The 62500-nt window shown below is 44.9% G+C and overlaps 2 protein-coding genes across 2 annotated transcripts; one reads left to right on the top strand and one right to left on the bottom strand.

Moving 5' to 3' along the window:
- Positions 1 to 9709: 9709 nt before the first annotated feature.
- LOC134457343 (YTH domain-containing family protein 1-like) lies at positions 9710 to 26771 on the bottom strand. The gene is made up of 8 exons (XM_063209315.1): positions 26392 to 26771; positions 25668 to 25692; positions 25093 to 25172; positions 18420 to 20075; positions 16967 to 17200; positions 16277 to 16402; positions 12418 to 12474; positions 9710 to 12301 (listed from the first exon to the last, which is right to left on the bottom strand). Exons 1-8 carry the CDS (start codon positions 26416 to 26418, stop codon positions 12275 to 12277), a joined length of 2232 nt encoding a protein of 743 aa, XP_063065385.1. The 5' UTR covers positions 26419 to 26771; the 3' UTR covers positions 9710 to 12274.
- A 10275-nt stretch (positions 26772 to 37046) lies between these two features.
- rnd1a (Rho family GTPase 1a) lies at positions 37047 to 55239 on the top strand. Its single transcript, XM_063207709.1, has 6 exons — positions 37047 to 37339; positions 37972 to 38059; positions 49375 to 49484; positions 49846 to 49980; positions 50574 to 50836; positions 54937 to 55239. The coding sequence occupies exons 1-5, from the start codon at positions 37220 to 37222 to the stop codon at positions 50817 to 50819; spliced, it is 699 nt and encodes a 232-aa protein (XP_063063779.1). The 5' UTR covers positions 37047 to 37219; the 3' UTR covers positions 50820 to 50836; positions 54937 to 55239.
- The last annotated feature ends 7261 nt before the right edge of the window (positions 55240 to 62500 follow it).

Here is a 62500-nt window from a genome sequence, read left to right as displayed (position 1 = left end):
GCTCCACCATATTCTTTCTTTTTTACCCACACAGGCATAATTCACACGTAAATGAGAAACACTGTGCAATAAAAAATGATGACACAGCAATATGGAAAAATCCCACATTCCAAATTTGCAGCACCTCACAAATAATCCTCATTGTAGATGCAACCACATTTTAAACTGTAGCCAGTAACACCTAGGCCTATATGTCTTATTTAGCTATAGCATATTTAACGCATCCACACAAGTCATTGTTTCAACATTATTTAAAAGTTAAACGATTCTGCAAAGAGCGTTGTGGGATTATGAATTAGTGCTTTGCAGAATATTTCAAAATTATGTGTTGGAATAGCCTAGTGATTTTTGCGCCCATCTAATGTGGCGTTTGGAACACTTCTCGATGTGATGGCGAAAGATGCGCCTTGTCAACGCAAACCTGGAAGGGTGGTTTTCGGACCAAATAACAGGCTGTACATTGCTTCTATTTTCTATAGACAGCCTATTGCTAGGGGGAAATATTTGGCTGCTAAAAAATGCATTTATCCCATTAGCGCAATGGCAAGTGCATGGAAGCACCAAGGGGTTTTTTTGGTTGATTTTTTATTTTATTTCCGTCGCCCAAATATGTATTATTATTGTTATTATTTTTAGGAAGTAACAGAGGACAATTATGATCCATGAAGTAAGCCTACAGATAAATAACAACACTTAAGCAGCAGCTCGCCCCTCTGCCATACGGGCATTTTCTCGCCTGGCCCCGGAGTTCAGTGGCCGCAGCAAGCACAACTGGGGCCCCTCTCCCTGCGCCCTTTGTTGTCCCTATTGTAGTAGCTGCGTGTTGGGACTGGGGGCGTAATGAGGGGGCCGCGACCCCCCGATGGGCTGGATTTGCTATCCAAAGACCGTTAGACAGCAAGTGAATGAATGGGGACTGAATGTCATTGTAATTCAACGGGACAACTCCCCCTTCTCGCACTTTGGTTTGAGGAGGCCGCTCGGCAAGGCAACGGAGAAAACGTCCTCGCCCTCGCTCTATCTCCCACCCCCTTCTCCCTTGCCCCCTTCTCTCTCTGCCTCTCCCTCTCTCTTCTTCTTCGTTCTCCTAGAAAAGTGACAGTCATTGCACAGGCTACTGAATCCACCTAGAGCTGTTTCCACGGCCCACGGTTAGCAGTTTCCTGTGAGAGTTGGCAGAGATTCCAGAATGCCTGGATGTACTATGTGGGAAGCTGAGCTCTTCACTTCACCGCTATGTGAGGATCAATGGCTTAACGCAGATGCATGTGAGCATTCAATGGCCTCGTGTCCGTCCTCCACGACAGAAGCATCCGATTGGAATAGGTTTGCGCACCGCTCCAATTAAGGGAAATACACGGTTTTCCCTTTTTATTCGTTGCACTGCAGAGTAATCATGCAGTTTATGTGCTGTGGGCTGAATCTGTTGTAGTTTGAGATTAAAAACAACAACCAAAAACTCAAAATGCAAAGACCAGCACAAGAGGGTTTAATTTCGATTTTCCATAGTGCACTTCACCTATTAATTTTGGTCATGTTTCCAAATTCGTCTTTCTCCTTTTGCATTTGCGCTTCATTGGCGTGTTAATGTGAAATGGTTTATTAGTTAAAACCTACATTTTCAGAAGTGTTTTGCGGAATAGTAATAGCATACATAACAGAAATAAAAAATAATGTCATTGTATGGGGTGGAACGAACAAAAAAAGGCATGCGTAAAATGTGGTTCGATTGGGAAACAGAAGCTACTTGCAATGTCTACTATTGAGAAAATATTTTCAACGGCCATCTGCCCTGAGATGGCATAGGCACTTTCTAACGAAGCCATAGCCTACTCTATTGGCCATTGTCATGATTGTTCATTTGGTCGAAAAACGCAAGAGCCTCTCACATTTTCTAACTTGGAAAAAACGAAATACGTATAAACGAGTTCTAACAATTCAAAACTGTTCTTGGAACATCTTGCTGCCAAATTAGGGCTTTGCGTAGACAGCAGGCCCTTTACTCGTCCACCTGCCAATGGCGCTATGCTTTGAGGATAACGTCCTGGGGTGCCTGTGTGTTGGCTATATGTTGTGTCCGTGTGAGCTCATATTTTGAATTCCATTTCGGCTCACTAATATTCCAGTTCGTGCCAATTGTTTGCTCATTTGGAGTAGATGGCTATTGAAAGTCATACAACATGATGATTTGCTTTCTGACAAATGTTTGCAGATTCTGTTGCTGGGTAGGCTATATGTTAATGCTGGCTGGGCCATCCCCAGTTTATCATTTAGTCAGTGTAACCAGTAGCCATTCCCACCACAAGTCCATTAGGCTACCATCATCAAATCTCAATACTATGGAAAAGACAACACACGAATATTGGCTACTATAGCCTACCATGTTATAGCTTCCCGGCACAACAATGCGTGTGGCCAACATTAATGCCGCCATTGCCTAGCTATTTGACATCATTCTTCACTATGTCAGTGAATACATTTTAGGTAGCCAATACAGTAGATCCTACCTCGGCTAAATTTGCGAACATGTGTTGCATTTCATGGCTTGCACGTCTGTAAAACTGCGCAGCCTGCACCCTGGATTTGAATAAGGCTTCTCCTCTGTCAGACCTACTGTAGAAAACATATTATGCCCGCATTTAGGCTTTAAAGTGTTGATGTCCAACCACATGGACTGAGGAACAGCTACAATCCCAGTTAGATGCACTCAAAACAAGATAATGTATAGCATGAACATGTAGCAGTAATTATGTCAATATCCCCTTCAAACATATTTGGTGACCGTAATGCATTTCATAGACTGGCCCAAAATAATAATAATAATAATAATAATAATTCCTGACATATTTTTTTGTCATTGTTGTCACTATAGGCCCGTAACCTATAGGTTATTTTAATCCGGACATCATCTGACTGCTGAAATGTTAACAGTGGATGTGAATTCTAGACTTGCAAGGCAGCACAAACGTGCGCATCAATGGCGTATGCGTCAGGCAGGCATCTTCTTCACGCGTGCATAACATGCATATAGCCTAGTAATATCTCTCATAATGCTTTGCGCTCGCTCTGCGGAATGTCAGCCGTGTGGTTTCAAGGACATCTCGCTGATGAGGATTTGGTTAATGGGGAAGAACTTGGGCCCGGGCCATGACGTCATCCTGCCCCGATGTAATCCTCTTGCGCTGAGCCCAATCAGCAGAAGGGTCGCGAGCGGCTGGGACGGGCAGAGGGGAGTTCTAATCCGCGAGACTGGGATCAGAGAGGCTGAAAGCACATCCAGGGCTGTACCCAAAAACACTGCCGAGGACGATCGACATACAAAAGGCGGAAGGATCGAGAAGGATGCGTCCTACTAGAGGTTATATTGGCTGGGCGAGATCAACGGGAGATTTTTTTCCGCTCCGTTTTACCCGGGACCACGGCGGTCTTTTTCTTTTGCCAGGAGAAGAAAGGGGGAAATCATCGCAGAGACAAGTGGCAAACGGCTGTAGCGTGTATTACGAGGACTACAAGACGCAAAGTAGGAATACAGAATTAGTCGAATGGTTATGTTGTAGTCTGCCTAAGGCTTGGTTGGCGTTTTTTTTACACGCCTTACTTAACAATGCAGGAGAAGAGAGCAAACGTAAGCTACATTCTGAGGAGCCGAGGGAGGGCGTTTCGCATGGAGAAGGAGGGAGACTGCAACTGAACTCTATGCTCCTGAACCCACTCGGAGTGGGATGGTTAGCCTACGCTTTGCTACTGAACACACAGCTCATCTCGTTTTATTTGGTGGACTTTTTGGGGTTTTTTTGTTTAAATGTGGACGCTATTTTAAAAGCCAAATTTAAAAGGGGGTTAGTAAATAGCTGTTTTGCTACCCTGGAGCACCTCACAGCATTGAGCGCTCGAGTAACTCGGCTGAATCAATGGTGTGTGTAGTGTTTCCATTGTGCAGGCGAGGAGAGGGGCATCGAAGGCTGCTGTCGGATGCACGCTACACTGAAGCTTGTCAAGGACTGTTTATCGACGCTGTTTGGAGACCGTAATTCAATCGGCGTAGTTTTGGCTGTAGTAGCCCACTACTGGCCTTTGCGTAAAGAACCTAGCTAATTGCCATCACTTGAATGGATGAAAATAAGCAGATTGTATAGATACAACATTGCTAATGGTTAAGGCTACAGCTATATTCTACTGATATTGTTATTAATGTCTGTCAAAACCGTGTGTCCGGTAACAAAATGAAAACTGAAGTGGGTTTCTGTGGAGGGTGGGGGTTGGTGCAGTGGCGTTAGCTACTACTATGCAGAGGGGCAGTCGGTATCTCGTGTATTCTCAGAGCCAGCTTTTTCATTCGTGAGAGTCCGGCCAGAGTGCTGTCTTGTTTAAATGTGGGCGCGAGATTTGAGTGTCAAATAGGGTTAAGACGAGGACACTGACTCTGGTACATTTTGCAAAAGCGCGCGCGTGCGTGTGTACGTGTGTCACACCGGGTTGCCACTCTGCGTGTTCACAGCGGACCTTGATTTAATGTCCATACAATTAAGGCACGCGGTGAATGCCAAGAGAGGTATCTTCTCAGCATCGGTTCTTTTCCTAATGTGCACCTGCTTTTCCCGCCCGACTAGCCTAACGACAGAAATGGACGTGAGCGTCATCCGCCTCTTTTAGACTGTTGGTCTTTATTTTAGGCTGTTAACGAGATAGTCCCAAGAGGGGCAAAGGTGTTGATACGACTAATCACATTAGTCGACAGAGTTGCATGTGTGAGGCACGCTGCTTTGCATTACATAGAACAATGTGTTTACTAATTCTTTGAAGTCTTCCAACCTTACTCTGATCAGTTGAGGTACATTGCCTTTATAGATTGCAAACGAGCACAGGTCACACAGTTGGGCGAGTGAAACAGGCGACGCATGTATTAGGATCTAACCATAGACGTGTAATATGTATAGGACTGTGTTTCTAACAGCTAGGTCAAAATACTGACAAAAGAGAACGTGCAACTGGCTCCTGTGCCTCACAATGTAACAGGCTCCCCACACAATAACCAAAACCTTTCAAAACCTTGTCTTTTGCATTCCATTGTTTTTGCTTCAAAATATTTGGGAGTGTATGTTGCTGGTTTATGTAATCCTAGGAATGCCATTGAGCGCATTGCGCGTAAGAGAACAGAAAACAGGTTATGCTGTAGGCCTTGGTTGCCTGTCATCCATGACTAAAGTTGCGCAGTGTAGGCTTTCCAAGTCCCCCCTCGTGTGTGGATGTGCGCCATCTTTGGGTACCTCGACGAGGAAGAAATGCGCGCCTGGCTGTGCCAGTTGCGTCCTTTCAGAGACACAAGCGGCAGTCAATTGAGGGCTCATTGGTGATCCTTTGTCATTAATGTTGCCATTGTGGCTGATGTAGAGGTGGCTACTGTTAGTTAGAACAGCTGAATAATCGGACGCATTACTGTAAGCCTACAGTCTGATGTAAATCGGTTTAGATAAAAGACAGCAGGGGCATAGGGCCTTTGACCAAAACGGACATTATAGGATGTTCCTGGCATTTCCCCACCATTACTTTGTTTTCATTAAAAATTACACAGTAGGCCATGCGTTAAGAATTTGGTAATATATGACCTATTACGACATTGTTCCCAAATCCACCGCCCAGCACTGATTTTACTTACTGCGCAGCCGCCATTCTGGCGACGCACAGAAATAATGTAGGCCTACATAAAGTAGATTAAAAAACAACAAGGTATAGTTCTAGATCAGTGAAATGGTTTACTATTTACTATATAGTTTGACATGGTTGCATGAACAGTATAGCCTTTTGCAGAATTACTAGATGGCACCAAAATAGGCCTTTATCCCGTGATTTGCCCATCACACCATGGCATAGGAAATAAAATTGGGCTATACTGTGGCAGATATGACATTGTTGTTAATGCAGCTTAACGTTAAAAGGAGACAGCTTAGTGAAGGGTACTTAATGTAAAGGCGAGTGTAGGCTATGCACATTCGAATAGGCAGTGAAGAAAGGTAAGTATCAAGGTGTTCTGATAAAGTTTTTTTTTTTTTAATATAATTGAATTGTAATATGCCATAGATGAATGATAAATAAATGTACATCTCTGGTCTCTCTGGTCGTCGTTGTCTGTCATTCCTTTTTTGTGTAGGCCTATATCACATGAACGTTTGGCCTATGTATGCAGGTCAAGACATCTCGCTAACCCACCATGGAAGGTTAGAGTAGAGTAACTTTATTGACCCCCAGGGGGGGATTAAGGTGTCCAGTGGCTTACATAAACACACACACACACACACACACACACACACACACACACACACACACACACACACACACATAAACACACACACACACACACACACACACACACACACACACACACACACACACACACACTGCCCACATGGACATTTCGAGACAACATAGGCTAATGGTTGGGGGAGGGAAATGAATAGGCCTACTAGGCCTACAGAAAATAAAATAAAAACGCAATTGCCAAAACAAGTTTAACGTAAGATGTTTCATTTGTCCATTTAGAATTCTTCGATATAGAGGCAAGCCTGACTCACTCGCAATGTGTCATAGCCATAAACAGGCCAGCCAAGTCGTCGGACCGTAGCCCACACAGCAGCAGGACAAACTCATGTGTTAAACAACTCACTTTGGAAAGAGATGATAGTGCAACTTGCCTGTATGTGAATTACTTACCAGATAATACTTTAAGTTTAGGCCTACAGCATCTTGAGTTCCCGGTTATAGTCACAGTTTACAGGGGTAGGCCTTGCATGAAGCGTCGAATTAGATTCAGTGTAGGCTATTCCAAGCATACAGAACTAGCATCAACAACATAGGCCTGCATCGCACAGAATACAAGAATGCAGGCGCACAAGTTAGCCGACTATAAAACTGCACCAATTAGCCCTAGCTAGGTCCCTTACCCTTTCTCTCCTGAAAGAACAATAGGCATTTAAAGGTAGACTAAATTAACAAAAATTGCAGGGTTACCAACCACAAAGTAGGCCTAGGATATAGGCCTACGTCTCTGGTAGGCACTCATCTTTTATTATGAGCCTAAATTATCTCATTGGTTTAGCCCATTTAAAAAAAAACTTAAAATATTCATCTTAATTTGACTCGCGGCGTCCGCATGGCGGGGTCAATTCGCAAAAAATACAGTGACCGTCGTGTTCGTAAAATAAACCTGAATAGCCTAATGCTTGTTTAAATGCTGTAAATTTGAGCTTTAACAGTAGGCATAGGCTAAAAATAATTAACTGAATAAATAAATTATATAGAATAACTCCAAACATGAAACAGCAGAAATCTTGTGTACATCGACACAGCAGAAATCTTGTACATTTCTTTTACTATACTTCTGCCACGAGGCTTGCGTTTTTTATATTTCATTGTTTTTTGTTTTTTTAGGCCTACCTTTTTTGACTACCCCCGGTCTGAAAAAAAGGCATGGCTACGTTCTAGAAAGATGTAGCCTATCAGCTGTTCAAATCGCAGCTGATATTGTTGTTCACAGTTGCCTACAACAATAGTGAATTGATTGGAGTATAAAGAAATAGGAAATCAAGAGAATAGGGGGCTACGTCGTTGATATGGCATTGGACGTTAATTGAGGTCAGCACCACGGACAGCTCCCGAGACACTGCTGTGAACGTTAGATGGCGGACATATTAACCCAGCTTCCGAAGTCATCAAACGAGGAAATATACATAACAAAAGAGCCATCAGAAGTCTTCCCTTAAATAAGCTAAATGTCTACACAATAAAAGCACAGTCACTGAATGTAAATGTAAGACCTATGTCACATGCGCAGAGGGATATGCTATGTAGGCAGCAGACAATGTATTGGACCCAATGAACCGGCGTCTAGTAAAGAAAATGGCCCTGCAGCACCCCCCAGTGTCGTTAGAGGTAGAACTACAACTCAACTGACAACATTCTGGTTAAGTGTGGTCTTTATTGGAACAGATGGACAGAGACAGAGAGATTAAAAGAAAGGGAGAGACAGACATTGCTTAACGCTTTCTAAATGGATATTATTTATTAAGGCTTCATTTCTTCCTAAAGCAAAAAAAAAAAAAAAGACAGCAAAAAGATTATGCCTTCCAGACTGGACCCATTAACACTACCCTGTTAGTGGTATCAAGTCCATAAGATAATAAATGATATCAATAATAACTTTATTTTTGTCAGTTCTTTATGTAAATATAATTATATATTTATATATTATTAGAATCGCATTAGTGGCTTTCTATTGCAACACCCTCTGACACAATTGTCTGACACGTGCATGTAAAAAGATCCTTTTAAACTTGAGCAACAGGCATCGCAGTCGTCTTCTTCATGCTATTTTTGTACTTAAATCAAAAAAGGTAAGAGAAGGGCGGGGGGTGCAGAAATCTGTGACAGTACTGAAAAGCTGCAGAAAAATCTGACAGTACTGAAATCGGTGGACACACTGTTAAATAAATCGGTGACATCACTGAAGCATTGCAGAACGCTGAAACTGACAGTTTGTAAAATCTTGGAAACCGCACTGAAACTTGGCAAAAAATTGAACCTGTGACAGTGCAGAAATGACTGACGGCAGGGAACTGCTTCAAGTGAACTCCTAAGGGAAGGTGGCTGCTCAAGGAGGAATAAGAATAGAACATCCAAACAGGAAACAGAGTCGGGCACAAGACAGGCAGAAGGTCAATGCGCCTTTACTACAAAGCTGGGGCCTATACTACAAAGTTGGTTCAGGATAAGTTAAGGTTAAGTTAAGAGGTAAATCATCTAATAGAAGAGCCTGGAGTCCTCATTTTCTTAAGAAAAGCTCTTGTATTAGATGATTTAACTCTTAACTTAACCTTAACTTATTCTGAACCAGCTTTGTAGTATAGGCCCCAGCTTTGTAGTATAGGCCCCAGTAGTCACAAAGTAAGGTGATGTCAGAAACATCCTCTTGCAGCCAGCCAGGTAGACTAGAAAAAGGATGCAAATCAATTCCCAAAACACATGCCATTCCCTCTGTCCCCTGCTGGTCTCATTCAGAGTTGTGGACCTAAGTAAATCCAATCCAACTGGGGGGAAAACTGATTTAAATTTTGAACCCAAATTTAAACTGGAAATTTACCCATGCTTCAAAGTTGTTTTGACAACAAAGATTATCTTTCAGACACACAATATTTGTGCAATAGAACACAGACTTTACCCAAGCTAACAACAAGGCAAGATGACAGAGTATAGAGGAAACACCACAGGTTTGGGGAATTGATTTGTAAGAACTGGACTCTCTCCTTGTTCAAGGGGCTGGACCTTTACTGTAGGAGCATGCAAAATGCACCACCACACTAGGGAAGAGACGCCAACAGCAACAGATACATCAAGCATCCTTGTTTTTCATCTGTCATAATAGTAATCAATAGTCGTCACTTGTAAACACGGCTTTCAATAACAGGGGCCTATACTACAAAGCTGGTTCAGGATAAGTTAAGTTTAAGTTAAGAGATAAATCATCTAATAGAAGAGCCTGGAGTCCTCTTTTTTTAAAAAAAAAAAAAAGAAGAAAAAGCTGATGTATTAGATGATTTACCTCTTGACTTAACCTTAACTTATCCTGAACCAGCTTTGTAGTATAGGCCCCAGGTGTCTGGTGCATTAGTAGCTGTGTGTGGTGGTTTGATAGGCAAAGCACTTCATACAATACGGCCTCAATAGACTTCTTTTATTAACCTGATGGTGCCTATTTGTTTTACAACAGGTACCTTGCTTCTTTTCTCTTCTCAATGATCTGTCACAGCCAACTCACTTGTCATACCAGTCCAAAAAAAAAAAAAGTCTCCCTGCCACTGTTTTTAAGCAACACTGCACCATTCCCGGAAATGAGCCGATTTTACACCTCCCATTCAATAGAACAATTGAGTTTCATCTTTCTATCGTTCTTCCAGCCTTTGTTTTCATCTGGCTACACAAATCCTGGAAACTGAAACATGGCAGAGACAATAGATCGTGAATTCATATTAATAGGTCCCATTAGGTTCCATCTGCTGGCTAGAAACTCATGCAGTTTCTTTGTCTTGAATTTGAAATGTCTGTAGAAAAATGGATTAAGACATGCATGTAATACATTCGTGAAACATGTTGGTTAGATTTCACTTATCTGTCCAGTTTAACCAATTTGCTGGGTAATCAAACCTTTGTCTCACCTTTGGCTGTTCAGTACTTAGCTTCATACCATTTCAAGCTATCTAATAGATGTCTACAACTTGAATTGCAGTAACTGGGAAAAACAAGGGTGACCCCAAACTTTTGAACTGCAGTGTATATAATTGAATCGCATAAGATTAATGATGATTGCTTGATTGGAACTAGGGCTGTAACGATATTGGATCTAACCGAGAAATTGTGATAATCAGAGTCACGGTACTGTATCGTGATGAAAGGAGACAGTATCGCGATACACCCTTTCAAAGTTTTGTTATCCTTCAGTCCAGAAAAGAACCATATGAATAAATGTGATAATGCTTTCAAGCTTCAAATGAGATACATTTCAGCAATTGTGGGGTGTATCAAACCGTAGGTCAGGAATCGTGACACAAACCTAATTACAATTAAGACTGCAACGATACACTCGACTCACAATTCGAACACCTGGAAGAACAGGAGGAATACAAAACTCAATTATTTAACTCAAGGTGAGGTGTAGGCTAAGCCTATTTCCAGAAATGATGTAGTGTCGCTTTAACCTATTCGGAATCAACTCAAGCCCTAACCATCGCACATATGATCAACTCTGAACAGTACATGGGACTAGCAGCATTTTCCATCCAAAAGAAGGAAAACAAAAACAAAACAAACTCAAAGTGTCACCACCTACCACTTAGTCATCCTTGCCCAAGTTAGACGTCATTTACATTGTTTTCTTTTCTTTAAGGTTACAAGTAAGGCTTTCACCATTGCTAGAAGCAGCTACATTAGAGCAAAAGCGTTACAAAAGGACAAACTTGCAATTATATAGAGCACAAAAATGGTGCGAAGTGTGGAGAGGAAGGGGAGTTGGTTAACAATGCAGAAACAGAAAAACGCTGATTTATAATTAACAGTGAAGAAAGATATGAACACAGGCATTCAACATGGCAAAGAGTCATCACAATTTTTTCTAGCGATAAAATCTCATGTTTTTTTATGTTTTGTGTATGCTACATACTTTCCAACTAAAATAGAACATTGTTTTCTGATCACATACCATTGTTTCTCCTCAAAGACACACAATGTCTTCACAATGCGGAACACACACACACAAACATACAAACAAACGCACACGCACATACACAAGGGTGGGTCAACACAACTGTAAAACACCAGGATCTGAACATGAAATCCCACTATGAACACAACAGTCTTCTTTGCCTTGAATTGTCCAAAAGGTCGGTGAACTTTGAACGTTGCCCTCTCAGCGTCCCTGATTGCTCCTGACCGCTCAGATCATGTCAGTTTCTTTTGTTTTTTTTTCTCAATAATTATAAGAGTCATCGCAAAGTACAGGAAAAAATAAAACCTTAAGGCTCAGAGTAAATAAATACACTTGTATTGTTTTTCTTTTTCGAAGCACGATAAAACAAACAGAAAAGAAAAGAATAAAAGGGCTGGAATCAGAGACGTTGGATCTCTTCCCGTTCGTTTGTTTGATTGTTTGTTTGTTTGTTTGTTTGAGTCAATGATGAGGATGAGGAACCCTGAGTCCCCGTTGGCACGCACAGCTCAACCTCTGGAGAATGGCAACACTGCCACACGGTGGACGTAATGGGCAGTACAATCAGTTCCGTGATAGACATAGAGGAGGGAGGGGAGGAGAGAGAAGGAAGATTCAATGTCTGGTAGATAAGACTCGCTTCATTGGTGACGTTAACCCTGATTCTCTGATTTGGGGAACGGAAGGCAAGAGGAGGGGGGGGATTGAACTGAGCCAGGAAGAGGGAAAAAAACAAATGTTCTGAGCAAAATAAAAAAAAGAAAAGGGGTGTGTGATTCAGGCTTCACACAGACTCAGCTTGTTAGATCCCTGCAACAAGAAGAGGTACCTGGAGCGAAAAAGAGCGCGAGTCAAACCAAAAATCAGTCTGGCCAAAAATTCACCACGATTTTAAATAAGGGACAAAAACAGAAAATAAATGGTTTGATTTCCAATTGTTTTTCTTTCTTCTTGTGTTCCTCTTCAAAAGAAATGTCAGTCCTCAGTACAGTTGTCGAAGAAGCGTAAAGGAGAAACAGTCTTCTATTGTTTATTTCTATTTTGGCGCTCCTACAATGTACAGAAAAAAAGGTATCGTAAAGTATTAGGACAACATACAGTACAAGTGATGCTGTCAATCCACATGTATCATCCGTATTGAGTGAGGAAGGAAGGAGTGTGCTTACCTGGTCCAGTCTAGACCTATTTGGGATGGGTGCAGAGTCTGGATGCATGGGCATGGTCTGAGAGAGAGAAAGAGAGAGAGAGAGAGAGAGAGAGAGAGAGAGAGAGAGAGAGAGAGAGAGAGAGAGAGAGAGAGAGGATTGACTTTTGGGTTATACCGGGCCTATGATGGCCTACAGAGGACACTGACGTAAAACCAGGCTGGCTCCCCTTTATAATAATAATTTATATGTATAGCACAAATTCATAGACATGTTGCTCAAAGTCAATTGACAACAATAAAAACGATAAAATCGATTTAAAGATAAATTAACAGTAGATCATTTTCACTTGGCCTTTTCTCTCCAATTGTCTTCCAACTGTCTAGTTGTCATCAGATTGAGTCCCAATGTTTCAGACACCTTTCTCTTTTTTATTATCTGGTGAGGGCAATGTGTTTAAAAGCCAGCAGCAGGAAAGTTTGGCAGTAGGATACTAGCAAGGGGGGACGGCAGCTAGCAGTCGCAGCAGACAGGAACAACTTGGATTTTAAATGCTGTTGATCACGTTTGTGTTACGATTACACGATAGGCATACATAATGCACTTGTGCAAGTGCAAATAATGCATCTTCGCCAGCATTTTTCGCGTTACTCTTCATATTTGTGCTTTGTCCGCCTGTCGGACTTGTTAACAATCTAGTGACAGCGGATCTGAGGGCTCTGGCAGGGGTATAAAAGGAAAGCATGATGGAGCAAGACCATTTAAGGCTTTGAACACTGTCAGTAGTGTTTTAAAATCAGTTACGTAGGAGGACAGGCAGCCAGTGTAAGTCAACAAGAACAGGAATGATATGCCCTCTACTTCTGGTCTTTGTTACAATTATTCCAACAGAATTTTGAATTAGTTGTAATTAAAAGACCAGAGAAGAGAGAATTACACTAATCTAATCTTCTTTTCTAACAAAAGCATGTTTTTACCGTCTTGTGGGGAGACAAAGGCGCATACTTTAGCAAAGATTGGATTTTGCTTAGTGGAAGTTGGAAATTGGTCTGTAATTGTTTAAAGAGTTCAAAGTTATTTTTTTTCCGGAGCAGTTTGACGAGTATGGAGTATGGAAGTCCTTATGCGAGTATGGAAGTCCTTAATCGTTTTGTCCTGGGGCAACATACATTACTGTACAGCATGACATACAGTACACTGTGGCACCTCAGTGGCTGCAAAGGCCATGACAGTTCGCACATCAGTGTTTGCCCACAGCAAGTCAAGAAGTGCCAGTCTCACTACCACGCTAGACCCTTCTACAGCGGTACAGCTTTGCCATAGGGGTGCCAACCGATTCAAGACAATGGATGAAAGGATGATGCAGTCTCCACTAAGCACATAGCAGGCAAGTAAACATGTGTTGTGTAGGGCTGCAACAATTAGTCGACTAAAGGCTGATGCATAGTCACGCGGTGCCGATTGCGGGGTAAAGCATAGACGTACTGTCAGCGGGGGGTATTGCCTCATAGTCGACCTACATGCGAATGCGTGCGAAAGGGCGTGGTGTTTTTTTTCCCGCCGAAAATTCAAGAGTGGGGCAAGGGGGGAGGGAGGAGGAGATTTTAATGACGTCAATTCACCTCCGTGACAACAGGGGGCGAACTAACTCATTCAGTTGAGCCCAGTCCCTAGAATGAATCACAAAGCTAATCAGCTGGCTATGTAAAACGTAATATTCCACTAGTAGCCTACTTCTAAAAGTTGGGGCATAATTAGATGGTACAACATCAGTTTATTTTTGGTCAAGTACTACATGAGATTAAATGCAAGACAAACGCCATTTTAAAAGACAATAGACAGCATGAATGGCCATTCACACCTGGGGCCTAGTAGTAGCTAGCCAGCTAAATCAGTCATTACAAACTCAAAGCTAGTTGACTAGCCACCTGAAACGTAATTCTACCACTAACAAAGAGGCTTCTTGCTATTAATTTAAAAAGTTGTGGCGTAATTAGACATGAATGATAGCATACAAGATTCTCTCTTTATTCATGTTTTACAGTTCAGGTGGTTAAAATGCCAAACAAAAGCCGTTTTAAATACAATACATCTAATGGCCATATTAACAGCTAGCTTAGCAACTGTCAGCCAAACCCATTCAAACTCTACAGGACATTAGCGAACCCTGTTTTAGAAGCTAGCTAGCCACACTACTTGTACTATATACTGTATCAACAAAGAGGCTTCTTGCTATTAATTTAAAAAGTTGTGGCGTAATTAGACATGGATGATAGCATACAAGAGTCTCTCTTTATTCATGTTTTACAGTTGAGGTGGTTAAATGAAACAAAAGCCATTTTTAAATACAATAGATAGCCTATCTAATTAACAGCTAGCTTAGCAACTGTCAGCCAAACCCATTCAAACTCTACAGGACATTAGCGAACCCTTTTTTAATGAGCTAGCTGCCACACTACAAAAGAACAAATAGGCTTCTTTGCTACTACCACACTACAAACATATCATTTCCATGATGGCCTTTTATGGATATTTCTAATTGATTTTTTGGAAGTTGTACTACTGAAATAAAAAACAGTTTCTCTTGTCCCTGTCAAGTAAACTCCAGTGATTTCCTGCCAAGTCATCTGCATCGTGTTTTTCGTTTTCCTTCAAACCTCCGCGGTAGGGTAGAAGAATAGAACACAACTGACCTATCAGGGCTGAGTTCCCCCCGGACTGCCGTAAGCGCATTGACCAATCACCGTCTTCAAGCATAGCTCAGCTCACGGACATTTCAGCCTGGGAGAAACATGCGTGTACTGCAGCCAGGGGTCGTTTTGTCGCTGCACAGGGGGGTGCTGTGGCTCATTCTCTGTGCAGAACCCCCGCGAACGCGCGACTCTAAACCCCCCTTAATCGTGACTAATCGACTATAAAAAATTGTCGACAAAAAATGTCATTGTCGACTAATCGTTTCATTTAATGCAATGCTTTTTTACTTACTTTACTAATGCTTTATAACTTTTATTCAACCTAAAATTGTCCAGCACGTCTGAATTGGACATTGTGTCTTGGAGTAAATAAGCTACTATCATGATTTAAAGCTCATTGTGAACTGTAAGATTTTTTTGCGCTTGAGGCCGGGAAGGTTTGTCGGAGGTTGGAGCAAGTCTTTTTTTTTCCATGTCTAATCGTGATTTATCGTGACTAGATCTATCGATTAGTGGACTATTAAAATAATACTGTTGTGTTCTCCAAAACAATAAGAACAATATCAAAAAGAGAGAAGGGAATGCTTCACTGGGTCACTTATCCAAAAACTTGGGCATCCAAACATCCATGTAAAGATGAAAAACTTTAATGAAAAAGTTACTTAAGTTAAAAAGCGATTATTAAGGCCCAGACATGGATTTGTTGGCTGGGCACTGGACTGCTACGCGGGCGACCCGGGTTCGATTCCCGACCCAGGTCCTTTCCCAATCCTCCGCCATTTCTCCCTCTCTCACTCGTTTCCTGTCCCACTCTTCACTGTCCTGTCTAAATAAAGTTTACCCCCCCACCGCCACCCCCAATTAAAAAAATAATAAATAAAAACCTTCATTAAATTGTGGCTACATTGCCTGCGCGTTTTGACATAGTGGGCCCTGATGAAAACAATATGTTGAAAACGTAGGCATAAAGGCTTTTTAAACTTAAGTAAGGAGAGCTTCAATAGTTTTTTTTCCATCTTTACAATAATAACAGTAGTTTGAAAGGCCATCTTCTCCCAAAAGTACATTTCATATGCACAGAAGCATCTTGTGTTTCCACTAAAACAATCAGGGTATGAAAGAAAAAGAAGCATGAAACAAATGACAACCACCATAACAATAAAACTATCAGTAGGGATGGCCAGTACCTTGCGTACATCCTCCTCTTCCTCCTGGCGCTTCTCGTAGTGGGAGAAGTCGTCGAAGATGGAGGTGGTGTGCTTGTAGCCAGCGATGATCTTCAGCACCAGCTTCGCCTTCTCCAGTGGCACCTCCTGCGGGAGAAGAAGCACAATAAATATGACCACTAGATACAGCCTTGACCACTGCCTTGTATTGGCAATATTATATACAATCAGACAGAATAAGCGAGAGGGTGAAAGAAAGGCATAGAGAGAAAGGAGGAGGTGGAGATCCTGAGAGGCTAACATGAGAGGGGGAGAATGAGAGGCCCAGATGCTGTTCATTTCTGTTTCACTCTGTTCTGGCGGAACATGCAAGAGTGCTGCTTTGCACCAAAGAAGAGCACAACAAGAACACCAACACACTGAAATGATTCTCAGAAACTCCGTCATCTGTGACAGCCATTACTGGAGGTCACGAAGTGAAAATTTGACCTTGTGGCTATTATGACCAAAATTATCACAGGGATTTTCAGTATCATCACTGTCTTCTTGAGAAAAACTATTTAATAACACTATTTACACGTGGTCATCGGAGAAGTTTTCACTCCCTCTTGGGTGCCGTCCCAGACAATTGTATGGACGGCCCGCCCCTAGTACCGCCCCCTGCATGGAAGGGGAAAACACATTACCCACAATACAGTACTCCTACTGTACCTGCGTGTCCCGTGAGTTGGTGACGGGTTTGTTGTCGTTGTTCTCCAGCCGGATGTGGCGCAGCTGGCTGTTGGGCACGTCCTTGACGAACAGCCAGTCCACGTCAAACTTGCCCTTCCACTTGTCCTGCGCCCACACGCCCGCACTGGTGCTGTAGTCCACCGGGGAGCGCATCTGGGCCACGCCACAGAAGTGCCCGCTGCCGTTCACGCTGAAGAGCAGGTACAGTGGGCCCTGGGCACGGTGGAGGGGACCCCAGCACACACAGAGACACCCACAGAGACAGAGAGACAGAGAGACAGAGAGACAGAGAGACAGACAGACAGACAGACACACAGACACACACACACACACACACACACACACACACACAGGTTTATTTGCACATTAGCACATCAGAACCTGCCATTTCAATGGGCCTCACAACAATATAAATAAAAGCAATTCAAAAGGCAGCAAACAGAATAAGAATAGCCTGGTAAGAGCTATTTTTCAAGATCATTTGAAAGTGCTCTCTGCTTAGTCACATAGCAGCTGAGGGCAGCGTTAACAACCTTTCCTCCTTTTTTTTCAAAATACTTTGTGCACCGCTTAGGTCAGGTATTGGTACGTGCAAGACTAGCAATTCATTAAAAAACGACGACGATCTACCACACACTGCTTCACTTAATTTGATTTGTCTTAGAGGGAACAATGTGTCAATGTGCCTCCAGCGTCATCAGGCTCGCTCAGCGATTCGTTTCCAGACTGAACCCAATGGCAATGTAGGCAGAACGAGTCACGCTGTTCCCTCTGAATAAAATCTGTTCAGTAAAGCAGTGAGAGATAGACCTTCTTCTTTCGTGTTTAATTGTGTAGTTGGTCCGGAAGTTACTAGCCCCCTGATCAAAGCTGTGCTTGCAATTTTTAACTTTTGGATGAAATGATTTCAGCATTACCATGACCACTATCTTGCCAAAGCAAAGCGTCAGCAGCTGTAGGCTGGTTCCTATCATCACACTTTCTATTTTCAAAATATAATTAATCATACACTGTACTATAATAAGCCTTGGCATGATGTCTACCTTAGTCCTGAAGTCACAAACACCTGACCGAAGCGGTGCATGGCATTTTTTGCATTTTCCAATGACTTCCGGAGACGGCATGTTACTACCATGGCCTTTTGTAAGGATGAACCTTACAAACCGAGTTCCGTTTTAATACACTCTTATTTTCGTGACGTTTCGGGTCACCACGGCCCTTCCTCAGACTAAAAGTGCAATTGTGCAGCTGGACCTTAAATTACATCAATAGCATGTGAGCATGACATTATCTACATTCACCAGAATTCTCACTTTTCCCCAATAGTTACAAAGATAAAATAGTGCAATCAATCGGTGTTCCTCCTCTCTGCAAATGCAGTGTACAGTATATAAAAATATGCAATGCAATACTACTATTATGTATATACTACCTTGGCGTTGCCATTGGCGCCGGCGTTGGCGAGCGAGCGGAAGGCGGCGTCGAGCCTCTTGTTGCCGTGCTCGGTGCTGCACCAGATGGAGTACTTGATGGAGCGGTGCACGTCGTCCTCCGAGTAGCTCTTGATGATGAAGACACGGCCGCCGCCGCGCAGGTTCCAGTCAAACTCCTTGGGGTTATAGGCGTGCGTGGAGCGTAGCTTCTCCAGGACGGGGTGCGGGAGCAGGTCAGGTCCAGTGCCGGGTCCGCCCGACCCGGGTACACCACCGACACCAACACCGCCGCCAGAACCAAACACACCCACCCCACCTCCGCCACCCAGAACCCCCCCGCCCAGCTGCAGGGGACCGCCCTCCAGCCCCCCACTGCCGTAGGCCGGGTTGCGGTTCCGGGGGGCGATCCACCGGTTCTGGGGCAGCGGGGGCTGGGTGTGGTTCTGGTACGGTTGGGGAGGGGGTTGCATGGGGGGCTGGTGTGTGTGTGTGTGAGTGTGTTGGGGCGGTGGGGGCATGGTTAGAGGGGGCATCTGGGGCTGCACCATGGACTGGGGAGGGGGCGGCTGCAGCTGGGGCTGCTGGATCGGGGGCTGCATGGATAGGGAGTGGGAGTGGGAGTTGGGCATGGGCTGCGGAGCCTGGTGCTGATGCTGATGCTGCTGATGATGCTGCTGATGCTGTTGCTCCGGGTGATGGTGCTGGTGCTGATGCTGATGCTGATGGTGGTGGTGCGGGGGGAGGTGGGAGTGGGGGTGGTGATGGGGGTGGGACGGCAGGTGTTGGTGCTGGTGCTGGTGGTGGTTATATGGGGGCTGCTGCAGCTCCTGGTGGGGGGGCGACGCCACTTTAGCCACGGGCCCCTTGTTGTCCCAGGTGCCGATGTCCATATTGTGTTTGATGGGCGGGGGTGGCAGGGCGCCCCCTAGAGCTATGATGCCGGCCTTGCTCTTGGGCTTCAGCTGCTGCGGCTTGGCCGGCTTGCTGGCGATGGCCGCCCACGAGGTGGGCTTGGATGACAGCGGCGGCATACCGATGGGAGTTCCGTTGTTGCCGGCGGTAACAGAGGGACCACCGCCGATGCCGCCGCCGCCGATCACGGACCCCACCGCCTTCACACCCCCTCCCCCGCCCACCGAGGACCCCATCCCATCCCCCGCCCCGATCTTCAGTCCGATCATGCCCTGCTCCAGGCTGTTCATGCCCGGCGCTTTGCTCAGCGTCTCGCTGTGGAAACCGCTCTGCCCGTCGGCCACCAGCGTCCCGCCCAGAGAGCTCGGCGGGTAGCTGTAGCTCCCGCCGTACGCAGCCGCCGCCGAGCTCTGGGTCTGCCCCGTCTGGGACGCCCCTCCCGCGGGGCTGGTGCCCCAGGCCGAGAAGGCGGGGTTCTCCGGGAAGAAGTTGAAGCGGTGCGGCGGGTAGATGCTGCTGCCCAGGCCTGCCGCGGCGGCCGCGCCGGGCTGCCCAAACACCGTGTCGCCCCCGTGCAGGAAGTGGTGGTCGCCATTGCTGAGGGGGCCGTAGGGGGTCAGGTAGGGGATGGGGGGGTCGCCGCCGGTGGACCAGGGCGCCTCGCTCAGCGGGTACGGGAAGCCAATGGACGGGGCGTAGTAGCTGGAGAGGTAAGGGTCGGTCATGGACTGGTAACTGTTACTCTGTGGAGGAGGCGGAGAGGAGAGGAGGAGAGAGTTAACCTGATGAAGCAACAGCGAAACGCGCTGTTCACCAAATAAACAACCAGCAAAGAATACCAGTGTGCAGTGATTCATCCTTCCTTTCCTTGGATTGCTTTTACTGCACATCACCAGCACCTGGACAGTGGTTGTGCACAGGGACGCTACTTTGAGGAGGAGAGAGTTACCTATAATTGTCCATTCGAGGAAACGGTCATAGAGGTATAGAGGGAGGTCAATTACATTTTTTTGGGTTCAGACGTCAAGTGGTACAACCACAGCTAATGCCAATAAATTCATTAGTAATTTCATTAATGTACTGCAATGAATATGCTTCTTAGATAATGGGCAGTCATGAGTAAGCGGTTAGGGCGTCAGACTTGTAGCCCAAAGGTTGCCGGTTCGACTCCCGACCCACCAGGTTGGTAGGGGGGAGTAATTAAGCAGTGCTCTCCCTCACCCTTCTCCATGACTGAGGTACCGTGAGCATGGTACCGTCCCACCGCACTGCTCACTTGGGGAGCCATTGAGCGCTGCCCCCTTGTACGGGTGAGGCATAAATGCAATATTGTTGTGTGCAGTGTGCAGTGTTCACTTGTGTGCTGTAGAGTACTGTGTCACAATGACAATGGGAGTTGGAGTTTTCCAATGGAGCTTTCACTTATTTCCCTTTAGAGCATTAGCTGCGGTTGCACCACCCTGACGTGAGCTACTGAAACATCATTGACCCAGATATAGAAGTACGGGTTGGTCATGGACTGGCAACTGTTACTCTGGAGGAGCAGATGAGACGCGACAGCTATGGAACCGCACAAAAACGAAGCACGCGACAAGAGTGACAACGGAAGTAATTGACTTTTCATAGATGAAGCTGGCGACAAAAGAGGTTTGGGCGACGAGAGTGATAGCTTGTAGTTGAACTTCAGTGAATATTATGATCATGAGCTATGATGCGGTTTGGCGAGAGCTTGCACCAGCCATGCTAAAATGTTAGAATACTTGCATTCTGCTTTTAGCGGTCATAATCTGTCACCTTTGTCACTCGTATTGTGTCGTCCTTGCTATGAAAACAGTCCAGCTATGCTTTGTAGCTTCCTGTCTCTTTTGGTGCGTAGTAGCGAGAATTTGTCAAAGAGACAGAGAGTGATAACCAGAGAGGTATGGGTTGGTCATGGACTGGTAGCTGTTGCTTAGCCTCAGATATCCCACACTGTTTTGCACAATCGTTCCAATCTGAAAGACAGCATGGCTGCTGGTCCCAAAGTGGTAGCCTGAGGGCGGTAGCCTGAGGTGGGGAGCCAAAACGAGTGAGCAGATGTGGAAACTTTGAAAGATGATTAATTAGATTGAATAGAACTTATACGATTGGCTATGTATACATCAAACGATACATTCATAATTATGGCCAATATATGGCCGTTGGCAATCGTAAACCACACTTCCCCCGCCCTGAGAATAATTCAGTAGCCAGTCTCCAGACCACATCTCACTTGTGATATGGTCTGGTGTGAACCAAGCAAGCTGTTGCTCTGTGGAGAAGAGGAGAGGAGAATTGTTTTTTCCCCCGCACACCTAAAGTTATTTATTTTACTCCAGAAGTAGAGCGCGGCCTCTGATACACTTGGAGAGGAGAAGTGGCCACGTAGCACACAATAAAGTCATACCCAGACCGACAGATCTACTCACAGGCAGACACTGAGAGACAGTCGGAACACAAAGAAGCTGCCACTCAGAGGCACAGTCGTCCAGAGACAGAGACACCGGTAGAGCAGACAGATGCCCAGAGGCAGAGGCAGACAGACAGACGATGAAAACCACCACCTGTGGAGCCAGCAGGAGCAGCATTACGAGCCACAGCTCAGCACTCACAAGAGCTGCTAGAACTGCACTGGGTTTGTGCAACATCCTCTGTCTGACTGAGTGTCTGGCTCTCTGGCTCCAATGCTTCCTGGACTTGAAATGGTGACATATCCACCAGAATGGAGAATACGCCGACATTTCAACAAGATTGTCCACAAAAAAATGTCATCATTTGAATTGTAGAAAGCTTTGCTTTAAATCACGCCCAAGCCCAACCACATACGGTAGTCACATGATGTTGCCTTAGCGTTGGCCTGGCAACCAGGAGGCAATAGGAAGTAGAGACAAACGGTAGGCTCACAGCAAGCAGCCCACGAAACACACGCTGGGAACCACTCACACAACACACGATGTCTAAGAGTCGTCACGCTGCTCTCTAATGTCCTTCTGTTTCATAACCACTTCCTGTTTATCATTTAAAGTTGTTTTTACCTTTCCGCTCATCACTTTATATGTAAAAGCATGCTTTACCTAATTAAAATTTAACTGCAACTGTTCCTAGTCCCACCCCTGGCCATGTTCACCTTTTCATGTTAACTTCACTGAAAAAACTTTTTATTCAGTATTTAACAGAGTGTAACTTGTTACTGTTCTTAGTTTACCCCATTTCATGCCACTTACACCTTTTCAAATGCCAATTTCATTGAAAAAGCATACCTGCTCAGATTTGAAGTCTTACTATTCCTAGTTCCCCGTTTTTATGCATGCCATTTTCAGCCTTTCACGTGTCAGTTTCACTGTAAAAGCATCTTATACCTACTCAGATTTTAACTGCCTGTGTTCTACTACTGCTTACCTGCTTTATGACAACTTGTGCTTGTCAACTTATATCATGTGCTTTTTTGTTTTTATTGCAGATCCTGCGTAACATCTGATGCAAATACAATTTAATTTTTAGTAATTTAACTAATGATAGGTAGCAGCAAGATTGTACAGTAGCAGTGATGGTGTACAAGATGTCTCAAAGGAAGCTCCTCCATTTAAGGATTCGTGTGTGAGCATGACATGACAATGAGTCAAATATGTGAAATATTAGAATGATTTTGTTGTAGTGTCAATTATGATTTCTTACGATCTACAATTAAAACCTATGACTACAGTCTACGGTCTGCCTAACAGACTTCAGGGGGAATGCTGGCCTAGGAATAAGCATTTTCAATGATGTTCTCTCCCCTAAAAACGCCTCCTATACCGCAACCACAAGACAGTGATGTGATTACTTTTTATGTTCTAATGTAAAACTGATATGTCAAGAACTTTGAACAGCAGATCTTGTGTTAAAAGTAGTCATAAATAAAGTATTAACCATGTCTTGCCCTTTTTTCTTTCTCTTTTTTTTTAAACTTCAGACACAATCACAGCGAGGTATTGAGCAATCCTGCAGCCAAGGAGGTCGAGCTGTGCGGAGAGAAAGGTCTCGGTCCACAAAGCGAGGTCACTGAATGACTTTTTCCATTGATGCAAGATAGAGCATCCTCCATTTGGCACACAGACAAGACAGAGGCAGTAGTGGTAACTGGGCTATGGGACTGGGCTGTATGTTACATGCTAAAATCACCTCCAACATGCCTAACTCTGCATACATCTTATCATTCGCTAATATATTTTTTTGTGCATCTTTTAGATTGTCTGCCTACCTCTCAGTTTAATTTACAAAGCTACATTGCCATATAGACCGATTAGGTACTCATACATTTGAAACCACCATATAATTTTGTGTTGTGTGTACCATTGGCAAAGAACACCATCTTTGATGATACTGATCAAAACTTCATCAACTTAGTCATCAACACTGACTGTGACTACTGTCCATCTACTAAAACTAATATTGCATATGTGCTGTACATTCTGTACTTTTCCCTATGAAGTCTGAATTGTCCTGATGAAACATCTGAACAATGTCATCCAACCTACCCTTTATGAGGAGAGTTGAAGAAGCTGTCTTCAGTGCATTATCTACAGAGAGACCAGTATAATATTTACTGCCGATGCTACAGACTGCTTTACCAAGGGGTATTTTTTGACTAAATGCACATTCAGAGCAACTTTGTGCTTGTTTGTCCTTTCAGAGGCGGCGTTAAGCTGCTGCGCTCTGTTTTTTATGATGTTGGTCAGATTATTACGTTGTTGGGTGTTACAGTGCTCAGAGGAAAAATGAGCAAGCTAATAACAGGATCGCAAAATAAATGTCCAAACACCAACAACAGACACGTATCCAAGCTATTTAAAACTTTCAAAAATTCATGAAATGGTAGCAGTGAGTGTTGTGCCCTGAGTGCTCGTAGGAGCTGACGTGATAAATGTTGCCACTGTGCAATGTTCAGAATAGTTTGGGGGAGGGGGGTTGGGGGTATTGAAATTATTTAGGTGATCAGTATCTCCTCTATCTCCCGTAGATCATCCTGTGGTGCAGCACCTTAAACTGATCAACAGCCACATATATTATGTCAATGAGGGCATACACATGAGGGTCTGACTTTTTTTGCCTCTAGCACCACACAATGCTGCTACTTGTGGGAAACACTGGCTGATATGAACATTATTACAGGGTGATTGGGAAATTGAAATGACTTAGAGGGAGGCAGTGAAATAATGTAGTTATCAAGCTTAAAATGATTAGGGGGGTGGTACGGCAGAGTCTTAATATATCATTTGGAAGAGGCCTCTTTAAGGATATTAGAAATGGTATTAATATGATTTGTGAAATGCTATTAAAATGATTTGTGCAATGAGCCATGGGAGAGAATTACACAACATTGAGCAATATTAGCAAGGTCTAAGACCAAATGGCTCTTAAAAATAACTAAGCATTGCAAAGTATTGCTACAGTGTGAATACTAATACATTGACTAAGGTTTTTAGTGGCGTGGCAGATGGAAGAGACGAGAGGAGAGGAAATGCTCAACTTCTCAGCATCATGCTAACAATCCCACAGGCTTAGTAAGCTCTAGCTCAGACAGACAGACAGACAGACAAGTAGCTCTGCAGTGTAATTTTCAAAAACTCTCATGTCGACCAGATAGCTGGGAAAGATTCCCCCAAGATGCTTTGCAATGCAGAAACAAATGATTACCATCATCACCACTGTCATTTCCCAACTGTTATCTTAAGAGTTGCTCTCTTGCTGTCGGCCACTCACCTGATTAGATTGGCCAGGCAGGTACGGTTCAAAGTCACTGTCATGCACAGCATCCTTCTGATGGAGAGAGCCATTCTGTACTGTAAGGGAGGAATACCACAACAACTTTTGAACATGCCCATCAATTGCACTCAGATGTGAATAAACAATATCAAACATGGATGTTTTCCCTGAGAATGCATTGCCACTGACAATCAGCTTGCATGCTCAAATGTAATGCATTTCTACTGCTTTGGGAGACATTTCAAGTTAACTGGCCATGGAAAATGCCTGGGGAATGACCACTATTTGTACAAACAGTGCATGTGGTGTAATAGCATAGGACAATGTGTCAATCTGCTGCTGCCAACCCAGCTTCAGCAAGCGATGGGCACCAATCTGACTTTCTGACAGGTTACAGGCTACAGCTAAACGGGATAGCATCAGTGGTAAATTCCTACAGCAGAATTTCCAAAAACGACGAAACAAACGGGCACTAGGCTAGGACGTCAGTGTGGTGCGTTTTATTCACTAGATTTATGGGACTTTGATGAATTGAGGTATGTAATCATGCATCTGCTGATTCAAGTTCTTACCTTTAGATGCCTGTCCCTTTGGTCTCTACATTTTAGGTAAAACATGGAAACACAGAGGCGTTAGTAGACATCTGCACACGTTTAATACTACTGAATGGAAGCCACAATCACAGCTTCTAGCATATTGAAAATTGTACAGGTATACTTTCGTGTGTCGAGTCTTCATTTCCAACACACATAGCATGCAAGCTCGTTAGCAAAATATTGGCTAACTTGCCAGCTAGCGGTTAATGGCTGCCACTGGTGACAGCCATTAACGACATCTCAGTCATCACACAATCGCACGGTTAAACCGAACAAATAAGCATTGCAATCGCACATACTGTTTCAGGTGCAATCTACCACAGCAGTCAAAAAGTTCAGGCAAATCTGACCATCTGTCATTTGGTTGTTAACGTTGGCTGCTAGCTAGCTAACTTTCACCGGTAGTGGCAAACAGGCTAGTCGGCTAACAAACCAGGTGTCTTACTGTCATGAGACAAGACAATCTTCTCTCTTAATTCGTAAATGTTGTTGGCATTACTTGTAATTACTTTAAACCTATATCGGATGGCCTGCGCCTTGAATGACACCACCACACCTCCCACAAAACCGTGAGGTGCATCTCTCGCTAACATTAGCAAACGTCCAACTCATGAACACCCATGGCTTCATGTGAACCAAGTTAATATTCTATAGTTACAATGAAGAACACATTTAAGAGAAAGAGCAACTATCTGCCTACCTGAGAGTCAATGCTTGTGGCAGACATAACGTTAATTCATAAGCAAGCCCCTTGACAAGAACGGAGCCAGCAAAAGTCTTCCCAGCTCCGTGTGGCGTTCACTATCTAGCGGCAAGCAAAGTATTTTTTCACAGCTGCACGTAGCTTGTTGGTTGGAGCTAACAGTAAAGCACATCAACTTTCACAGTTCAAATAGCTGTCTTCTTTCGAAAGCCGCTGAGATCACAGAATTCCAATACCACCAACAGATTTTCAAATGTCTTCAGTCGATTGATCCAGAAATGTTCATAGATTTTGTTCAAATGTGCAAACGACTACTTTACTTCTTTTTTTCCTCTCTGCAACCCTCCTTGGTAATTGCACAGCCCAAACCACTTCTTCCCAATGGCTGTTCCATCCGGGATCTCGCTGTGCAGGGCGTCACACGGTTTCCCAAAGGCAAGAACATTGGGATGGAGACAACCTTACTAGCACTACTGGCTTTCGCCACCAGATGCCAGCAACCCATTAGGACATCAGTGCAGAAACCAGCAAGTAGCTTGAAACTCATCTAATCCACGTTTGATTTCCATCTCCCCACGGGCCTACTTTTGAAGAGAGCTCAACTGAATGAGCTGAGGGAAATTACCCCAATTCAAGCTTTTGCACAGAGGTGGTTGGTCTGTCTGTTCTGTCAATGAAAACATTATGTTTTGCTGCCTGAAGATGACAGCACAGTGTTCCACAACACCTGCCATCAACACTTTGATAGCCCATAAAAAGGGGGGGGGTATCGCCTTTATTTGAGAGGATAGTGAAGGTAGTGACAGGAAGTGAGTGGGCAGAGAGAGATGGAGAAGGGTCTGCAAAGGACCCGGGCCGGGAGTCGAATGCGGGTCGTCGGCCGCGTAGCAAACAAGTGCCCTACCATTTGCACCATAGTAGGGCCCAACACTTGACCTTTCATAGTGAATAGCCTACACAAACGTACAGACAGGCCTACAGAGAGTCTTTTGTGCTACACCTGGAGAAGAAAGATTGGATCTGGACTAATAAGTGCTCTCTGCTCTCCTCTCTCACAGGCAGGCCTTTGGCCACAGCAATCTCCAGCTTGTTTTGCCGCAGATGAAATGATGAAAATAGTACAGTGTTTCTTTTGTGTAACCTGTGGGCCTACTTTCCTAGACAGAATAACTGCAGTGACATACATAACATACCCCCCCCCCCCATTCCTTTTCTCCTTGCTCCAAACAAAGAATAAGGTCTGAAGGAAAGCTCGAAAGTCTTCTAAATACTGTAGCCTACGTATGTATCTACAGTAGGCTATCTATCTTGTGCCCTCTCCAAACCTTTGTCGTTTTCAAAGACATCTACAATTTTATTCAATGGTTATGTAGCCTACAATGCAATGATTATCCTGACATAGAATCGTTTATTCAGTCATTTTAACGTTGTATTTCCTGTGAGTTTTGCTGACTGAATAAGGAAGTGGCAGGAGGGTGTGCTGCGCTGCGGTCCCCTGCTTTGCTTGCTGTGCACCTCAGCTCCACTCGTGTCTGGCTTTGAGCACACATCCTGTTCATTGTGTCTGAAGCACAAAAATCACATCAGGATTTAAATAAAAAACGTGTCCACTCAGTGAGACCATACAAAGACACAGTCTACAAATAATAGCCTAACTTACTTGGGCCAGATGGGAGAGACATTTTTCAATGGACTTGCAGCACTGTAAGTGTAGCTGTAAAAAGGTCAGTCACTGAACGTCATTGTTAAGAACTATGTAACACTCACATACATACTCACACACTCAAGCATAATGACCATTAGTGAGAAAGTAAAGGCAAATATGGTTTGCCCACTGAAAAGTGCCAAGGCATATTGTTAATTTGCAAATTTACAGTGCACGCATGTTTCAGCCGTTTTGCAATGTTCTTTGTAGGCCTGAGCAATGCATTCTAATCCAGTAGAATTGTTTGTGTAATGTTGCAGTTTCGAAACACTCGTAACAGACTAAATAATGAGGACATCCGTTGTTTTAAGTGTGCCACTTCATTAACGCGGAAGGCATAACCGGGTTGATTAAAAGCCGAACGTACTGTATCTCCCTTTGATTGCATGCTTTCTCCCATTTAATCAGACTCAGATTTACATAATATAGGCTTCACGCATGCATGTTGTGCTTCAGCTCTTGTAATTGCAGTGAGGTATTAGTGTGTGTATGTTTATGTGTGTACGTTTGTGGGGGTGTGGGGGGAGGGTATTCTCTGTGTGTGAGTACTCTGTGTTCCTTTGCCAGTTTTGTTCAGTTATTGATGAACCTCCTTCTGTAAGTCGCTTTGGATAAAAGCGTCTCCTAAATATCATTCCATGTAAAGTAATATAGTGTTTGTGTGTGTGTGTGTGTGTGTGTGTGTGTGTGTGCGCGCGTGCGTGCGTGCATGCACGTGTGTCTTGTACATTTCCGTGTTATTCACTGATATGCAGAATCCTCGTCTGTTCTCTGTTCATCAGAAATATAAACCGTTACACTACTAATGGGAAGAATAGTCTGTATTTTACTATGATAGAACACAGAGGGATATTGCTGTGTCCACTATTAGTGATGAATGATCATTCTTCTCTTTAAAGGGTTCGGCTCTCATGTACTGGTGTTGTCTTATTTTTTTCAGACATCAGCACACACAGACATGCATGCAGATTATTTAGTGATCTGTATGCACATGCTGTATCCCTGTCCAGTGGGCTATAGAGATAGTGCTGGCACGCATGGGCATGCTGGCTGTATATACCACATGCAGGGAAGATAACAAGGAGGGACAAAGGGGTAAGCTGTCCCGGGCCCAGGGTGAGAAGGGCCCCAGAATTGGGTTTTCATTACATGGTCTATTAGATGGGGGGCCCATTTCAGATGACTTCGTCCTGGGCCCAGAAAAAGCTGTCAACGACCCTGACCACATGTAATGATTTACAGTATATGCACTGCACATATCCTGGTGTGCAGGGCAGCTGACAGCTTTGGCTGGGCCCAAGATAATGTCACCTGGAAGGGCCCCCTCACCCAATACATACAGTACAATGTTGCAAGGACCCAATTCTGGGCACCCCCTCTCCCTTTGCCCCTGACAACTGACCCCCACTTTGACCCCCACCCGTCGGCCTCCCTGCCTGTGTGTACACATCTCTGTGCACTGGGCAACAGAGATAACATTGCCACACTTGCTGGCCATATACATGTATATCCAGTATGTATGAAATGGAGATCGTGCTGGCACACACGCACAGTCATGCAAGCACGGATATACTGTCTTGATATATGCACATGTATAGGAGTGCAATAGGTGACAGAGACTGTGTTTTCATTCTGGCTGCAAATTTGGCATTCCGTATACGTAATCCAGACTGCCAACAGCCAGCATGTGGTTGAGAATGTGCCTACGTACATGGCATGATAACAAAGTAGCATTTTGGAGTGCGCACACAGTGCGTAAACAGGTGAGACTTAAACACGATGAAACAAAAACAGAAAGAAGGTCCACACACTGTTGCTGCTCCCAGTTTATTCAACACAACGTTTCGACCAGTCTGGTCTTCGTCTTTCTTCTCTTTTAATGATAACAAAGTGGCAAACTGTGGCACACTGACGGCATAAGACTGCCTCTACATTAGTGTGCTTGTGTATGAGTGCGTGGGTGGTTGAGGCAGGCAGGAGCCAGTATGTCAGTGAACCAGTGAAGTAGGCTAGAGAGGCAAAGAGCAGGCAAGGCACCACTGGCTTTGGGGATGCTGGCAGCCTAAAGAAGGGTGATGATGATGAGGATGAGAGAGTGTTGTGGTGTGGTGTGTTGGTCAATAAGCCAGACTGGCATGGCGGGGCAGAGAAAGGGCACCGTCGGTCCGCGACGCTGGCAATGACGCTGGCTGGTGCTATGGTGATGGTGATGGGAGTGACGTCGTCCCAGAAAACCTTTCCGCCCACTGGCGTTGCATAATCTATCACTGGGGTCAGATGGCAGCTGGTGGCCAGAGAGAGAGCGAGAACGAGAGAGAAAGAGAGAGAGAGAACGAGAGAGAGAAAGAGAGAGAGAGAGGAAAAGAGAGAGAGAGAGAGAGAGAGAGAGAGAGAGAGAGAGAGCAGGCAGACTGGACTGACCGACATAAGGGACCAGCGCACCTTAGGAGGTCTTCAGCCACTGACAGCTGTGCGGGTGTGTGTGTGTGTATGTGCGTGCGTGCGTGCGTGCGGGTGTGTGTTCAGCCAATGAGGGTGAGGGCAGCAGAAAGGAACAGGCAAGCAGCAGGTCTGCAGGAGCAGCAAGCTGACAACCTGTCAGAGCGACCACAGCGACCAGAACCCGCAGCTGCAGCCAAACCACACGTTCACCACGCCACGCCACATACACGCCACATACAATCCACATCAATAATGCAAAGGCAATTGGCCAATTTCCCACGGCCTGCCTGTGCGTACGGTATGTGGCTGGACTGGAACTGGTTGTTTACGTGATAGAGCAGGACTGTGCGCGTACCGTATGGCCAGCAGACTGGCTGACTGATGTCTCTGAGCAGTGCAAAGGTCTAGAGGCACAGTTATGTGTGTGTTAGAGAGAGAGAGAGAGAGAGAGAGAGAGAGAGAGAGAGAGAGAGAGAGAGAGAGTCTGTGTCTGTGTCTGTGTCTGTGTATTATAGCTATACCTGTGTGTGTGTCTGTGTGTCTGTGTATTATAGCTATACCTGTGTGTGTGTCTGTGTGTCTGTGTATTATAGCTATACCTGTGTGGCTGTGTGTGTACATACAGTGCAGCTGAATATCATCCTGGAGATTTGTGGGTAAGAACTGAAAGTGGGTGAGTTCGCGGCGTTGTGTACAATGCATATGAAATGCCTTCTCTGTCTGTGGCAATCAGATGCCTTGGTAAGCTGCTAAATCCTGTTTGCTAACGTGTGGATGCAGAATTAAAAAGGGGATGTCTCTCTCTCTCTCTCTCGTTATTGTGGAGAAATAATTAATATAGGGCTCCTGAGAGAGGGAGAGAGGAGGGCCGGGAGGGAGGGAGAGAGGAGGTAGAGAGGGAGTGAGGGAGGGAGGGATGGAGAGAGGGAGGTGCCTGCACGACTGAGAGGAGAAGTTATGCCGTTACGCAACACATTATTATGGAACAAACACATTGCAGTGGCCTAGCTACGTAGCAAAGAAAGGGATGTGCAGCAATTATTATGGAACAAACAGGCCTCCACCTTGTGTGGAGAGGGAAGGATTTACAGTATCCTACTAGAGAGGTGGTTAAGATGTAAAGACAAATCACAGACACAGGTGCTGGTTAAGTACAAACGCGAAATCTGGATCAAAATAAAAACTCCATTGTAACAGGTGCATTTTAGACCTCTAAATGGGATATTTTTTAAAACAGGTTTTCTAAATGAGCATTCCAAAACTCAGTTGACATGGAAACGAGAGGCCAAAACCAATGCGTTTTCAAAAATATCCATAACGTGTAAACTGCTTCACAGTTACTGACACGGAGGTGTTATTTCTTTCTTTCTCTCCTTTTCTTTTGCTCCTCCTGGTAATTACATGCGTGAATATTTTGCACTCACATACAGTATATTTTGGACACAGAGTTGTTATGAAAGCTGCTATGGCTGTCAACATGACAGAAAAGCAAGCAACAGTTGACAAAACAAGAAAGAGAAAGCTGTTTAACACTGTAACTCCATGCCGTGTCAATGACTGCGTTGGTTGGGCCTGGGAGCTGCTGATGCTGCTGATGCTGTTGCTCCGGGTGATGGTGCTGATGCTGATGGTGCCTGGAACAAAGTCATTTCAAAGAGCCACCCACCAGCCCTCTCCCTGGGCCCTGGTCAACTGATCCTGACTCATGCGTCAACACATTTCTCACTCAATAACTGTATAGCTATCCAATTAATACAGTCTATGTTCTATGCAGGGCTGGACTGGACTGGCCATCTGGCATTGCAGGCATTTTCCAGTGGGCACTGCACCCTTGTGGTGCCCTTTTTTCAGAAATGTAAAAAAAAGGGGGGGTTACATTTCTGAAAGTAGGGGCCCACATGGGTGCGGGGGCCCACCGGTGAGTCAGTTCTGCGCCGCTCATTATGAGGGGCCTCTTTATGCCAAAAGTGCCTGGTCCCTTTTTCTCCCTCAGTGTCAACACTTTCTCACTCAATAACAGTACAGACAAATTAATATGGTTGGTTTATGCTGTCAGGCATTGCAATAAGGGCACACCCCTTCCAATACGAGGGTGGAGCCAGGGACAGATCACTGCATGGGCCTTACTGGGCCCAGGGCCAGGGGCCCAAGAGTCAAAGGGGCCCTGAAGCTCTAGCCTCTGTATTTGCATTCTCATACTGCATTAGAATCACACTTTTAACAACTGTGTTTTACAGATTCTCTCGACCTACACCCAACCCCCCAACGATAACATAGACTCTCACACCTCACCTTAAAACCCTGAATCGTTTTATAAACCAGCAGCACCCATTGAGGAGGGGCCTTTCTTGTGGTCTGGTCCAGGGGCCCATGGAATCATAAGCCATCCCCGGGTTGGAGCACAGCAGAGCAGTGGTAGATAGTGGAATGGAGTGAAGTGCTTTTCCCAGAAGAATCTATATCCAGAGAGTAAAGTCTGCTCGGTGGAGTAGAGTGTTGACAGTAGACTATGAACAGTCTGCAGCACAGCACAGATCAACAGGGGGGCACTGGACTGGTGCTGAGGCTTTGGCTGGGGCTTTGGCTGGGCTGGACTGAGCTGAGGAATGGATCAGCTGGCATGCTACCCCTTTAACCTCAGGCACACCTCTGACCTGGAAGTGTGTGTGTGTGTGTGTGTGTGTGTGTGTGTGTGTGTGTGTGTGTGTGTGTGTGTGTGTGTGCGTGCGTGCGTGCGTGCGTGCGTGCGTGCGTGCGTGCGTGCGTGCGTGCGTGCGTGCGTGCGTGCGTGCGTGCGTGCGTGCGTGCGTGTGCCCTGTGTGTGCTTCTGAATGAGACCTGACTGCTGGAAGTTCCTGTGTTACTCCAGGAGGACTGGGTGCCATCTGCCTTCGGTTTGGAGCTGGCACCAAGACAACGATGCTTCCTCCCGTCAACAAACCCAAACACAGTAGCAGCCATGCGGACAAATAACACACAAACAAACAAACAAACCCCTTGTCAACAAACATACCCAACCCATACAGTACCTGGCGGGCAGGCAAATCTTACATAAACAAACATTACAGATTGGCAAACAAACAGATATTATTAGTACTATAGTACTCTACCAGGGGGTAGGCAGTCAGATAAATAAGCTGATATACAAAATCAAGAGGGCAGTTAAATACCACATAGACAGGGGGCGCTGTGGCGCAGCACACTAAGCCCCCCACATTTGAGCTTGCATGCCCAAGGGTTACACCCAGGGTTCGAATCCGGCCCGGTTCATTTGCCATCCCTACACTGACTCTCTCTCTTGTGTCGCTTCTTGCCACTCTTCATTGTCCTGTCTAAAATAAAGGCAAAAAAGCCCATAAAAAATACATTAAAAAAAGCACACACACACATAGACAAACTGAGTATCCGGCAGTTCACAAACTCATCATCGTCATCATCATCATCATCATCATCATCATCATCATCATCATCATCATCATCCTCATCATCATCATCATCATCATCATAACCACCACCATCATCCATGTTACACATCATCAGTCAGTGTCACATAGACAATTCTGAAGCGCAGCACCACAGAATAAAAACCGAGCACCACAATTTGATCAACAGCCGCACATACATGTCAATGGGGCACGGCACACACATCATATTTGCACTGGCCCAGTATTTTTTGCCCGTATTTCGCTGCACCACATGACGCTACTTAGTCTGTGGAAAACAATCCAACTGCATCTCACTGCCCTGAGCCCACATTCATTGCCAGTGTCTGTGCCCCATAGAAATATGGGGAGACAAAGAAAACACACACACATCCGTCTGCAGGACTAGCAAAGTCACGTGAGAACTGAAAATAAAGTCAGTGACACCAAGCTCCCGTTTCTCTTAATATTCCCAAGTTTCAGGCAGCGTGCCCTTCATCAGACATCTGATGCCCGAAACTTCACAATATTAAATTAGGAGAAACTGGAGCTTGGTGTTGTAGACTTCTCAGGCCAGTCTGACCAACCAATTCTCGAATTACGCAGTACGCACACTCCAAAAATCTGAAAAATAAATGTAATGCTTTCATCATGAGCACGGGTGAGAACATTCTGTTCAGGTTACCATCGCTCAACACATTTGCACAATCCTCTTCCTCCACCTCCTCCTCCTCCTTCTTCTTTTTCAGAATTGTTTCGAAAGGAAAAGGCTTACGCGGCCAACATCACCATCTCACTTTTTGCGCAAGTGTGTGTCCGTATATGATGTGACATGTGTTTGCTTCATAGATCCAGGTGTTTTGAAGACTTGGAAAAGTTCCGCTGATATGAAAAAAGCAATTCCTTATCAGGGTTGAGGTCGGCATGTCATTACTAACTCGATTAATCCGCCCAGGGAAGCTGACAGGGTGCAAGACAAACAGGTCAGTTTTCCTGGGCCCAGGGAGAGAGGTGGCCCAGAATTGGGCCTTCATGACATCCTATGTATTTGCATGGGGGGCGGGCCCTTGCGGAGGACTTTGTCTCGGGCCTGGCCAAAGCTGTCAGCGGCCATGAATAGGCCCCGTGCCTCACTGTTCATGGGTTTCTAAATCCCATTGACTTATGACTGCTGCCAGCCGTGGAATTTCCTCCTTGGCATCGTCTTTTAATAGAACTCGAACGAGAACAAGAACAGGAAACAAAAAAAAATCCTTACAAATTTCCCTTTGCGTATCAGCCAGACTGATACACTCACACTCACATGTCCAGTACCAAACTATAAATCAGGTCAGGAATGAGGGAAGGAAACCTGGGATCGTGGAAAGTGTGTGTGTGTGTGTGTGTGTGTGTGTGTGTGTGTGTGTGTGTGTGTGTGTGTGTGTGTGTGTGTGTGTGTGTGTGTGTGTGTGTGTGTGTGTGTGTGTGTGTGTGTGTGTGTGTGTGTGTGTGGAGGGAAGCCGACAAGGGGTGGGTGGGGGCCAAAGGGGTCAGTTGTCCCGGGCCGGGGGGGTCGAATTTCATTCTCATTACAATGCATGTATTGGACTGGGGGGCCTTTCGAATGACTTTGTCCTGGGCTCGCCCAAAGCTGTCAGCGGTTGTGAATGTGTTTGTGTGTGTGTTGTTGGCTTAGTCCTTCCACTCTCTAACCTCCATTGTGTCTCAGCTTATCTCAGGTGATAGCCCCTATCTCGAGCGCAGGAAGTTTGGGGAGGGTTTGACAGCGAATCTGACTCAGGAATTTCCCCTACTACAGCATGGAACCTCTTACAGACTTTTCCACTTTTCTTTTATCTTCACTTTCACAGTAAACCAGCACTTTACTGTAACAAAGAAGACAGTCATGTGTGAATCACTCGGAGTAAAGGGGATCAGGAGCCGATGAGAAAGGGTCGTAAAAAAACACCCAGGCATTTCTGTCTTAAACTGGTACTCACACATACAGTACAATGCAACCCGTTTTCATACTATAGTTTGACTCAGTCCACTATCTATATTGCAGATGGACCAATGGACCACCCCCTCTAAACTGTAGGCAACAAACCAAAACAATATAACCAGTCCTTTGGGACTGTCAGTCCACCAGGAAAATGCGCTGTATACCAGATTACTAGCCATGCCGCTGGCGTTGCAACTAGTCAGGTCAAGAGCAATGCAAGTATTTCTGAGTTCCCGAAAATACGGGCACTCCTTTCACTTTGTCGCGAAGCAAAAAAACATAAGCAAACCAAGGTGGGTCAACGACCATACCATTTGGGAAATGTTAATTGTTATGCTCTTATATTATAACTTCATAGTTGTGATACTGTGCTATATAGTAAGTAGGCCTACATGTTGTAGGCCTATTGTTTGTATTGTACTGCGTGGGGTATCCCTTCTAGTGATATCATCAAGTGAGCATCTGTATGTAAATAAGATGATCTGAATCTGTTAACATTCACAAACACATGGAGAAATGTGTAGTCTTAACACTTATTTGAGACTGAGGTGACGAGCTGTTTTACAAACAGTAGGCCTAACTTGTGTTTTTTAGGCTACAGGTCTAGTGCAGAATAATGAAAGGGGGAAGGCATTTCTTGGGAAGATTAGGCCCCTGGAATAAAAATTTGATTATGACTTGACAGAGCGATGCTTCTAGTAAAGTGGGAAGATGCTTAAGCACATCCAGAGACCAGGACATGTGGACATGATGCAGGGCAAGAGGACTGCAACAACAGGACTAGGCCTACAGCGCTGTCACCACCATAAACTTAATCTCAGTTCGAACTTCGTAGCCTACCAAAGAAAGGATGAAGTCTGACTAGTTCTTGTATGTCAACCAAACCACAATTTGTTCCTATTGCGCAATGTTATTTTTGCCCTACACGTTGATTTCCCTACCTGTGCGTTGACAGCTGCACTACGGTCTTGTGCCAGACGTTGGTTATTAGACCTGTTTGCGTTGACACTGGAATTTTCACAGGCGGCGCGCGCGTCCGCTGCCACTGCTCTCATTGGATAGCGGCGCTGTATAAATTGCCGCAGTGCTGTAACTCTCTCCAGACAAGACAACTGTCGGCTGGACCGGAGAGAACTCTACCGCTGCTCCGCTACACACTCCGATGCCCAAGAGCCTCTGTAGGATTGTATGATACTCTGTAGGATACTCTCAAGTTAATGTCCCCGTCGTTAGACTTGTTTTAATCGTGTCTCGGTTTGGAGAGCTTATTTCACAATGAAGGAGAGGAGAATTCCACAGCCTTTGGTGGTGAGATGTAAGCTCGTTTTGGTGGGAGACGTCCAATGCGGAAAAACAGCAATGCTCCAAGTCCTTGCAAAGGATTGCTATCCAGAGGTATGCATTAATCTTGATCCACTGTTATAATATACAAATGTGAAAGTCAACTCACAACTGCAGGGCATAGCAAAGCCTATTTTTCGACTGGCTGGCATGAGAAGGATGATGCGGTTTTATTGGCCACACCGACATGTCTTCGCGCAACAGAATGTTTCCATTAAGTTTTTTTTGAATGGGTACATGCTTCTGTCCTGTAAAAACGCCTTTGATGATCTTCCTATATTAATTTGCTTGTCTGTGCATAACAGACGAGTCAAAAAAGCAGACAGTCCAATGCACGTGTGTTCACTTTAGTGCATTAGCATTCCATGTTGCCATGGGAGTGTGTTGAATGTGCGCTGGTATGCGCCTCAGTGTGCCTCAAACCAAAGATCAGCCTGTTGTTGTAGAGCTCATCCCGCCTAACATTTAGCGCAGTGTTTTACCCTATTACCAACATAAAGCGCGCTTGAGTCAGAGCCATTTTGGACGATTTGAGGGATTGAAAATGAAGTGAATGTGTCCGAAAATATAAAAGTGATTCTATCCTTTTCAAAACAAACATCATTCTCATTCTAACCAATGTCCAACTTGTGCAATATCAATTGTGTTCTCGTTTTAACGCGTTTTCTCCTTCCTAACATCCACAGACGTACGTGCCTACAGTATTCGAGAACTACACAGCTGGCCTGGAGCTGGAGGACCAGCGCGTGGAGCTGAGTCTGTGGGACACGTCAGGTGAGACACCCTCTAGTCTACAACTCCGCTTCACTGCGCGAGAAAAGAGCCGTGACGCGCCGCTTGCACCCCATTACCAAATGCCATCCAATAAAATAGCTACAGGTTGGGGTGTGTGCTCTGACTGTAAAACGCATAGGCTACCTCGGACAGAAAAAAAGCTGTTTTCGCCCGCCTGTGGATATTAAGGACACAGTAATCATCAATTATTATAATGCGGTGGACACAAGTGATGGAGCATGTTAACAGTCTTATAAATTTGTTGTTACCAGAATGGCAATGACCAAGTCTTAGTGCATTACTAAAGGCCCTGTGTTATGTCATAGTACTGTAGTACTATGGTAGGCTTCACTTTTCAATGACTATTACAGCTTGCCACTGGAGGTACGGCCTGCATTAAGGGGTGAACTGCTCTGCCAGTTGTCAGTGATTTTTCCAGTTGTGGCAGGGCATGTGACCTGTCTGTAACCTAAGAGGCAAACCTGAGCCAGACCCTAGCTGTTGTGAATAACCTTACCAGACAGCAATCCACTGGCACAGGACACATGGCTGCCGTAAGGTGCTGACTAGGTGTAGTAGTGTGACTTGCCTCTACAGGGGGTAGTCAGGGGTAAGCCGGCGACTCTTGCTATTTAGAAGGAATTGGGGGATAAGCCAATTACTATTCTGACACGTGTAGCTGCCTGACTTCAGAAGGAGATGGTTAATTTGACCTCCATGTAATCTGCCTTAAGACCTATAAACAAAGTGATGGGGGTCCATTAGAGTATGTATTTTTTTTATCCTGAAGTAACCCTCTAGTAATACGATGTCAACATGAAACAAATGCAAAACTGCCCTTGTTGGCTCTCAAAGCTTTGCAACACTCACACAGGAGTGAGTCACTCCATAGTAAACACCTTCAGTTTGCCCTCGGCACCTGCAGTGTGTGTTATTGCCACATTGTGACATCACAGCGTTTTTTTATGATGACAGTAGGTTTCTGTATACACATATTTCTGGGTTGGAAAACTCAGGAATTAATTAGAAAAAAAGCCTCATGTAGGCTATGCCATTAAGTAACCTCAGCCAATGTACTGTATGTAGTTAAGGCAAACATCTTCTAGTAGAGTAGCCTAAAGATACATCAAGCCCATACTGTTCCTGGATCCATGTGACGTCAGGTGAATACTCCTTTAGGAGACTTTAGTTAGGAGACCATTGGAGACTTTAGGTTGAGAACAAATGGAGCTCCTTTAGTGCTGTAGATGGTGGTATCGCATATCTTGTGCAAGCCATCATCAAACGCCACAGACAGAGAAGGAGGAGGAGGGGACAACACCCCGTTAGGAGACCGAACTTGAGCGCACTCCTTTGCATTGGGTTGGCAGAGTTTGGGGTATCTTACTATCCAACACTATTGGCATTTTCTCTCCTCTTTCCTCTTTCCAAATCTCTCTCACCTCCTGTGTGACACATAAGTCATAAGAGGTGACATTTGAAAGGATGTGTGGCTCTACAAGTGTTTATTTGGTAGTGTCATAGAGAGAGACGACGAGACGGGGTGGAGGGGAGCTTCATGCATCTGATGGTCTGATGGTTTACTTTCAAATGTCTGCCCTCTGCACTCATAGAGGAAGAAGAGGCTACAAGGCTGTGCCCAGAGAGAACACTCTATCAGCTTAGGATCAACACAGATATCTCAGCTGTGTTGCTTTTGTTAGATGTGTTTCCTTCTTTTGCCTGTTCTTTCCTCTAGATATAAGATGATATTTGTTGCAACCGTGGGAACTAGGTTGTTTAGAGACATGCTGTTTTTTTATTTTGGGTTTGCAGTTAGTAGGATCTGATAAGTTGACATGATATGAAATCTTAAAGATGTCTAAGACACAATGTTTTTGATATACTGATTTATCTCTCTGTGTACTTATTTGTTAGTATGGTGCACTTGCACATGAGTGAATGCTGGAGAGATATGGGAAGGCAGGAACTTGTGAAGGGAGGGAGAGGTAGGGGTGACGTCTAGAGTATTAGGAAGGAATCTGTGTGTGTGCTTGTGTTTGTGTGTGTGCGCGCATGTGCGTGTCTGTCTGTATGTCTGTCTGTCTGTCTGTCTCTCTGTGTGTGTGTGTGTGTGTGTGTAGTGCGTGTGTGTGTGTGTGTGTGTGTGTGTGTGTGTGTGTGTGTGTGTGTGTGTGTGTGTGTGTGTGTGTGTGTGTGTGTGTGTACTGTAGGGAAAGAGCTGATAAGAAGGGATTGTGGGGGTATCAGTGCTAGCGGGCGGCAGCTCAGTAGACTTGGGGATAGTAGTCAGTCTTGGCCCTCTGCAATTTGAAAGAGATCCAAAAGGGCTTTTACTATCTTATGTAATTCCTGGCAGCCAAGGATCTAGTCTGAGTGCTTTTAATGGCGTGAATGTGTGTACGCGTGTGTCTATGTGTGTGTGTATGTGTGTGTGTGCATGTGCACACGTGTGTGTGTGTCTGTGTATGCACCTGTATGTGTGCATGTGCGTGTGTGTCTGTGTGTGTGGATGTGCGTGTGTACTGTACGTGTGTGTATCAGGGTTGACTCCCCTGAGACCTATCCATGTGCCAACATCTTCTACAGGACAGGCTATATTTCTTCTCCAGAGTATTTTGTCTTGCCCAAATGTGTCCCACTCCCTACTGAAGGGCATAATATGTTAAAGCGATACCGTACCATTTCTGGGAACAAGCTCATTTTACAGCTCCCCTTAAGTTAAATGATTGAGTTTTAGCTTCCTCCTGCCTCTGGTCCCATAAGATTCAATGATTGTTACTTACTTTGAACTAGAAGTAACATCGCCAGACAGCTGAAAGAACAGAAAAAAGGCAAAACTCGATTATTTAACTGAAGGATAGGTGTAAAATGGGCATATTTCCAGAAATGGTACAGTATCTCTTTAAAGGAATCAAATCAATAGTCAGGAGCTGTACCAGCGTTGTCAATAATGTCACTCAAAAGACCGTACTAAGGGGGAATGTATATTTATATCCTCTTGTCCTGCTTTCAGTATTAGTATGCTACGTAGATGTGATATCAGCCCTCGGTGAACAGAAAGGACTTTCTAGGGGTCAGGCAGCGGCGCTGCCAAAAGCACACTGTCAATTGTAGCAGTAGATATGCAAGTACACACATATGCATACACACATATGCATACACACACGCGCACACACACGCGCATACAAAAACACACACACCGACACACACACGCACACACACACACACACACACACACACACACACACACACACACACACACACACACACACACACACACACACACACACCGACACACACACCGACACACACACGCACACAGCTGCATATGTATGTGCTGGTGCACACATCCAATTGCGTAACACAGTAGGTGTGAGGGCTGAGTGTATATCGGTGCTAATTGGTCAACTGGGCTCTCGGTCCTCTCTCTCTGTCTCTATCACTCTATCTCTCTATCTCTATATCTCTCTATATCACTATCTCTCTCTCTCTCTCTCTTCCCCTCTCTCTCTCTATCTCTCAGCTCTCTCCCTCTCTGTGCTGATGGCTGGGTCTCTATCGGTGCTAATTGATCTGCAGAGCTCCCTGTCACATCATCTGCTGCTGCTGCAACGAGGGAGTGGGCGGTAGGGGAATTTTCCGGAATCGAGAAAGACCCCCCTGTCCGCCCACACACACACACACACACACACACACACACACACACACACACACACACACACACACACACACACACACACACACACACACACACACACACACACACACACACACACACAGGAAAACACACACACATAAGAGATATGCTTGATCATCAATCGATGCGTGAGGTCCAGTTTAGTCACTGAGGCCTGTCGAGGGAGCGGCGGAGTGAGAAACCCAAATCGATGCGGACCAGTAATTAAGATGCAAGCACATCACAGCAGCAGAGGGTGTGTGTGTGTGTGTGTGTGTGTGTGTGTGTGTGTGTGTGTGTGTGTGTGTGTGTGTGTGTGTGTGTGTGTGTGTGTGTGAGAGAGAGAGAGAGAGAGAGAGAGAGAGAGAGAGAGAGAGAGAGAGAGACGAGAGGAAGACGAGAGAGAATGTGTGTGTGTCAGAGAGTGTCTGTGTGCATTTGTGGGCAAGTATGTAGGTTCATGTGTGTGTGTGTGTGTGTGTGTCTGTGTCTGTGTCTGTGTCTCTGTGTTTCTGCATTGAGATGAAAATGTGGTGTCCTATTGCGTCACAGAGATGCTCCGTATGCAGGCTGATAATGGTGTTGGTACTGATTGAGTTATCGAAGGGGAAGAAAAGAACAAAACTGCAAGGCTGAAATAATAGACAGAGTTACTGTCTTTTTTCCTTCCACTATCCTCCCTTTTATAGAACAGTATTGCTTTTGTTTGTCTTTTGTTGTTTTTCAGCCAGTGAAAGCACAGTAGCAAAGCAGTGGTAGGAGAGACCGTAACAACAAGTATGAAGTGGATATTTCCTAATAATTATCACAGTTGCTGGATACATATAAAAGGCAAAAAGAATAAAACATCTGAACACTTTCATAGCTCCCTCACTGTGATTCATTTGGATTCATTTCATACAAGATTTCGACCAAATAAAGGTGTGAGTCAAGACAATTTTTTAAAATGTTATGTGAGATTCCTCAAATTGCCATGAGGGAGCTATAACTTGTGAGGCCGTAACAAATTTGCATTTTCGCAGCAGCTGAAGGATGTTATGTCCTATTGTGCCACTCTTGTCACCCCTGTTAAGGCGCCATTAAACATCTGAGCTTAATACGACACTCACATCTCCCTACCTCCCTTAAGTGTCTTTGCCACCTCCCTGGCAGACTGTAATGTCTATGCCAGTCTGGATTGGAGTATTTTATTAAGCTCTGTAAGATGTGCTCTTTACAGCGCGGCTTTGTTATGAAACTTTAATGAGGTGCCGTTTGGAACGGATTTTGATTTGTTTATTGGCTTTTTTAACCGCTAATGTTTTGAGGGCCATCGATTGGCTTAAGCGCACCACAAGGAGTAGTCATAGCTGTGCTAACAGCCAGATTCCTCTCTCTCTACAGTCCAGCATAGGCTGCAGTGCAAATCATTTTACTCCCTCACTCCCTCCCTCCCTCTCGTCCTTCACCGCAGCCTCTGACCTCGCGCCTCAGTGTCACCCCACCTCCGTGGAGAAATCCATTAGATTTCCCTGCGGTCACGCAGCACAGAACGGCATTTTGGAGGCTTTCTCCCCAATTCAATATCCTGATTGCAAATGAGAGAATATCCTCTAAATTATGCTTTTGCCAGATAGTAGCCTCTTACTGCACATGGACCCGTCGACAGACCAATTCAGTTTTTGCTGTAAACACTCAGCCACATCATAACAACATTGCTATGACAATGCAGAGAGCCCTAAGTAACCAATTGAGCCTTGGTCATTACCATTTTGGTGACAATAAGGTTATAACAGATGCTCTGCGCAAAGGGGTTAAATAAAAACTTTGATGATCGACATTGAACCCCATGTCACAAGGCAGGCGAATGGAGGAAAGATAATGAGGATCTGTATTAACTGTGCTGCACAAATGCAGTTAGGTATTTGAGGTATTGCTTTCGTCATTGTTTGTTTGTTTACAGTCAATGTTAGTTGTGTGTTTTGTCTATTTAGGCATACATTTACACATGACCATAGCCATTAATGGCGACTGATGAACATATATAAATTTTGTTTAATCCTTGATTAAACCAGTTTAGGTAATCCAGGTTTAAATTAAAGGCGTGCAACATATCTCAGATTAATTTAAAGCATTATTAAACTTGGATTTACTAAATTCAGTTTAGGGCTAAAGTAGGTTTAGGCTATTTAAACTATTTTAGTGCAACCTAGCCTTATTGTTGTTACTCCAAACCTAATGTGTTACCATGGTTTAATTGAGGGATGTTTCACTGTGGCTATCCAGTGAAGTTTTAAAGGTGCACTGTGTAATATTTTTAGTAGTTCATTTCCAGAATTCATACTGCCCATTCACAAATGTTACCTCTTTCATGAATATTTACCACCACCATCAAAGTCTAAGTATTCATTATGACTGGGAAAATTACACTTTTCATACATGGAAAGGAGGCTCCTCTCCATGTCCACCATTTTGAATGTCCAGAAATAGGCATTTTAGCTGTAAAACTTACTGTGCTTTGGTCATACTAGTAAATATATGTTCATTACTTAGTAAATATTCATGAAAAGATTGAATTTGTCAATAGGCAGCACAGTTCTAAGGAACAGCGTTGTTGTTCCTGCTCTCTGTCTCCTATAAAACGCATGAAAGAAGATCTAAAAGAAGATCAAAGAAAGAGAAAAAGTTTTTCCAGCACGTGTAGTTCTCGGAGTTGTCCTCGTGTGCTCTGGCAGCGTCCGTTCCCACCAGATGCTACTGCAGTCTCAGATGGAAACTAACTGGCTGGACTTAACACCATAGAAACCGCATCAGGAATAGAATCTGGTGGTGTGCGTTTGTGTGTGCCTGTCTGCGTGTGTGTGTGTGTGTGTGTGTGTGTGTGTGTGTGTGTGTGTGTGTGTGTGCGTGCCTGCGTGCGTGCGTGCATGTGCATGTGCGTGTGCGTGTGCGTGTGTGTGCCTGTCTGTATGTGTCTTTGTGTGTGTGCTTGTCTGTGTGAGTCTGAGTGTGTGTGTGTGAGTGTGTGTGCGCTTGTGTGTATGTTCACATTAGTGTGTGTGTGTGTCTGTGTGTGTGTTTCAAAGAAGGCAGATGGGGGTGGCATAACAAACAGATAGGAGAGGAGAGAGGCGGGAGGAGACACAAAAGAGGAGAGGGAAGGAGAGGAGAGGACAGAGGGGGAGGGGAGGAGAGGAGACAGGAGGAAAGGAGAGGGGAGGGTAGGAGAGGAGAAAGGAGGAAAAGAGAGGGGAGGGGAGGAGAGGAGAGAGGAGGAAAGGAGAGGGGAGGGGAGGAGAGGAGAGACAAAAGAGGAGAGGAGAGGAGAGAGGGGGAGAGGAGAGGATAGGAAGAAAGGAGAGGAGAGGGGAGGAGAGGGGAGAGGAGGAAAGGGGAGGAGAGGAGAGGAGAGGAGACAGGAGAGGAAAGGGGAGGGGAGGAGAGGGGAGAGGAGGAAAGGGGAGGAGAGGAGATGAATGGCCTCGCACCATCGTCTAGTTTCTCCTCTAACCCCTCATTAAGTCAATTAGGCCCACTTAATTATGGGCTGTCTTATTAAGACGAGAGCTGGCAGCAGCAGCAGCAGCAGCAGCAGGCAGGTTGGCAGTGCCCTCCACCACCCACACCAACACTCTGCCCACAAACTGCCCACACACATACACACACACTACCGCCATTCCTTACCCATACCCACACACACACTACCGCCATTCCTTACCCATACCCACACACACACCACCGCCTTTCTTTACCCATACCCATATACTCTACCTCCATTCCTTGCCCATACCCACAGGCTGTATCTCAAAGTCAAGGATTCTGGCCTTGCTAGGACGTGAAACGCCCAGTGATTGGATACTCTTTGATGAGCTCTGCAGAGAAGCCAATCACTGGGCGTTTTACATCCTAGCAAGGCCAGGATCCTTGACTTTGAGATACAGACAATCATTACCGCAGCCCTCAGAGCCCCTTCATACACCTCAACCACTCTCATCCCATGCCCACCTCCATCACCATCCTGCTTTGCCTGTACCCACCCTACTTTACATTACATTACACCAAGCTGACACTTTTATCCAAAACGACTTACAGTTATTTTCAGAGTATTAGTTACAGGCCCTGGAGCAATGGGGGTTAGGTACCTTGCTCAAACCTTTGAGTCATGGATATAGGTGTTGGGACAGGTAAGGGTGGGATTCGAACCTGCAACCCTCTGATCTTCAGACCACTGCCCTAACCATTAGGCCACAGCTGCCCCCATCCTCTACTTCTATCACCACCACTTGTGGACTCATACCCACCCAACCATCCTTCTCTTCATACCTCCACCAACCCCTTCCCTCTCTTCCCCTTTTACCATCACCATGTCCATCCTCTCCTCCTGTATCCACCCACCCTCCTCTACCACACTGTACATATCCACCATCTCCATCACCACCACTTTATTGCCTGTACCTATCCTATCTACCTATTCTACCTGCCCATATCCACCACCCTACCTCCCAACATACCATCCGTACCCAAAGTACGATAGTTATCATATTTTTACCTCATCATCATATCATTTTTGTCCACTGCACGATCGATTATGTAAAAAAAAATGATGTATGATAATCTTAGAGTTTTCATTCAATTGCCTCAAACTAACCATTTGGTTTGTTTACAGTAATTCCCCCTCCCAAAAAAAAAACAAAAACGATACTTAAACATTTTGTTTCTGGCAACACTGACCACCACCTCTCTGCCCATACCCACTGTACCTCCACCACCACTCTGCCCATACCCACTGTACCTCCACCACCTCTCTGCCCATACCCACTGTACCTCCACCACCTCTCTGCCCATACCCACTGTACCTCCACCACCACTCTGCCCATACCCACTGTACCTCCATTGCCTCTCTGCCCCCACCCCTACAGCCACTCTTTGCCTGCACCCACCTCATTACGACCACCTCCTCCCAGAGGCGCTGCCAGAATTGTTGGTCCCCATGAAAGATTCGAATTTTGGGCCCCCTTAAGGGCCCCTCTCAGTGCTTGGGCCCTTAGAATCTGTACCACTTTTCCCCCCCTAGCGGCCCCCCTGCCTCCTCCTTCTCCTTATTCTCCTCTTTCACCTCCTCCTCCTCCTTCACCTCCTCCTCCTCCACCACCACCTGGCATCTCCTAATCAGGGCTGATTGAATCCGATGTTAATTGAATTTGTGAATCAATCGGCTGCCAAGGTGCCATACATCCAGCACCTGTCAGCGCTGCAACCTTCAGGTTATCCTTCGCTTACATAAGTCTCCATAAGCCTTAACTAACTCATGGAGGTATGAAGGTAGATAATTATGCAGATATAAGTATTACACAACTATGCATTGTGTTCCCTTTTTTATTTTTTAAGCTCTATGTTTCTGTGTGCAATTGCAGGCTTCATGTTATCCTTGCTTCCATAAGCCTCATATTCACACAAACATCATGCATGTACCTTAATAATGAGCAGGTTGTGCTTCCCTTTTACTTCTTGTCTGTATACTGTACAACTACAAGCTACGGCTCCTTGCTCCTTGCTTGCATAAAGTCTCACATTCACATTCAACTTGTTCAGCCATCTATGAAGACAGAGAACTATGAACAGTAGCTGTGATGTTATCTTTTCACTTTTTGGGGTCTGCGTGCAACTGAAAGCCTCAGGTTATCCTGGCTTACATAAGCCTCCATAAGTCTTGGCTAAGTTATGCAGATAGATATCCATTTTTAAAGAGAGGACAATGCAGGTCTTTATACTCTTCACGTGAGTCTGTATCAGTGCCTGCCTGGGTTTTAAAGGGCTTTTATGCAACCCATGCAGATGTTAAGTAACAGTGTATTGAGTGTTGAGTAACAGTGCATGGCTCTCCCTCGCCACAGTACCATGTAGTATGTTGTTACATAGATGCTTATGCTGCTGGCAGTTTTGGACACGCTGTTCCCTCATGAAGACACCGTGTTTGGCTGGCGCGCGTGTCAGTGAGCTGTGCTGTGCTCTGCTGCGTGGTGTTGTGCTGTGCTGTGCTGTGCTGCGTTGTGATGTGATAATGTAGGTGGGAGGCTTAAGGAAAGCCTTGTCTTGCCTGCCTGCGCCACAGTGTATGTGTCTCCTAAGTCTGTGTGCGTATGTGTGTGCCTGTGTGTGTGTGTGTGTGAGAGAGAGTGTGTGTCTCCCTAAGTGTGTTGCTGCCTGCCGAGGCCGTTGTCATGGCTACGCCAGGAGATGAGGTGTGGCACCAGCGCAGTGTGTGTGTGTGTGTGTGTGTGTGTGTGTGTGTGTGTGTGTGTGTGTGTGTGTGTGTGTGTGTGTGTGTGTGTGTGTGTGTGTGTGTGTGTGTGTGTGTGTGTGTGTGTGTGTGTGTGTGTGTAAGAGTGGTGTAGCTTTTGTAGCCTTGGTGAGGAGGGATGCAGTGTGTGTGTGTGTGTGTGGAAGAGGGTATAGCAACCAGATCTTTTGAAGATGTAAACCTCTTCTATCTACCCTCATCATGTCTCTCTTCCCTGTACCACCCCCGTCTAAAAGACAGGGTAGAGGTAAGGGGTGGGGTATTACAGCTCTGGAGTTTATACTCCTCTGAGGACAGTATAACTGTAGTTTTGCTTTAATTGCAAAGGGACCACAATGGAAATAAGTTTTGGGACTTTTTTTTGTACATCCCTGTCTATTTATTCCTTTCAATGTATGGTTAGTGTTACTGTACAGTGTGTTTACATCTAATAGACTAAATAAATTCATTCAGTCATTCATTTATTAATTCATTCATTCATTCAGCAACAGTATTACCTAATTCGAATTGTGACAACACTTTACAAGAGCTTTGCATGCTACCTAAGCTATTGGGATCAAATGAACACATCTCAGTAGATCAGGGGTCCCCAACCTTTCTAGGTCTGAGGGCTACCAAGGGCTACCCGAGGGCTACTGAGGGCTACTCGAGGGCTACTTTTGTTCAAAATCCTCTACTGATCTCTTGGCATCATTCTCAAATAACACTATTATTAAATGATAATTTGCTTATAGGTTATAAATAATACATATTTATTATTAATATGTATTTAAATTAAGAAAAGCATTAACTGTGACTAAAATCTGGTCGTCACTGTTTAATAACATCCTTGGTGGGCACCTCAGAAGCTCCTGGAGGGCTACCTGGTGCTCGCGGGCACAACGTTGATGACACCTGCAGTAGATATTGTAGCACAGTAGGCCTCTACTTACTTATGTTTCAGCATGTCCTGCAGTATGATAATGTTACACACACAGTCTGACCATGTTTCTATGCCTCTGCGCCTTAAGGTTAATTCTTTCTTAACCCAGTAAGACACGGCCCCTGTTATAAATTAGCTGTTACCAGAATGGCAATGACCAAGTCGTAATGTATTACTAAAGGCCCTGTGCACTGTCATAGAGGTGCAGTACTATGGTAGTTACGTTTTTTCAGTGGCTATTACAGCGTTCCACTGGTGGAACAGCATGCGGTTCAGGGGCAGGGGTGTCTCTTCATGCCAAATATAAAAACGACGCTGATTACGTGTTGTAAAAGTCAGTAGTGTAAAATGTTTCTGACTGTTCCTCTTGTTGAGAACAGAAGATTAACTGTAGCACGTCATTAACACAAGACCGTCTATTTTGTTTCTTGTAGGCTCTCCGTATTATGACAATGTCAGGCCCCTCTGCTACAGTGACTCCGATGCCGTGCTCCTGTGTTTTGACATCAGCCGCCCAGACACAGTTGACAGCGCACTGAAAAAGGTACCTTCTTAAATTACTTTGTGCAGTTTTGGCCCTTTATTTTTTGTGTGGGAACTACAAATAAAGCCTTGAATATTTTCCCACAGTGGTGATTTTTCACAAAATGTCTTTTTTTTACATGGTTCCACCAGAAGGGTGGTTTATTTTTTTAACAGTCTTCTGTTGAACCTATGCTCTGAAAGAAGGACCTTGTCTGTCTCCGATAACCCACACGTCAAGTCTGCCTTGAAGACTGCTAATTTTGAGACTATCGCACCACAAAACTAATAGAACTCAACTCAGTTTTGAATAACATCTACTCTATGCCTCTCTGCTCTACTTGATGCACAACTTAGTTTTGTCTCTTTTGGCTCTTCCGTAGTGGAAGACTGAGATCATGGACTTCTGCCCAAACACGCGCATCCTTCTGATTGGTTGTAAGACTGACCTCCGCACAGACGTCTGCACACTCATGGAGCTCTCCAATCAGAAACAGACGCCTATCACACAAGAACAGGTAAGCATCTGGGCACATAGTGCATATTTTAAATGCTTAAATAATGCATCCTGAAGATGGTATAGGTGCCAAACATATTTCTTAAGTAAGGCATCAGACTCCATATTGCTTCCTGTAGGCCTATCTAAATAATGCAGGGGTGGGTAACCTATGTCTTGAGGGCCGTTTGCGGCCCTTGAGGCCGTTTAATCTGGCCCCCAATATCATTTTAATATTATTCAACATCACATGAAATACGACATTTTGAAAAGACATCTTGGAAATTACATTTGCAATACAATTAAGTTATATTTCAAGGGACATAGAGAAGGTGGAGTCTGTTTAAAAGGTGGCTGCATTCAATATAGGCCTAAAGTGCAAAGGGAAATCCCAGTTCGTGTTCATAATACGGCCCTTGGAGGACTTGTACGGCCCTTGGAGGAATTTGAAGAGGCCCCTCCGATGAAAAAGGTTCCCCACCCCTGAAATAACGTGATAAGCGCATTAGCTAAATGAAATGTAATCTCTCTCTTTCTTTTCTATTTCGTTTGTCTCAGAGTTATTGTTTCACCAACTTCTCTCTCTCTGTCTGTCCATTTCCTTCGTCCCAACAGGGCTCGGCCTTCGCCAAGCAGCTGGGCGCGGAGACCTACCTGGAGTGCTCCGCCTTCACGTCGGAGAAGAGCATCCACAGCGTGTTCCGCATGGCGGCGCTGGCCGCACTCAACAAGCTGCAGGCGCCTCCCAAGCCCAGCCCCGCCCGCCGCCTCTCCAAACGACTGCTGCACCTGCCCAGCAAGTCCGAGCTGCTCGCCTCCACCTTCGGCAAGGAGAAGGCCAAGAGCTGCTCCATCATGTGAACACTGCCTGTCTGCTGGTGTGTGCGTGTGTTTTTTTTTTTTTTTTTTTGGGGGGGGGGGGGGGGTTGTTTATGGTGTGTGATTGTGTTCAGTCTGAGTGCCCCCCTCATCGAGCCAAAGACAACAACAACAACAACAAACAACAACAACAAAGACAACACACAGCAACAGCGGAAGCTCCCATGCATTCATTACCGATGAATTCTGGGGGAAAAAAGGAGGGAGGTGGGGGTGGTGGTGGGGGTGTGGCGTTCACTGCCATCGCCCGTACCACCTCACAATGGTTTTGCTTTTTGCCTTCATCCTCAAAGGGAAAAGAAAAGAAAAGAAAGAAGAGCATGAAAAGCTAGTGGCGGCCATGTTGTATTTTGGGACTTGTATCAGCTGTGAAGTCTCTCTGTCTCCGTACCGATAGGGAAGTGACAGAGAAGTGAGAACCGTCTCTCACTCGCACCAGCGTAGCATTCTGCTGACTACATCTTGTTGTACAAAAAAAGAAAACAACAGCAAAGAAGAAAAAACACAACAAAACATGAACAAAGGACTACATGAAAGTGCTCATTTGTATATCTGGGCGTGTTTAACAATCATGCATTAACAGCATTTGTGTGTATACAGTACAGTGTGTTAGACAAAAGAAAAGAGGGGGAGAGAACGGGATGTGGGTGGCAAGGCTCACCCCGACTTGTATATGTGTATTTATGACGCCAAGCTTGTTCCTCATGTTCAACATGCACTTTAAGGTGTCTGCGATGTCACTCGTCAGTGGCCTGATGGGGCATCTGTAGCCTCTCTTGCTCCAGGTAGCATCATCACTGGTTGGGAAGAAGATTTCTTTTGTTATGTTTGTTGAATTGTCTGTTTTTTTGTCTGTTTGGAGTTTTTTTGTTTGTTAATTTGTGTGGCTTTTTCGCCTTTTTACTGTCTGTGTTATCATCTGTGAAATGGAGGTGTAGGGTCGAACTAGGAGCAGGGGATAAAAAAAGAGTACAGAACTGTACTTGTGTGTGTATATTATAGTGTATACATACATCTTTAAGTGGGCTACAGTGGGCCTGTTTGTGATGACTCCCAATCCCTTGTAAATCAGGCATCTCATCCATGAAACTGAAGGAAAGTGTGTGTGTGTGTGTGTGTGTGCGTGCGTGCGTGCGTGCGTGCGAGTGTGTGTGTGTCTTGGTGTGTGTCTTGGTGTGTCTTGGTGTGTCTTTAGGAGCCCTAACACGGTGTAGAGCAGAAAACCAGCAGCAGCTGGGCTCAAGAGGACAGGGAAGGACAGTGTGTGTGTGTGTGTGTGTGTGTGTGTGTGTGTGCATAATGTGCAGTATGTGTGTGTGTGTGCGTGTGTGTGTGTTATGGCAGGGGAGGCGGTGTTGGGGGTACACACTCCCCCCTTTTATTAGAGATGGTCATAAATCTTGGGAGAGACAAGGCATCCAATTACATTTGCCTCCTTGGAAGGCGGAGAAAATGCTGACACGCACACATTACAGTCCCGCCTCTCACCCCTCTTTCCTTTTCTCTCTTTGTCTTTGTCTTTGTCTTTCTTTCTCTCTCTCTTTCTCTCTCTCTCTCTCTCTCTCTCTCTCTCTCTCTCACTCTCGCTCTCGCTCTAGTGCCCTCCTCTCCCGCCACACGCACTTTTATTCTTGCATCCATCTCCTGTCGTTCGGGAACGATGGACTGTAAATTCTCAGAAAACAACGGGATAGCACACACACACACATACACACACACACACACACACACACACACACACACACACACACACACACACACACACACACACACACAGTCTCTCACATCTCTCACAAGACAAGGGACAGCAATGGTCAGTGTCTTGACCTGTCAGACACCTCATATTTTAGCACATGCACACGCACACACAAATGTTTAGGGAATTACATCCAAGGGATGTAAAGTCAGTAGAGTTGTTTACGTAGCAAAAGTTCAGAGCAGATCAACTTTTTTTAAAAATGACGTCATGCGAGGTCAGAAGTCCTGCAGTCTTTTCCACCCAACTCCTTTAGTAAAGCGTAGGGGGTCCACAAGACAAAAAGGGATAATCAGAGCCAAGTGTCAAATCATGAGGTTAGCTCAAGTGCCGCAGTCTTCAAGTTCTCACACACACACACACACACACACACACACATGTGCGCGCACACACACACACACACACGCGCACGGTCAGATAGCCTTTAGGTTGTCTGAAAACAAAGGGTTCTGAGATGAATGTGCCGGATGTAACTTATTTGACTTGTTTATTTGATTTGTTGTTCTGTTATAAAAGTCTGTCCCTGGCTGATATTCTGTTTTGGTCCATGTTTCCTGTTTGTTTGTTTGTTTGTCTGTTGCTGTTGAAATGTCAATGATTTGCCTTGGATAACAGTACCGCCACCTTTGCACTGCCTCTGTGTGTACTCTCTCTTTCCTTCTCTCTCTGCTACTGCTCTGTCTCTCGGCCTGTCATTTTTTAACAATGGTTAATACCCTACCTAATAATTCTCTGTTGCCTAACCAAACCACCCTCACCCCCTTCTCCTCCTCCTCCTCCTCTCCCATCTGCCATGTCTAAGCCTAGTTTTTTAGTAATCACAGTTATAAATCCCACTTCCCGTGGTATTGCGTAACACGGCAAAACAATGACTACGGAATGCAGAATCTGTGACTTTGGAGGCTTAGCAGCACATCTGTGACTGGTGTCGTTTTGAATATCCTCTCACTCTCTCTCTCTCTCTCTCTCTCTCTCTCTCTCTCTCTGTCTCTCTCTCTCTCTCTCTCTCTCTCTCTCTCTCTCTCTCTCTCTGTCTCTCTCTCTCTCTCTCTCTCTCTCTCTCTCTCTCTCTCTCTCTCTCTGTCATGGAGGGGTATTTTGGTGTTTTGTTTGCTCAAACTGTTTGATCAACCTGTACCACTTTTCAACTTCTCAATGATTTCACTGTGGCCCAAACAGGCAGAGTGTAGCATCATTTTTGGTAGCGTAAATTATGGATTGAGAGACAGCTCGCACAGTAGCTTTGCACTATTGCACTGTGGAGAGAAAGGGTGGGTGAGAGGCAGACATCTGAAAAGCTGAGATGAAAGCTGAGGACAAGGCCAATCGACTGTGTGAAGAGTGAAAAAAGAACAGGCAGGTCCTGTCCAAGTAATCTTATCTCTTCTCGTCTTGCTTGCCTCACACGGTTTTGTGCCGTGTTTAATCATCCAAATCATTTGGTTCTCCCTTTTCTTTTATCACAAACAACCCAAACTATGGATAGCTGCAGAGATTGTGTGTGCGCGCGCGCGTGTGTGTGTGTGTGTGTGTGTGTGTGTGTGTGTGTGTGTGTGTGTGTGTGTGTGTGTGTGTGTGTGTGTGTGTGTGTGTGTGTGTAAAAGAGAGAGAGAGTGAGAGGGGTGTGGTTGATGAGCCCTCAGTCTTCATTTCACAGACAGGGTTCTGGATGCTTTGGACATGCATGCATACAGAGCCCTGGAATTCCGCTGTGTCGCCTAGCAACGGGGCGAGGGAGGAAGTGAAAGGGGAGGGCGGGGCTAAGTAGAGCTAGGCGGAGGGCCTCAAGGCCACTCTATTGGGCCAAGTCATAGACATATGTCTATATGCATTTATATATGACTATGGGCCAAATCGGTAATACTATGGGCCAAACGGTAGACATATATACAGTATTTGTCCATACACATCTATATGTCTACAGGCCTAGTTGCTGCTCTTGTAGAAGCCAGGCAGGAGGTAGAGGGGTATGGCTGAGTTCTCATCTTCCTCTGTTGGTATTGGATACTTCCACTGCCAAAACAAAAACATACAACAAACCTAAAAGTAGGGATGAGTGGGGAAATTACAGGGGGGTGGGGATGATCTAGAAGACTGTGCCTGTGGACACTGACATGTTCATCTCATACCAGGTTTTACCATGACAATATGGACACTGATGACCTCTTGCTTTTCTGTTTTTTTGTTTTGTTTGTTTGTTTTTTCTTTTTTCTTTCAGTGCAGCCATCTTGTGTGATGTAGCTGGTACTTGTCAGCCCAGGTGCGAGTCTTGTAGTAAGATGGATGAGGTGGGTCCACCGAGTCTGATTGTACATATCTGTTTTCTATGTTCTCTTTGTACAGCCTCATGAGCTAGTCAGCTGACCGCTAAACAAAAGAAAAACGAAGCAACGGAGGAAAAAAATCAAAAGCAAGTAAATAAACTGACAAGCTTATGTGTGGTGTAATATAGCTTCATCCTAATTTATTAATTGAAAGAGTATTTCTACATTGTTTTTTCTTTGTTTTCTATTTTACATTTGTAATTTTTTGGGTTGAAATTCTATTTTTGATGGTGTTGAATCATCGTGCCCTGCTCCTGGCTCATATGTTGTTTTTTCTGTGTCTCCTAATTTAAAAATAAACCATGCCTTTGTTCAACACACTCACTTTCCTGTCTGGTCCCACTATTTCCTCAGTGCTTTGAATTTATAGAATCTGTCAAGACGTGAACTCTGTCAACCAGGGGTGCCCCCACCTCTGTCAAAGTAATAGGTTACTGCCAACCTTCCCTCTCAGGCCTGGCAGGCCGTCTAGTTTGACAGTCTGGACAATTATGTAAATGTACAAAAAATGACATACTACACATACAGTAGCCTATATGACAACATCGGGGATTCAAACATGCAAGCAATAGCCTTACTAGAATGTTGTAAAGGAACCTTGCAGGAACCAACACATATTGAACAAGGTTGGGGGATGTTATAGGAGCATGTTTAGGGAACCAAAGATGTCACCAACAACGCTACGGGAGGCAACGTTGAGGGGACAAACATGACATGAATAAGGTTAGGGGGACTGGTAGGAAAACGCTTGAAGAACCAAATGGATAACCAAAGCCGTTCCGAGAACCAATTGTTCCGGACCGTTCCTGCCAACCAAGTGAAAACACAGGCAGAACCAAAAAGTCTTTGTGAGTGATTCTCTAATTCGCCTACACTTTTAAGTCCGTGGATTTTATTTGGCAATTCCACTAACTATTAACTGCATCCAATGATGTTTTGGACATTAGAAAACATTTATCTTTCATATAATACAGAAAGTGTAGACATAGCATTATTTACCTCAGCAAGAATGAATATTTAATACTGGTTTTGGGCGTTTTCATGCCGTCCTGTTTTCCAAATGTCAGATTCAGTCTTCATTTTAGCATGTAAAGAAACTTGTTTTGCCCAAGACGATTGCAAATGTTGATTAACAGTAATCATCACAATATGACAAAACTGTCAGAAAGACCACTGTCCTTTCCATTATACATGAAATTTGCCATTTTGTGTGTGTCCACGAAAACTGTGTTAACCGTGTCACGGTCTGAAACCGCCTCCATAAATCAGTAATGGTTTGGTCTTAGGCCATACGAATAACATCACGTGATGTCATAACCTCTTTGGCAGGATACGGGAAGACTTTTTGGTATATTTTGAGCTTCATCCTTCCATAATTTAATCCATTCTTTTTCATGTTCTCATAGCGGGAAAATTGCCTGTCAACAGTGTTATCAACATATTCATAAGAATCTGAATTAGAAATCACATGTAGAAAAACACAGATAAAGCATACAGATACATGAATTGATTAAGGTGTTGTGGTGGAACTTCTGAGGTCCTCAGTTAGCACAACACCATAAAAATGGCTGAAATGTCAACTGTGTTACCGTCAATGGTGTTACAATTAAGTATGACAGTCAGGGTTGCCAGATGAGGCTGATGATTTCCAGCCCAAAAAATGATAAAAATCCGCCCTAAAAACCCGCCCAATTCTATTGATTTATATGGCAGTGGGAAGGTTTTTCTGATAGATGCCATTTTTACCCGCACACGGCCATCCTAAGCAGCCCAATTGGGCGGGAACCAGCCCAATCTGGCAACACTGATGACAGTTGAGGAGGAGTATGTTTTTGCCAATTTATATCCATATAGACAGACAAACAAACAAAATAATTAGTGTTCTAGGGAGATGGGTTTGTCTGCTCTGTTTTTTTCTCCTAAAAAAGTGCCGACTTGTTCCCCTGCACTGTTGACCGTAACACAGTTGAGTAACACCGTTGACTGTTTTGAAAGTGTTTTTGCGCTATTGATCCCTTATGTGTTGGAAAAATCCTATGAACATACACTAGGGATTATCTCTGGAGAAGGAAGTCTTGTGTAAGGAGGGTGACTATATTCAAATCAGACGTTACAGGGATTTATGATGAAAAATCACAGTGACTCATAAAATCCTACTTATGAAGCTCAACAATCACATTTTCTATATCAGTTGCACAGATTAATGACAACATTACTGCTAAGGGACATAAGCACTTTCAAACATATATTGTTTCAACTCTGTAGTATTTTTATATATGTTTGAAATGACATAGTATTTGTCCATAACACTATTGACAAAATAATTAAGCAAATGTTCGCTTTAATTAGAGTATTTATCAAATGATTTAAGATTAAGCTTGGCAATTTGTTTGTTTGGAAACTTAAATATATACACTATGTAAACATCTAGGTCATTTAGTCGAAAAAAATACTGATAATTGACATTTTGCTTTTGCCAAAAGCGTAGGGAAATCGTAGAATCACTCTTGTATGGTAGCCTATAAACTGGATTTTTGTGTCTTTTGAATGTTACTGTTATTTTGTATCCCAAGACAAAACGATCAACCTAGTGGGTCAGTGGATGACAGGCAATACTACAACGAGGAGTACTAGTGCCGTGACAATACTGGCAATACTTATAATTCCCACGGCCTTCTTCTTTAACTAATATGACCCACAGACATTTTATCAAGCATTTATCAATTTTATCATTACACACTTTAGTGAACAGTCTGCACAACACCAGATTAATCCTTGGCCTTAACATAACCTCACTAGGCAATCTTATATAAATGCCAGTGTTTGTGTGTGTAGTCTACCACAATCTTGGAAACAAAACCACAAGCAATGATAAAAACCTGCACAAGTCAGCGGTGACCTATGGGCTGAATGTGTGTGTGTGTGTGTCTGCGTGTGTGCGTGTGTGCGTGCGTGTGTGTTTAAGACATTACAGGGCATCTACTGTGTTTATCGAGTCGAGTGCATACGTGTCCATTCCGTCTCAAGGCTGCTTGGCTCAGCAGAGTCGTGACCATGTCACTGTTTTGACCCCATGCGATCACACAGCACAAACAATCAACAGCTTGCAATCAACACAAGAGACAACAATTGCTATCGCCTTCAGTTCCTGTTGGTTGAGAGATGTTGCGTAAGGCGTCAGCAATTTACACTGACACCAAGGATCCATCTCTGTGATGCACTCGTTTGAACCTCTTTTTTTTTAGATTGGGAGAGAGACGGGGAGGGGTCGGCAAAGGACCCGGGCCGGGAATCGAACCCGGGTCAGCTGCACGGCAGGCGAGTGCCCCGCCGGTTGGCCACGGCAGGGCCTCGTTTTAACCTCTTATATGGTTGGTTGAGATACGACACACATACAGTATGTTTCTCATTTCTTGAGTGCAGATTTTAATATGAGAATTATAGCATATTACTACAAGAATTAAGTCACTTTGGGTTGAAAGAAGTGTGTGTGTTTGGGGGGTGCATTTGAAAGGTCATGAGCGGCATTAGAATGTAATGTACTTCATAAAATAGGTCTACATCAGAGTCTAGGAATGTGATATTTTAGAATGTCTCTCACAATGATTTTGAACCCACAGAAGGACATCAGTGGATTTACTGTAAACATTGTGTCTATTAGTGAGACATATTGTAATGACCTGGCCTTCACGCTCCTCATATCTCTTGGCTGAGACAAAAGAAAGCTCTTCTCTTGCTTGTCAAAGCCTGACATTGACCAAATACCGTAATTATTACTACCACCACCTCTACCACCACTGCCGTATGTGTCTCATGATACAGTTGTTGATCATGATACATGTTACAGTTGTTTAAATGTTGCCTTTTGTTGATCAAATTCTTACATCATACTGTACTGTACCTGAGGATAATTATCATTCATTCCCTCCTTTTTTAACGTGTGTTGCTCTGCCATCTTATCTCTGGTACCCTGTGTGCTGTGCCGTCTGAAATCTGTTTTGATACGCCCTGTTACTCTACTTAGCGATATCTTACACTCAGGGAAGCTGACAAGAGTGGGGGGGACAAAGGAGTCAGTTGTCCCGGGCCCAAGGAGATGAGGGCCCCATAGTTGGGTCCTCATTACGTTGAATGTATTGGGTGGGGGGCCCTTTCAGAGGACTTTGTCCTGGGTCCAGGAAAAGCTGTCAGCAGCCCTGCTTACACTCACTACACGCTACACCATCCCACACCTTATCACAGTCTGTCTGAAGCATAAACACACGATGAGTGAGGCTACATACGCATATACAAACACATGGACAAAGACAGACAGACAGACACACACACACACACACACACACACACACACACACACACACACACACACACACACACACACACACACACACATACACACACACACACATTTGAGTGAAGGCACATCTGGCTGCCTGATTAGTATGCCCTTGGCAGTGCTTTTGTGTGAGTATGTGGGTGTGTGTGCGTGGGTGTGTGTGATTGGGTGTGTGTGCGCGTGTGTGTGTGTCTACGAGCGCTTGTGTGTGTTTTCATGTCCGTGCGCGTGTGTGAGTGAGTGTGTGTGTGTGCGTCTGTGTGTGTGTGTGCGTGTGTGTGTGTGTGTGTGAGTGTGTCCACGCGTGCTTGTGTGTGTTTTCGTGTGCATGTGTGTGAGTGAGTGTGTGTGTGAGTGTGTGTGTGTGTGCGCATGCACGCTTGTGTGTGTTGTCATGTCTGTGTGTGTGTGTGTGTGTGTGTGCGTGTGTGTGTGTCTGTGTCTGTGTCTGTGTGCGTGTGCGTGTGCGTGTGCTTGTGTGTATGGGAAAGGCGCAATCACACTGAGGCACACACACATCCAGTGGCAGGAAAGACGTTGCATTGCTCTCTGATCTCTCCCTGCATCTCCTGTCAACGCCTGGCTGACACCACTGACACACTTCTTTAGCAGCTCCAGCTGATCTGTCCTTGTGTGTGTGTGTGTGTGTGTGTGTGTGTGTGTGTGTGTGTGTGTGTGTGTGTGTGTGTGTGTGTGTGTGTGTGTGTGTGTGTGTGTGTGTGTGCGTGCGTGCGTGCGTGTATGTGTGTATGTGTGTGCATGTGTGTGCTTGCATGTTCGTGTGTGCATGCATGTGTGTCTGTGTGTGTTTATTTGTGTGTTGGTGTGTACCCATACGTGTGCAGTCAATGTTTGTGTAGGAGGAGGCTGTGGTGCGCTGATGCTCTGGCATCCTGTTGCTTTGATGTGTCTATTGCTGTCATGTTTACCAAGGCAGAGGAAGCAGAGATGTTTGGCTACAAGGCAGACGTGTGAGAGTAGGGGTCTGTATTTCACTTTAGGAAAGACACATGATGAGAAACAATGTCCACATATAGGTATACAATATGGTGAATTCAGGTAAATTGGGCCACTTTGGGCAATTCGCTTATATGAAGAAAAAAATAAAAATAAATAAAAATTTAAAAAATCTCAATTGACCTGAATTCACCATACAATATATATCATCATATCATATATACCAAAGCAGAGGCTACACGGCATACATGTGAGAGTAGGGGTCCGTATTTCACTTGAGGAAGACAATACCAAACACAGAAGCAAGAGGCAGAGGGCACGTTAGAGTGGGGTTCATGTTCCACATTAGGAAAGACTCATGATCAGAAACAATGTCCAGATATATACAACATATTCCAGACATGCAGATTATATCATGTTTACGAAGTCAGAGGAAGCAATGCTGTTTGGCTGCAAGGCGACATGTGAGAGTGGGGTCATCCCTATGTTCCCCGGGTCCTATGTTCCCCGGTTGCGGGGAACTGAGGACCCTTTTTTCAAAAAAGGGTTCTATGTGCCCCGCTGCTTCCAAGTAGACTGCTGCCGCATGGCAAAGCGCAGGTTGTTGTTGCACCTGTGACAGGTTAGGTATAGGGATAATTTTGGTCAGGGCACAAATTTCCAACTCAGAAACACTGCATTACTGACAGGTTAAGTTTAGGGATGGTTTTGGGAAGGGTTAGATACAATGCGTTTTTAGAAAAAGGGCCCTAAGTTCCCGGTCCCATACAAAGACCAGGGAACATAGTACCCAGGGAACATAGGTACGCTCCTGTGAGAGTAGGCCTCTGAATTCCATTTTATGAAGACAGTGGTGCTTGGACATATTAGGGTTCTTATTCTACATCACCACATCAGAAGGAAGCAGAGCTCGTTGTATTTACCAAGGTAGAGGAGGTGATGGTTTTGATGGTGATGTTCATATTCCACTGTAGGAAACCAGCCACAGTAAGCAAAGGTAACACACACACACACACACACACACACACACACACACACACACACACACACACACACACACACACACACACACACACACACACACACACAGACATATATACGCGCACACACACACACACACACACACACACACACACACACGTCAGACACACAGCATGCCAGTCAGCCAAACATGTGGGCAGGTGGTAGGAGTCATGGGCGTCCTATGTGCCACCCTGTCACTGTTTTTAGCTGCAGGGCATGATGGCGCTGACTGCTGCTGTGTACAGTACCTGTCTCAAGATTCGCCTGGAGCTACTGTGTCTTATGGCCAGTGTTGCCAGATTGGGTGGTTTCACGCCCAATTGGGTTGTGAAGGTTGGCCATTTGCGGGTAAAAAAGGGCTTTACTGTAGCTGTATGGCCAAGCCATGGAAATCAATAGAATTGGGTTCAAACTGGGTGGGATTTAGTGTCTCTAGGCGGTTTTTGAGCATTTTTTGGACTGAAAATCATCAGTCACATCTGGCAACCCTTTTTATAGCACTTAAGAATGTTTAGCAGTATCCATTGAAGGCCGTTATTCTGTTATCACCCGGTTGCGAACATTTAAGTATTAATTTATTAATATGTTGATCTAAGGCTTTGTGAGAAAGTAGATTAACTACTGCGCTTTGTTCGTTGCTATGGGCACCACTTCCTTATCTAGTGAGACGCGCTTCTATCAAGGACGCGCGTAGAGCGTTGGGGCGACTCAACAACAAAATGCTATAGAACTAACGACTGACTTTTTGACTTGACAACCAAATGCGATAGAATTAGCGACACGGTCTTGACCAGACAACCAAATGCGATAGAATTAACGACGGGGTGTTGGCCATAGCAACATGCAATTAAGAATAAGTAACGGCAGTTCGCCAGAAAGTTAGGAAAAGAGGCAGCTTAGACGCCCGCACGCCCGCATGAAATCAGATGTCCTGCTCTCGGAGAATAATGGACACCTGCTCAGCCAATCAGAAGACGTCCCGTCTGCTCACCGGGTGATAAGTAAGGGTTAACGTTCGGCGAGAAGGTCGCTACCGTGGAATAGCAGCACGACAGAGAGAATCTTTAGACCCCGACGCGGAGCGGAGGGGTCTTGTTCTCTCTGAAGTGCTGCTATTCCACAAAGCGACCGACTCGCCGAAAGTTAACCCGCTTATTATATGGATATACTTAAATGATTCACACATGCGGGGACATTTCTTTAGACCTATTTAATGTTAAGATTGTTGCTGCGCAAAACAAAACAGTGCCGTTGTGGAACACCGCTA

Source organism: Engraulis encrasicolus, chromosome 10, assembly GCF_034702125.1.
Source record: "Engraulis encrasicolus isolate BLACKSEA-1 chromosome 10, IST_EnEncr_1.0, whole genome shotgun sequence".
NCBI lineage: Eukaryota > Metazoa > Chordata > Actinopteri > Clupeiformes > Engraulidae > Engraulis > Engraulis encrasicolus.
This window is presented reverse-complemented; position numbering and strand designations above follow the sequence as displayed.

Bases quoted from the DNA above. Each gene is read 5' to 3' on its own strand.
- LOC134457343 (XM_063209315.1), bottom strand. From the start codon at position 26,418: ATGTCTGCCACAAGCATTGACTCTCAG. The intron at 25,173-25,667 runs GTAAGAACTTGA...CCTCCCTTACAG, and splicing joins AAAGGGACAGGCATCTAAAG to TACAGAATGGCTCTCTCCAT. The intron at 20,076-25,092 runs GTGAGTGGCCGA...CCTCCTCCACAG, and splicing joins TGCCTGGCCAATCTAATCAG to AGTAACAGTTACCAGTCCAT.
- rnd1a (XM_063207709.1), top strand. From the start codon at position 37,220: ATGAAGGAGAGGAGAATTCCACAGCCTTTGGTGGTGAGATGTAAGCTC. The intron at 38,060-49,374 runs GTGAGACACCCT...TGTTTCTTGTAG, and splicing joins GAGTCTGTGGGACACGTCAG to GCTCTCCGTATTATGACAAT. The intron at 49,485-49,845 runs GTACCTTCTTAA...GCTCTTCCGTAG, and splicing joins TTGACAGCGCACTGAAAAAG to TGGAAGACTGAGATCATGGA.